The sequence below is a fragment of the Neomonachus schauinslandi genome, chromosome X (genome assembly GCF_002201575.2).
Source record: "Neomonachus schauinslandi chromosome X, ASM220157v2, whole genome shotgun sequence".
Lineage (NCBI taxonomy): Eukaryota > Metazoa > Chordata > Mammalia > Carnivora > Phocidae > Neomonachus > Neomonachus schauinslandi.
The window spans coordinates 113,952,894-114,024,982 of NC_058419.1; positions in this window are offsets into that span (position 1 = coordinate 113,952,894).

The window sequence follows — 72,089 nt, forward strand, 5'->3', positions numbered from 1 at the left end:
TTGTTGTCTGATTGCTGTGGCTAGGACTTCCAATACTATGTTGAATAGCAGTGGTGATAGTGGACGTCCCTGCCGCGTTCCTGACCTTAGGGGGAAAGCTCTCAGTTTTTCCCCATTGAGAATGATATTCGCTGTAGGTTTTTCATAGATGGCTTTTATGATATTGAGGTATGTACCCTCTATCCCTATACTCTGAAGAGTTTTGATCAAGAAAGGATGCTGTACTTTGTCAAAAGCTTTTTCTGCATCTATTGAGAGGGTCATATGATTCTTGTTTTTTCTTTTGTTAATGTATTGTATCACATTGATTGATTTGCGGATGTTGAACCAACCTTGCAGCCCAGGGATAAATCCCACTTGGTCGTGGTGAATAATCCTTTTAATGTACTGTTGGATCCTATTGGCTAGTATTTTGGTGAGAATTTTTGCATCCATGTTCATCAGGGATATTGGTCTGTAATTCTCCTTTTTGATGGGGTCTTTGTCTGGTTTTGGGATCAAGGTAATGGTGGCCTCATAAAACGAGTTTGGAAGTTTTCCTTCCATTTCTGTTTTTTGGAACAGTTTCAGAAGAATAGGTATTAATTCTTTTTTAAATGTTTGGTAGAATTCCCCTGGGAAGCCATCTGGCCCTGGGCTTTTGTTTGTTGGGAGATTTTTGATGACTGCTTCAATTTCCTTAGTGGTTATAGGTCTGTTCAGGTTTTCTATTTCTTCCTGGTTCAGTTTTGGTAGTTGATACATCTCTAGGAATGCATCCATGTCTTCCAGGTTATCGAATTTGCTGGCATAGAGTTGCTCATAATATGTTCTTATAATTGTTTGTATTTCTTTGGTGTTGGTTGTGATCTCTCCTCTTTCATTCATGATTTTGTTGATTTGGGTCATTTCTCTTCTCTTTTTGATAAGTCTGGCCAGGGGTTTATCAATCTTGTTAATTCTTTCGAAGAACCAGCTCCTAGTTTCGTTGATCTGTTCTACTGTTCTTTTAGTTTCTATTTAATTGATTTCTGCTCTGATCTTTATTATTTCTCTTCTCCTGCTGGGTTTAGGCTTTATTTGCTGTTCTCTCTCCAGCTCCTTTAGGTGTAGGGCTAGGTTGTGTACTTGAGACCTTTCTTGTTTCTTGAGAAAGGCTTGTATTGCTATATACTTTACTCTTAGGACTGCCTTTGCTGCATCCCAAAGATTTTGAATAGTTGTGTTTTCATTTTCATTGGTTTCCATGTATTTTTTAAATTCTTCTTTAATTTCCTGGTTGACCCATTCATTCTTCAGTAGGATACTCTTTAGCCTCCATGTATTTGAGTTCTTTCCGACTTTCCTCTTGTGATTGAGTTCTAGTTTCAAAGCATTGTGGTCTGAAAATAGGCAGGGAATGATCCCAATCTTTTGGTACCAGTTGAGACCTGATTTATGACCTAGGATGTGATCTATTCTGGAGAATGTTCCATGGGCACTAGAGAAGAATGTGTATTCCGTTGCTTCGGGGTGGAATGTTCTGAATATGTCTGTGAAGTCCATTTGGTCCAGTGTGTCATTTAAAGTCTTTATTTCCTTGTTGATCTTTTGCTTAGACGATCTGTCCATTTCAGTGAGGGGGTTGTTAAAGTCCCCCACTATTATTGTATTGTTGTCGATGTGTTTCTTTGCTTTTGTTATTAATTGCCTTATATAATTGGCTGCTCCCATGTTAGGGGTGTAGATATTTACAATTGTTAGATCTTCTTGTTGGATAGATCCTTTAAGTAGGATATAATGTCCTTCCTCATCTCTTATTACAGTCTTTGGTTTAAAATCTAATTTGTCTGATATAAGGATTGCCACCCCAGCTTTCTTTTGGTGTCCATTAGCATCGTAAATGGTTTTCCACCCCCTCACTTTCAAACTGGTGGTGTCTTTGGTTCTAAAATGAGTCTCTTGCAGACAGCATATCGATGGGTCTTGTTTTTTAATCCAGTCTGATAGCCTGTGTCTTTTGATTGGGGCATGTAGCCCATTTACATTCAGGGTAACTATTGAAAGATAGGAATTTAGTTCCATTGTATTGCCTGTAAGGTGACTGTTACCGTATATTGTCTGTGTTCCTTTCTGGTCTATGTTGCTTTTAGGGTCTCTCTTTGCTTAGAGGACCCCTTTCAAGATTTCTTGTAGGGCTGGTTTTGTGTTTGCAAATTCCTTTAGTTTTTGTTTGTCCTGGAAGCTTTTTATCTCTCCTTCAATTTTCAATGACAGCCTAGCTGGATATAGTATTCTTGGCTGCATATTTTTCTCATTTAGTGCTCTGAATATATCCTGCCAGTCCTTTCTGGCCTGCCAGGTCTCTGTGGATAGGTCTGTTGCCAATCTAATGTTTCTCCCCTTGTAGGTTACATATCTCTTCTCCCGAGCTGCTTTCAGGATTTTCTCGTTGTCTATGAGACTCGTAAGTTTTACTATTAGATGTCGGGGTGTTGACCTATTTTTATTGATTTTGAGAGGGGTTCTCTGTGCTTCCTGGATTTTCATGCCTGTTTCCTCCCCCAAATTAGGGAAGTTCTCTGCTATAATTTGCTCCATTATACCTTCTGCCGCTCTCTCTCTTTCTTCTTCTTCTGGGATCCCAATTATTCTAATGTTGTTTTATCTTATGGTATCGCTTATCTCTCGAATTCTGCCCTCGTGATCCAGTAGTTGTTTATCTCTCTTTTTCTCAGCTTCATTATTTTCCATCATTTGGTCTTCTATATCACTGATTCTCTCTTCTGCCTCATTTATTCTAGCAGTTAGCGCCCCCATTTTTGATTGCACCTCATTAATAGCCTTTTTGATTTCTACTTGGTTGGATTTTAGTTCTTTTACTTCTCCAGAAAGGGTTTCTCTAATAACTTCCATATTTTTTTCAAGCCCAGCTAGTATCTTTAAAGTGATGATTCTGAACTCTAGATCTGACATCGTACTACTGTCCGTATTGAGTAGGTCCCTGGCAGTCGGTACTACCTCTTGTTCTTTTTGTTGAGGTGATTTTTTCCGTCTTGTCATTTTGTGCAGAGGAGAATAGATTAATGAGAGAACAAAATGCTAGCAGAGTTACAATGTCACCAGAAAATATACTCTAAACAAATCAGAAAAGACTTGAAGCAGTGGAAAAAGAAACGGAAAGAGAAAAAAGAAAAAGAAAAAAAAGAAAAAGATAAAGATAAAAACAAAAACAAACAAAACAAAACAACAACAACAAAAAAACCAGAATGTGATCAAATATGATCAGGCTGGTATATAGATCAGTGCCACACACTAGATTTGGGGTGTATTTTGGTCTGTTAGAAGAAAGTGCCTCCCAAAATTTTAAAGAAAGAAAAACTTATATATGTACAAAAATAAGGGTTGATATGATGAAGGGATGGAATATGACTGTAAGGATGGAAATTATAAAAAATTTTATAAAAGGAATTGATAAGAAGTTGTTTGAAAAAAGAAAGAAGAGGATTTAAAAAAAGAAAAAAAAAGGGAGAGAATGTGATCAGGCAGGGGAATAGAAAACACCATATACTAGAGATTTAGGGTATATTTTAATCTGTTAGAAGAAACTATCTCAAAATTTTAAAGAGAGAACACCTTTTATATATAAGCCAAAAATACGGGTAACTACTATGAAGGGATAGAAAATGACTCTAAAAATGAAAAATAAGAATGTTTTTTTTAAAAAAAGGGATTGATAAGATGTTGGTTGAAAAAGGGAAAAAAAAATTCAAAAAAAAAAAAAGACAGTTAAAAAAAATTAACTTTGAAAGACTAAAGAATCATGGTAAAAAAGCCATGAATTCTATGTGCAGTATTCCCCTAGCGCTGGAGTTCTGCCATTCTCATTGTTCGGTAAACTTGGTCTTGGCTGGCTGTTCTCTCTGATCTTCTGGGGAGGGGCCTGTTGCCGTGGTTTCCAAACGTCTTTGCCGGAGGCGGAATTGCCCTGCCCTTGCCCAGTCCGGGCTAAGTAATCTGCTCGGGTTTGCTCTCCGGAGCTTTTGTTCCCTGTGAGCTTTCGGTACAGCTTTGGAGGCGGAGAGTGAAAATGGCAGCCTCCCAATCTCCGCCCCAGAGGAGCTGAGAACTCGGGGTCCCGCTCCTCAGTGAGCCCCCAGAGAAAAGCCGTCAGTCACTCCCGTCTCCCTGGTCTCCGGCCGCACTCCGTGCTCACCCGGCCTGTGACCGAGCATTTCTATCTCTGGCACCCGACCCCGTGTGGAGTCTCCAAACCCAGCAGATCCCTGCGGTGCGCTCCTGCGTGGCTCCTCCTGGGGGAGGAAGGTGAGTCTCCCCGGATCTGCCGCTTGTTGGGTCCCTGCTGGAGGAGCAGGGGCCCGACTGTGCCGCGGATCACGGTTTATGGCCACCCCGAGCTGAGAGCCCGCGCCTGGGCTCTGCCTCTGCAGCCGGCTTCCCTGCTCCTGGGAGCTCTGCCATACTCAGGCACTCCCGGTCTTTCTGTGACCCCGAGGGTCCTGAGACCACACTGTCCCGGAGGGTTCCACCTCCCGCTTAGCCCCCGGAGTGACGTCCCTCAGCGGAGCAGACTTTTAAAAGTTCCGATTTTGTGCTCCGTGGTTCTATCACTTGCCAGAAGCGGCCGACGGAGGCCCCTCCCCCGCCGTCTATCCTCCCGAATATCGCCTGGGATTCACTTCTCCGCACGTCCTACCTTCCAGAAAGTGGTCGCTTTTCTGATGAGAGAGTTGTTGCTCTTCTTTTCTTCGATCTCCTGTTGAGTTTGTAGGTGTTCAGAATGGTTTGATCCCTATCCAGCTGAATTCCTGAGAGGAGATGAAATCCAGGTCTCCTACTCCTCCGCCATCTTGCTCCGCCCCCCTAGGTGAATCATTTTTGATATTATAGTCTATGGACATTCTATGATTGCTTTCCCAATGATTAAGTAAATAGAAGTTTAAAAGTGTGTACAATTCTGGGGGCCTGCGTGGCTCAGTTCGTTAAGCGACTGCCTTCGGCTCAGGTCATGATCCTGGAGTCCCAGGATCGAGTCCCACATCGGGCTCCCTGCTCGGCGGGGAGTCTGCTTCTCCCTCTGACCCTCCTCCCTCTCATGCTCTCTGTCTCTCATTCTCTCTCTCTCTCAAATAAATAAATAAAATCTTTTTTTAAAAAAATGAATAAAAGTGTGTACAATTCTAATTTCAGTTCCTGCATTTATGCTTACTTAGGAAAGCTGGAATGATCCTAAGAAAACCTTTTTGGATCATTGTTTGTTGGGAAAGAATTCTCCATGCATGTCTTGCATTTCTGCACATCTCCTGAGCAAAACATCATCAGATTTGCATTCAATGAAAGGCCGTAGAAGATAGAAAGAGCATCTCCCTCCAAGGCAGAGGGCTGATTTGCCTGCTTTCAGGGATAGTAATGATAATGTCTCTCTCCAGGGCAGTTTTAATAGCAGCCTCCTTACCAAAGTTTGGCATTTCCAAGGCTTGGAGTTCCTCCCTGCATATTCAGGCATCACTGGGGGTTCACTGCAGTACCCCATGGGAATTAAGACTTGAGGAACCAGTACAAGTGATGTTATTCTGACTACTGCTATTGCTGTCTTTTGTCCTTTGTCTCTAACCCAAGAGTTCAGTCAATTTATATGCGTGCAACATAGAGGATGGGGCTGGTGCCTGAGAGATTTTATCTAGTTACTTCCAACCTTTGCATCTCCTCTCCTCACCATCTCCCCAGCAGGTGGTTGGGAGAAAGGGACAGAGGAGACAGAAGGCTAATGGTAGGTCTTACTTTTTAGAGTTGTGTGAAGACTAAGGGTGAAAATGTTTGTAAAGCATTAAGTGCAGGTCTGGCACAGAGTAAATGTTCAATAAAGTTTAGCTATTTAAGTTTTCTTCTGTCTATTAAAGGGCTTTGGATACATTTACCTAGGGTTCATCAGAGTATGACTTTGGTTTTCTCTTAAATGGTGGATGCTTGTGTCTCCACTGATTTGAGTGGCCATGTGAATATCAAGCCTAACTTACCCTTGGGGAAACATCCCTAAATATTTTATATATGAAGATGACATAGTAACTAATAGTATAGTGCATAACATAAGGCAGAAACTCAAAAAATGTTAGATATAATGATGCTGATGATGCTGATGACAGCTGTTAATGTTATTTTTCCCTTCATCTAAACTCACGTATCTCACATCCTTTTTTAAAAATTTTAATTTATTCTTACTATTTTTTTATTTTTTTAATTTTTTTGGTCTCACGTCTCATTCTAGCGCTCAGCCTAGCTCTTCTCCATCTGCTGGCTATATGTATAATTTAAAGTTACAGAAAAGAAAATATTCAGAGAGCTTAAAAAATTCAAAATGTGGAAGATCCTGTGCATTTGGGGTTGCATGGTTGTCATTTTGTCTTGTTTATTGCTTTATCTGATAATGTCAGATAAAGAAACAAAATGGTGAAGACAGAAATTAAATGATCTTGGTTTAAATTTAAGCTTTATTTAATTAGCTATGAAAACTTCTGAGTTTCCTTAATCTCTGGCCTCAGTTTTCTCATCTGCAAAATGTAGAACATAATAGTATTGACCTCAAGGATTTACTGTGAAGATTAAATGAATTCATACTTCAAGAACACTTCCAACAGTGCTTTTTTATGGTGACAACTCAAGAAATGTTAAGTATTATTAATACATTATTACCTATTGTTTAGGAGGGCAGGAGAGAGGTTTTTTATTGGTGGTGGTGCTGATGTTAGCAAAAATATATTTCAAGAACTCGTGGAATTTAAAACAAAAGAGATCTATTAGAGGGAAAACTCTTCCTTATTATTTCTTTTGAAACTAATCACTTTCTATGGTATTGTGTTGATTAAGACTAAATTTGGCTATAATAATAGAAAGTGCAACTTTTATGACGTAAATAGAGAGTTTTACATCTCTGGAGGCAGGAAGCTCCTGGCATTGGCTTGGCAGCTCAAACATGTCAAGGCCAATATCTCTTAATTCTCTAGGCCTTTCCCTGGCTACAAAGATGGCTGCTACAGCTCCAGGCATTGGGCAGTATCCAAGGCAGAAGGAAGGAAGAAAGAGTGGTGCTAGCCATATTTGCCTATTTTATCAAGAAAGCAAAATCTTTCCTGGAAACCCTTTAAACAAGTTTTTATTTCTGTCTCTTTGGTCAGCATTATATTACATGGCCATTACTGGTGGCAAGGGAAGCTGGAAAAGCCAATTAACAGAGTTTCCAGTATTTAAGTTTGAAAGCAGCAAGGGATAAGGGAATGATTGTTGGGTCAGCCAATTAATAGTATTTGTTTCAGGTAGTATTTGGACTTTTTCTCAAAGGGAGTATTTGATCTAGCAAACTGCAGATTCTTTTTTTTTTTAATTATTTATTTGTCAGAGAGAGAGCAGGAGGCAGAGGGAAAAGCAGGCTCCCCGCCGAGCAGGGAGCCCGACATGGGACTCGATCCCAGGACCCTGGAATCATGACCTGAGCCAAAGGCAGACGCTCAATTGACTGAGCCACCCAGGCACCCCACAAACTGCAGGTTCTATTGGAAGAATAGTCTGACAGATTCTGTGATTGTCCATGAAAATCAAATGTTATTTCTGGAAGGAGCATTTTGTCCAACTCTTTCATCTTAATAATGCCTGACATATTAGATAGTAAATATTTGTTGACTGAATAAAAATAACCTGAGAAATGGGAGCATAGAATGACTCTTCCTACTGGGTCCTTGTATTAGTTATTTATTACTAAGCAATGTTACCCCAAAATTTAGTTGTTTAAAAAAATATTTATTATGCCATAGTTTCCATGGGTCAGGGATTTGGGAACTACCTAGGTGCTGGTTCTGGCTCAGGATCTCTCATGAGGTTGCAATCAAGATGTCAGCCCAGACTGCAGTCATCAGAAGGCTTGACTGGGGTTGGAAGATCTTTCTAGCTCCCTGAAATGACTATTGGTCATAAACCTTTGTTCCTTATCATATAGGTGTCTCCAGAGGGCTGTTTGAGTTTTCTCATAACATATCAACTAAGCCACTTCAGAGTGAGTGATCCAGGAAAGAGCAAAGTAGAGAAGCCACACTGTCTTTTATGATCTAGGCTTGGAAGTGATACACATCACTTCTGCCATATTCTATTGGTCACACAGATCAAGTCTGATTTAATATGAGAGGAGACTATACAAGGGCATACATACCAGAAGGAAGAGACCATTGGATGCCATCTTAGAGGCTAGATACTATAGTCCTAGAACCAGTTAGCAGTGAAATGACAACTGTAAGCCCAGTTTTTCTGATTATCAACCTGTGGCCCATGTCACATTCTTATTTTTATTTTTAGATATGTTTTAAAAGCTAGAACTAACAGTAAAGAAAAATTTTTGTTAAAAACAATCATCACTTAGTGAGCTATAGCTTCCTCTGTGTTTTGTGCACACCCACACAGACACATTGACACAAACACACAAACAAAATACACAGATATTTTGCTATGGCTCAATTCCTGTCAATATACTTTAGAGAGGATAAAAACCACAGAATTCTTGCCTAATGTAGCTAAACCCCACAATTGGAAAATTATGATAGCTGTGTCATTGACAGGGTATAGATGTACCATCAGAATTACGCAGTTGGTTTCCTCTTCCATCAGTGAGATGGTCAACAATCAAGAAAAAAGAAAAGAAACCATCTGTAAGATAGAAGCGAGTGAAGCAAAAGGTAATTGAAAGATTTTTAAATGAAAAGAGCAGCTTTTATTTTTTATTGTGGAGCAAACCAGGTTCCCAAGCTATTTTTTCACATGCCTGTGTTTGTACAGAAATACTGATTGGTAGAAAATTGCTTGCTGTAATTGGGTCTTATTGGGAAAGGAGCCCACACTGAATTTCAGCTTATTACAGTGATAGTATTTTCTAAGTGCATCTTAAAGTAAGTATAAATTTGTTTTCAGAATGACCAGTCCTTAATAGCTTGCAGAAATAAGCAGTTTTCAGTTTTATCCATTCTAGTTTTAGTGCTAAAAATAATAGTGAGCATTTGCTTTATTTTAATAGTATCCTTTTGTTCCTATTCCTCTAAAGCTCATCAGAACCATTTCTGGGTTTATGTCAGTAATTTGACACCTCTTGGAATAATGAAGGGGAAAGGAACAAAGAAAGGATATTTTTGGTCTGGCCTCTTCTTTATAGAAATATATATATATATGTATATATATATATATTTTAAAGATTTTATTTATTTATGTGAGAGAGAGAGAAACAGCATGAGAGGGGATAGGGTCAGAGGGAGAAGCAGGCTCCTGGCTGAGCCGGGAGCCCAACGTGGGACTCGATCCCAGGACTCCGGGATCATGACCTGAGCTGAAGGCAGTCGCTTAACCAACTGAGCCACCCAGGCGCCCTATATATATATATTTTTAAAGATTTTATTTATTTATTTGACAGAGAGAGACAGTGAGAGAGGGAACACAAGCAGGGGGAGTGGGAGAGGGAGAAGCAGGCTCCCCACGAAGCAGGGAGCCCGATGCCGGACTTGATCCCAGGACCCTGGGATCATGACCTGAGCCGAAGGTGGATGCTTAACGACTGAGCCACCCAGGCACCCCTAGAAATATATATTTCAATTATCTTCAGTTAAAGTTGAAATGGATTCCTTTTTGGCTCATATATTTATGTTTTTAAAACAAGTGTTCAAATCTAATTGAATACAGCTACTCAGTGGTTTAATCTGAGTATATGAAATAGGTCATACTCCAGGGCCATTTTTTATTCATTGAAAATACCAGTTGTTGAGAAAGGAAAGAAACTAACATTTATGGAGCAGCAATATTGGGTTAAAGACTGTGCTAGGCAATGTTTATATGTTTTTGGCTTGAAACATTCTGATATAGTGAGCCAGTTATGCTCCCAGTTTATGGCTGGGAAAGGGGCGCCTGGGTGGTTCTTTTGGTTAAGTGTCTGCCTTCGGCTCAGGTCATAATCCTGGTGTCTGGGAAGGAGCCCTGTGTTGGGCTCTCTGCTCAGTGGGGAGCCTGCTTCTCCTTCTCCCTCTGCCTGCCATTCCCCTTGCATGTGTGCGCGTGCTGTCTCTCTCTGTCATATAAATAAATACAATCTTAAAATTTATAGCTGGGAGAACTGAGGCTCAGAGAGGGTAACATTCTCACTTGTTCAGTGACTTTTCCTTGAGCTCTTGCTTTAAGTGATATGCACTATACTGGATAGTGTAAATATAATGGTAAATAGGACAAGGCCACACAGCTAGTGAGTGGGAAAGCAATGAGTAGGACCATGATGGTTTCAAACTCCAGCATCCCTTCATTCCACCTCTGTATACTTATGCACAAATAGCCACAACACAAGGAGGATGTATGGTTGGTTGCGGAGAGGTATATAGTGGGAAGTTCACCTGAACATTCTGGTCAGGAGGCTTCTATTATTGCTTTTCCCCGACACAGGCTCCTTCCTCAGTTATGGAGAGCTGAGGTTCCTTTTTTTTTTTCCCCCAGTTAATTAACATATAGTGTATTATTAGTTTCAAAGGTAGAATTCAGTGATTCATCAGTCTATATAACACCCAGTGCTCACTACATCATGTGCCCTCCTTAATGTCCATCACCCAGTTACCCCATCTCCCCCCTCTTCCAGCAACCCTCAGTTTGTTTACTATGATTGAGTCTCTTATGGTTTGTCTCCCTCTGTGATTTTGTCTTTATTTTTCCCTCCTTTCCCCTATGATCCTCTGTTTTGTTTCTTAAATTCCACAAATGAGTGAGATCATATGATAATTCTTTCTTTGTCTTCTTTCGCTTAGCATAATACCTTCTAGTTCCATCCACATCATTGCAAATGACAAGATTTCATTTTATTGATGGCTAAGTAGTATTCCATTGTGTGTGTGTGTGTGTGTGTGTAGTTTTATAGTCAATAGTTATTCCAGCCTATTTCTATTCCAACCTGTGTATTCTAAGTTATTCATCACCTATTCCAACCTTCTCTTAGCTTATAGTCTTAACTATGGAGGCTGCAAAGCTAAGAACTCATATCTCCAAACTCTTAACTAACTAATGTTGGATATATGACTTAGTCCTGGCTAATGAGACAAAAACAGAACCTGCTGTGCTGACACTTCTGCTTTTTCCCTCCTGCTTAGAACACCTATGATGCTTAGGGGTGTCAGCCCTATTGCTAAGGATGAGAGAAACAGAAGGAGCTTAGTTTCTTCTGCGATTTATGAGCTGCTGAACCATCCTTGACTACCTATTTCCAGAATTCTTGGTGCCTGAAATAAATACATTTCTATTTGGCTGAATTATTATCAGTGGGTTCCCAGACATCCTTAACCAAAACAGTCACTTGCCCAGGTTATCTTATTATGCACCAAAGCCTTTCTGAAACATGTTTGAGTTTTGATTTACTAGCTCAGAAGATACACAGGGCTGGCTTTCAACCTTGAGGCTCCAACCCGTTTCCAAGGAAATAGTTGACTTTAGTGGTGAGAAGCAGAGCCTATCTCATGAGGTTGCAGCCTGCACAGGGCCCTATGCTTAGCAGGGCTTTATGCTTGCTTTGATCCTTTGCTGTCTCTGTCTTAAAATTCTTAATTTTTGAACAAGGGGCCACACATTTTCATTTGCATTTAGCCCCACAAATTATGTAGGTGGTCCAGGTGACAAACCAGTATTTTCCATAAAAGAACCTTATTGTTTAGAATAGAATTTTACCTGATAGTTCATCTTGCCTAAATGAACACCAGGAATTCCTGTCTTAGTTACTATGACAGTTTGATACCATTGCCTTTAAAATATTGCATCTCAAACTCCAGCCATGATAATTTCCATGTATGGATGTTAGCACTGATTTTTAAATTCCTTAATTTTATTTATTAAATAAATAACCGTGCCAGAAGTTATCAAAGGTTATATCTTTCTGAGATCCGGATCAGTTATCTTTGGTGGCTTTGTCAGCATATATTATACTTTCCTCCCAATTCAAAAAGTGGTCTGATTTTTGGGGAAATGATTTATCCCTTAGAAATATCTGTTCACAGACACTTTATTTACTACAGTCTTCAACTTATATTCATCTCATTCTTCAGTAGAAGTAAACAGAAGTGCTGTGTGGTTTATAGAAAAGCAGCCACAAAGAAGCTTCATTATTCATGAGGTTTTATCCGGTTTAAGGAGTTATCCAATGTAGATATGTAATCAGCAGCTCAGAAACTTAGCTACCTAAGGAAGGACTATTTATTTTTTTTAAGATTTTATTTATTTATTTGAGAGAGAGAATGAGATAGAGCATGAGAGGGGGGAGGGTCAGAGGGAGAAGCAGGCTCCTTGCTGAGCAGGGAGCCCGATGCGGGACTCAATCAATCCCAGGAATCCAGGATCATGACCTGAGCCGAAGGCAGTCGCTTAACCAACTGAGCCACCCAGGCGCCCAGGACTATTTTGTTTTTTCAGTCACTCCCCCATTTTAGCATTAATCCCAGGTTCCATTGAGACTAATCTTCATATGAAATGCAATTGTTTGCATTATTCTGAACTATGACAGTAATGAGATGATTAGATTTTTTTTAGTCAAAAGACTGTATTTTTTAACAATGTCTCCTTTTCTTAAGTTGCAGTACATCTTAGTCAATTGTGTTTATTTTGAGGAATATATTATGGCCTTCGGAAAGAGCTGACAAAAACTGAGGAGGGAAATTGCATTTCTTTGTTCTGTACTTAAGTAAATCAGATACTTTGTTCTCTCCTTTTCCCCCAAGGTGTCTTAGTTTGAAATAAATGTGATTCATTTTAGTAAAAGAGGGACTGTAAGTTGGCCTTGGGTTTAACAATGTCAAAGCATATGATAAATGAACAACACAAAGCCAGAGAAAAATGAATTTAGGAGGCCATTTTGGACTTGACTGTAATAATTGACAAGCCCTTCACCTAGAGAGTGGTTTTGAACATTAGTGAAATAGGAAAATCAAGAGGGAAAAAGTTACTTAGTCAAACCTAGGAAGGACTTTGCTAAATTTGAAATTGTTACACGTAATCAAATGCCATTTGTCAATTTCTAAAACATCTTTTATGGTTCATTTACCACAAAGGTGTTTATTTTAAAGACTTTTGTATTGGGTAAAGATCTTTTCCCAATGCCTGCGATTTTGTTAGCATATTCTCCTTCATCTAGCTTGAGTCCCCACTCAGCACCGCATCTAGGAAAGCATGACATTATGACAGGCCAATACTCTTAATGGGGAAGTGCTTTGAAAATGGGCATATAGTGTGCAAGTGATGCAAGAATCCTGACCCTCAATTCTCAAATGTTTAAGCCTTTGCTCCTTCAATTCACTGCTTCATGCAGAAATAAGAAAAGGAGTGCCAAAGACAGTTTGTTGCCCTCTGAATCCATTCTCCTCTTCTCCTAGGCACTAGCATCTATACTCCCAGATCCCCTTGGGATTAGGTGTGTTGATGTGACCACGTTCTCCTCAATGCCATTTGAAAATGTGCAGCTTTCAACTGCCTTGCTCAGTCCCTCTTCCTGCTAGCCAGAATGCCAGAAGTCAGCAACCTCGCTTTGACCATGGAGATTAAGACTAAGCCCTGGGGGTCTTACAGCCCCAGACGGAGGGACCCACAACCCCTGAATGACTTCATTTTCAGGACCAGGACCTCCTTCCCAGGAATGTAGCCCATTGGAGTCCTGGCATAATTAAAGGAGGCCAAGGACCAATTATGTGGGAAGGTTAGAACCCTGCAACCATTGGACTACATAGAACCCATATAATAATTTAATCCTATCTCCAGGGTGTGAGTCCTTTATGGAGACTTATAGAGTGCTCAAGAATCTTCTAAAGCAAGAAGTTAGGGGAAGATGATGGAGTAGGAAGATCCTGTGCTCACCTTGTCCCATGGCTACAACGAGATAACACCCACATCAGTGTAAATAACCCAGAAAGTGACCCAAAGCCTGGCAGAATAGACTCTCCACAGCTAAATGTAGAGAAGAGACCACATTGAAGAGGGTAGAAAGGGCAGAGACACGGTTAGGAGCTAGACTGAGAAATAGACCCTTACACCAAGCACCCCAAGCATGGGGAACTGACAGGGGGAAGACAAATCTCCATAACATTTGGCTTTGAAAACGAGAGGGGCTTAACTTCATGAGTTCTTACAATCAGTGGGGCTTAACACCTGGAACTTCAAAAATCAGCAGGCTTGGCTCTGGGAGAGCCAAAAGGGTGAGAGGAAACTGAGTCCCCACCCTTAAAAAAACAGCACAGTAAACAGCCCTGCTAAGTTACAGCATAGAAGCAGCAGTTTGAAAAATGCCTGTGTATCTGGGAGGGAGATTTGTTTGCTAATCTTAACGTGTGTGCTGGAGGGGCAGGGATCTTTGGGAGACTTCTCCAAGAACAAAAGAGCTGGTGGGTGCCATTTCCCTCCCCCAACTCCCACCTCTCCAACCTAGATACACAGACACCTGTGGGAACTAGTGCAGCACCATTACTTTCCACCTAACTTGCTAACAGTGTGCCCTGCCCCCTCTCTCTCCTGTGGACATGCCCCCTCAAACCCAGCTGGCTACAGTCCCAGACAGCTCCAGGTCCCCTTCCACAGGAGACCTACACAAATCTTGCTAACACTGTGCACCCCACCCCGACGTTCTTCTGCAGACTTGTCCCCTCCAATACGCCCTTGATCAGAGTCCATCCAAAGTGGTGCCACAAGTCTGGCATTGTCCAAGCAGATGTGACAGGGGCCAGCAACACTCCCAAGTGACTCCTGCCCTAGGGAGAGGGGAGGATAACCACACACACCAATATGAGTGTGGATCCAGCAGTGGGCTGGGGCAGACATTTCGTCTGACTGCAGGCCCTGACCACCAAGGAAGCTTCTCTGTGGACAACATAAGGAAAGCACCCTGTAGCTCAATGCTACTACATCTCTGGAAAACACCTGGTCTGACTCAGTTCAAGCCCAAGGCAGCCCCAGACTGGCCCGCTAATAACACAGGGACCAAACTCTGCCCACAGCAAAGAGAGCCATTGCAGATGACAACTGAAGGCAAAAGTGGCTCAGCCACAACAAAGGGTGCATGCAACACACATAGGAGACACCCTTGAAGTGCCAGTTTCTGGTGAACAGGGGACATTGCCCTGCAGGGCACCACAGGACCTCTTCTTCATAAGGACACTACTTTCAAGAGCAAGAGATAGAGCTTACTTTCCTAATACATAGAAACAGACACAGAGAGTTAGACAAAAATGAGGAAAAGAGGAATATGTCCCAAATGAAAGAATAAGACAAAATCACAGCAAGAGAGCTAAACAAAACCGAGATAAGTAATATGCTTGATAGAGAATTTAAAGTAATGGTCATAAAGATACTCAGTGGACTTGAGAAAAGAATGGAGGACTTCAGTGAGACCCTCAACAAAGACAGAAAATATTAAAAAGAACAAATCAGAGATAAGAACTCAATAACTAAAATTAAACATACACTAGATGGAACAAATTAGACTGGAAGAAGCAGATGAATGGATCAATGACCTGGAGGACAGAGTAGTGGAAAGCAATCAAGCTGAACAGAATAGAGAAAAATAAATAATAAAATATGAAATAGGGGGCGCCTGGGTGGTGCGGTAAGTTAAGGTGTCCAATTCTTGGTTTCAGCTCAGCGTTGTGGTCTCAGGGTCATGAGATTGAGCCCTGCATTGGGGTCTGTGCTTGGTGCTCAGCCTGCTTGGGATTCTTTCTCCCTCTCCCTCTGCCCCAGCCCCTTGTGCTTGCACTCTCTCTCTCTATCAATCAAAATAAATAAATAAATCTTAAAAATTTTTTTAAACGAAATAGACATAGGGACCTCAGTGACACCATCAAGCATAATAACATTCACATTTTAGGGATCCCAGAAGGAGTAGAGAGAGAAAAGGGGTCAGAAAACTTATTTGAAAAAATAATAGCTGAAAACTTACTGAAGGAAACAGAAATCCTGATCCAGGAAGCACAGAGAGCCCCCAACAAAATCAACCCAAGGAGGTTCATGCCAAAACACATAGTAATTAAAATAGCAAAGAGTAGTGATAGAAAATTTTGAAAGCAGCAAGTGAAAAGAAAACAGTTACATATAGGGAAAACTCGAAAAGACTATCAGCTGATTTTTCAGCAGAAATTTTGCCAGCCAGAAGGGAGTGGCAAGATATATTCAACGTGCTGGAAGAAGAAAAAAACCTACAGCCAAGAATACTGTCCGGCAAGGCTATCATTCAGAATAGAAGGAGGGATAAAGAGTTTCCTAGACAAATAAAAATTAAACAAATTCATGACCACTAAACCCAGCCCTATAAGAAATGTTGAAGGGTACTCTTTGAGTGTAAAGGAAAGACCGTAAGTATGGTAAGAAAAGTAGGAAGCACAGAAGCAGTAAAATTAAGTGTATCTATAAAAGTCAGTCAAGCGATTCATGAAATAAAAGGATATAAAGTATGACAACATATACCTAAAACATTGGGAGGGAGAGGAATAAAGAATGGGTTCAAATTTAAGCAATCATCAACTTAATATAGACTGCTATATGCATAAGATGTTATATATAAACCTAATGGTAACCACAAATCAAAAACCAGTAATAGTTATGCAAAAAATAAAGAGAGAGGAATCCAGGGGCACATGGGTGGCTCAGGCATTTCTCCAAAGAAGATATGGATGGTCAACAGACACATGAAAAGATGCTCAGCATCACTATTCATCAGGGAAATGCAAATCAACCCCATAATGATATATCACCTCACACCTGTCAGAATGGCTAAAATCACCAACACAAGAAACAAGTGTTGGTGAGGATGTGGAGAAAAAGGAACCGTTGTGCACTGTTGATAGGAATGCTAACTGGTGCAGCCACTGTGGAAAACAATATGGAGGTTCCTCAAAAAATTAAAAATAGAATAACCATAAGATCCAGTAATTCCACTACTGGGTATTTACCCAAAGAAGATGATAGCATTATTTTGAAAAGATAAATGCTCCCCTATGTTTATTGCAGCATTATTTATAACCAGCCAAATTTTGGAAGCAGCCCAAGTGTCCATCAATAGATGAATCGATAAAGAAGTGGTATACATACATACATACACACACATTATATAATGGAATAAGTATATAATGGAATATTCCTCAGCTATAACAATATTATATATAACATATATATTATTATATTATTATATATTGTAATATATAATGGAATATTACTCAGCTATATATTATATATATAATGGAATATAATGGGATATTATTACTCAGCTATAGAAAAGAATGAAATCAGGTCATTTGCAACAAAGTGGATGGAGCTAAAGAGTGTAATTCTAAGTGAAATAAGTCAGTCAGAGAAAGACAAATACCATATGATTTCACTCATATGTAGAATTTAAGAAACAGAACAAATGAACAAGTTAAAAAAGAGACAAACAGAAAAACAGACTCTTAACTATAGAAACCAACTGATGATTACCAGAGGGGAGGTATGTGGGGGGAATGGGTGAAATAGGTGAAAGGGATTAAGGGTACACTTATAGTGATGAGCATGGAGTAATGTATAGAATTGTTGAATCACTATATTGTACACCTGAAACTAATATAACGCTGTATGTTAACTACACTGGAATTAAAATTAAGAAAAAAAAGAATCTTCCAAATCAGCCTAGCATTAGACAACCTCTTCCACAGTACATAATAGTGGGGTTGGAGGAACACTGTAGGGATATGTGATGATCAGCCTGATGTTGCAAACAATGATTGCACTCATCTTCTCCTTGTCTGCTCTTGGGATCTCATGATATTCAGCATATGAAGACTCTGGACTATTTTAGATATTTGGATCTTGGAGTCATCCACCATGTCCATAAGCAATAGATAAGTAGGAAAATACTCAGATGTACATAAATACTAAATTTTAAGTGGTTTAGAGGGGGGGAAAAGTTGTTGGAAGTAATCACCCGCTGACTGTTCAATAGAAGAGGAAATGGATAGTAGCCTTTTCTGGGACAAGATGGAACATCATGAACATGTTTTCCGATTCTCTCTTTTTTTTTTTTTTTTAAGATTTTATTTATTTATTTGAGAGAGAGAGAATGAGAGACAGAGAGCATGAGAAGGAGGAAAGTCAGAGGGAGAAGCAGACTCCCTGCTGAGCAGGGAGCCTGATGCGGGACTCGATCCGGGGACTCCAGGATCATGACCTGAGCCGAAGGCAGTCGCTTAACCAACTGAGCCACCCAGGCGCCCCTCTCTCTTTTTTTTTTAAGATTTTATTTATTTATTTGACAGAGAGAGACACAGCGAGAGAGGGAACACAAGCAGGGGAAGTGGGAGAGGGAGAAGCAGGCTTCCCGCTGAGCAAGTAGCCTGACGTGGGGCTTGATCCCAGGACCGTGGGATCATGACCTGAGCCAAAGGCAGATGCTTAACGACTGAGCCACCCAGGCGCCCCTGATGCTCTTTTTTTTAAAGATTATTTATTTTAGAGAGAGAAAGAGGGAGAGTGCATGAGGAGGGGCAGAGGGAGAGAGAGGGGAAGCAGACTCCCTGCTGACTGGGGAGCCTGATGCTGGGCTCAATCTCAGGACCATCAGATCATGACCTGAGCGGAAAGCAAGAGTCGAATGATTAACCAAATGAGCCACCCAGGTGCCCTATGTTTTCTGATTCTTGAACACTTGTGTTTTTCAGAAGCCCAGGATATTCCCATAATCCCATTGATGTTATCATAGGGCAAAGTTTTAGTTTTTTCATCTTACTTGAAATCCTCTAACAAAGATGGTCAGTGTGAAAAATGGAATCACAAGACACACTTTGAGATGAAATATTTTAAAATTAAATGTCGTGGCGCACTGAGATAAAGTTCTCAGACACCATCTGAGTGGCTATGTAGGGCTGCCTCTGCAAGGGAAAGCAACAGCAGTTGAATCCTGCACATAGCTTTTATTTTGTTTTTTATCAGAAAAGCAAGGACAGATGCCTCAAAGCATGGGAAAGGAGTACAAAGGGATGGCAAATATCTTGAAGCAGGCTCACATTCTCCCTGGCGTGTAGGTACGCAGGGAGTCAGTCATGGGATAAGTGAGGAGTGGGATGTTTGGGCTAGTGATCGCCAGGTGCCGAAGGGGGGACTGAGGGTTACGTTCTTTCAGAGCTCCTAACTTATGCCCTGCCCCTGGAGATCATGGGATCCTGCTCCTACTGGGCCTTTGCGTTCAACAGCCCGAGAACAAAAGCGCTGCTGACATTTCAGCTGCTTCCGCAGTCACCCCTTAGGGCTTACAATATACTTTCTAAGACTAAGCCGGGAGATCATGGGATCTCGCTTCTACTGGGCCATTGCGTTCAATAGCCCGAGAACAGGAATGCTGCTGACGTTTCAGCTGCTTCCACAGTCACTCCTTAGGGCTTACAATATATTTTCTAAGAGTAACTCCACATTAAAAAAAAAATGGAATTTTGATTGGAATTGCATTAAATGTATAAATTATTTTAGGAAGAATTGATATCTTTGTAACAATCTGTTATGAAAGCCAGTAATACGGCAGAATTCTATATATTTAAGCTTGTCTTTATATGTTTTAGTAAGATTTTATAATTTTTATCATAGGGGTTCTACATATTAAATAACTGGGTATTCTATGTTTTTGCCGCTCATGTGAGTGTGATCTCTTTTTCAATGATTTATTCTTTTTGTGTACTTTGGGGAAGGAAAACTATTAATTTCTATATACTTTTCTTTTGTGCAACCAGTTTATTGAACTGTCTTATCAATTTAAATAATTCCTAGTGGATTTTATGTGTATTGTTTTCTTCATTTCTTTTTTGATTTTTCATTTTTAGTGTATAGAAATGTAATTTATTTTTGAGTGTTGATTTTATAACCTGCACATTTGCTGAATTTGTTTATTAGTTCTAACAGCTCTTTCGGTGGAGTCTATGGGGTTTTCTATATATAAGCTCATGCCATCTGCAAACAGACAATTTTACTTATTCCTTTCCTATTTAGATGCCTTCTATTTCTTTTTGTTGCCTAATGGTTCTGGCTAGGACTTCGAGTACTGTGTTCAGTATATGTGAAAAGAGTGGGTATCTTGATCTTGTTTTTGATCTTAGAGGAAAAGCTTTCAGCTTTTCATCATTGAGTATGATATCAGCTCTGTGCTTGTCATACGTGGCCTTTATTATGTTGAGGTACATTCCTTCTATGTCTAATTTGTTGAGACTTTTTATCAAGAAAGGATGTTGAATTTTGTCAAATGCTTTATCTGCATCTGTTGAGACAATCATATGATTTTCCCCTTCATTTTGTTAATGTGGTTTATCACATTTATTTATTTGTATATGCTAAACTATCCTTGCATCCCTGGAATAAATCCCACTTGATCATGGTGTATAATCCTTTTAATATACTGTTGAGTTTGGTTTGCTAATATTTTGTTGAGGATTTTTGCATCTGTGTTCAAAAATATTGACCTGTAATTTTCCTTTCTTGGAGTGTCACATGAGTTTTTATTAAGAGGGATTCTGGAGGAGTCAGAGTGAGAGTCAGAGGCAATGTGATAATGGAAGCAGAGATAGGGTGATGCACTTTTAAGATGGAAAAAGAAGCCAGAAGCCAAGAAATACTGGCAGTCAATAGAAGGCTGGAAGAGGAATGAAAATGGATTCCTCCTTGGAGCCTCCAGAAGGAACCAGCCTTGCTAGTCCCTTGACTTCAGCCCAGTGAAACTGATTTTGGACTTCTTACTTTCAGAAGTGAAGGATAATAAGTTTGTATTGTTTTAAGCACCAAATCTGTGGTAATTTGTTACAGAAGCAATAGAAAACTAATATACTTGCTTGCTCCCCTACAGATTTTATCTCTTAAAAAACTACTTGCATTCAAATTGTCCTCTCAGTGTTTGCTTCTGGGAGAATACAAACTATGACACTCACCATCTTTGCTCTACTTCCCATCTCTTCTCACCACTCCATTCCAGACATTGTCTTTTCTTGGACAGTTCTTGGAGTCTCTACCAGCAACTCGAAATATTTTTTTTTGCAACTATTAAAATATTAAACCCACTACCAACACACAGCCATATTTATTGATTTAACTATAGGTTATGCTTTCAGCATTCTCTTCACTTGGTGTCCTTATTCCTGTAGACCTATACTATTTTATTTGCTGTAATAGTGTGAAAAGAGATTCTTGTTCAAATGAAGTTAGGTCACTCCTGGAAGTTCAAAGCGATTTAGCATTCATTAATCTCATTTGAACAAAATTCTTTTTTATTTTATTTTATTTTTTTTAAAGATTTTATTTATTTGACAGAGATACAGCGAGAGAGGAAACACAAGCAGGGGGAGTGGGAGAGGGAGAAGCAGGCTTCCCGCTGAGCAGGGAGCCCGATGCGGGGCTCGATCCCAGGACCCTGGGATCATGACCTGAGCTGAAGGCAGACGCTTAACGACTGAGCCACCCAGGCGCCCCTCTTTTTTATTTTCTTAACAATAATTTTGAGGAATTTTAAGGCATTTATTCATCAAGTACATTTATTATACTGTGTTTATGAAGGCAAGGAAGTGAACACCTACTGTATTTATTGGAGATTACTTACAGGGACAGAATCAATTATAGCTGGCTTAAGCAGAAAGGGAATATTAAGAGGTATTACATTGCAATATCATTGAAAGGGCTGAAGAAACAAACTATGAGCTGCATTACCAGGACTGACTTTCAAAACAAACCACAAAACCAGGTCTCCAGGGCCACTGTTGCTCCTACCACAGTCTGAAAGGTGCTTTTTTGAGTGGGCTACTACCACTAAAGTGCTGGCTTGGGAGCCACTGCCTGTGTTGTGATAGGGAAGCCACTTCTGCTAAATCAGGAAACCACAGCCTCGGCTCCTAGCATTGGAACCAGGCCACTACAGCTATGATCTGCATCCACAAAATGAATTTCTCACACCTGGCCTCTCTTCCTGCATAACTTTGTTCCAAATCCAAGTATTGGATGAGTATGCATCTGTTATGTGGAATCTAAATCTCACCCACAATTTTAGTTGTAAGGAAGTCTGGAAAATAGAGCTTGTTGCTTTCAAGTGTCTGTAATCCAGGAAGGCACAGATGGGGGTTGGAACAGAACTCAGCAAGCCAGTCCACAAAACCCACTACAGCTATGTGCTAGCAACAATATTGGAACAATAAGAAGAAAAAATGTTCTGCTTAATGTTCCCAGAATAAAAAACTGTATTAGCTTCAACAGCCCATTCTAGTTAATTGAGGTTAATACTCTATTATTACTATACTTTTTATGTAGCAATATTGGTTCTCCTTTGCTTATGCCAGTGTTTTGGTAAACTGTCAAGAGCTCATTTCATAAATAAACTGATCAGGTCACAGACTTCAACTTCTCTCTCTTATCTTTCCATGTACCAGCCATGGTGTTTTGGAGCCTAGGGGTGTTGGGTCATAGTTTTTGACCGATGATCTTGAGCCTTCATTCCATAACCAAAGGGGAAAGTTCTTGAATTAATGTAGAAATTATTATGTTGAATTAGATCCTGGGGCTAAAAATCTTGACTTATGCCCCAATACAGTAATTTTTATGGGCTATTGTTATGCTGTGATGCTTTGAGCATCCATAATCCATGTTCAGGGGAAAAAAGCAGGTGGTATGACATGAAAAGACTTCTTGGTGAAATCCTGTTTTATTGAAGCTGAGAAACTTTGATGTAGGCTATCACTGTTTTTCCTTCTTTATCATTTTATAGTTTGCTTTGCTAAGAGTTCTGGTTCTGTTGGATACTATGAAGGGTAAAAACCAGCAACAACCACTATTCACTTGGCAAAGTTGTTTTGCCTTTGCTCTCCCTGGAAAAATTGGGAGATGTTTGATTAATTTAGCTTTGTGAAAATAGCATTTTAAAGGTAGATGGTTGGGGTGCCTGGGTGGCTCAGTCGGTTAAGCGTCTGACTCTTGATTTCAGCTCAGGTCATGATCTCAGGGTTGTGAGATTGAGCCCTGCATCAGGCTCCACACTGGGCATGGGGCCTGCTTGAGATTCTCCCTCTCCTTCTGTCCCTCCCCACCCTCTCTCACTCTCTAAAGAAAAATAAAGGTAGATAGTCATTGGCTTTTATAATTTTACCCCTGAATTTTCATGTATACATCTTCAAGGATTTTTGGATTGCAGCAAGGAACTAAAACATAACTTTGGGAAGATGGTTTATCCATCAGATGGTTTTGAAAATAAATGCTCAGTGAAATGCGAATTGTGAAACTGGGCTCTTTGAAACAGTTCTAAGAGCAAAATGTTTTTTTTCAGAGCACATCATCAAAGTTTGTATATTGCAGTAATTTGAATAATGATAGGGAATCTTGGGAAACCAGCAGCAAAATATAAAATAACAAACATCTGGAAAGTTGGCAGGCGTGACTTGGAAGGATACCGTGTGGAGTGACAGGTGTGCAATGTAAATGCTAGGGAATCAGGTGGGAGCCGTTATTGTAGGTAGTAGGACTAGAGGCTGCAAAATGAGAGATTGTCTTTATTTGTTCCCAAAAGAGATGACCAGGAAACTAGCCATTAATTTATGCATGTATTACATATTATACACATCTTTCTAGGAATATTTTGTATTTTTATTAAACAAATCCAACACTTGGAATTCTTTTTTTTTTTTTTTTAAAGATTTTATTTATTTGACAGAGAGAGACACAGCGAGAGAGGAGAGGGAGAGGGAGAAGCAGGCTTCCCGCTGAGCAGGGAGCCCGATGCGGGGCTTGATCCCAGGACCCTGGGACCATGACCTGAGCCGAAGGCAGATGCTCAACCAGCTGAGCCACCCAGGCACCCCTAACACTTGGTATTCTTAAACCTGTATAGGACCCTTTCTTTCCCTTGGATCTGTTTGGCCCCAAATAAATTAATGAACATTTTAATGAAACTGATATTATTTCTCATCTAAAATGATTATATTAAAAAACCTCTACCATTGATTTCAAACTTTGCTATCAGTTATAAATTGTCCACATTAAAATCAGCCTTCACTTGAGTTAAGCTTTTCTTTCTTTTTTCTCTTAGAACAGTGTTTCTCAAAGTAAGGTCCCCAGACTAGCAGCATTAGCATCACCTGGGGACTTGTTAGAAATGCAGACTCTTGGGCCTGACCGCAGATCCACAGAATCATAAGCTCTGGTGGTGGTCAGTGATTTGTGTTTAAACATCCTCATGTGAGAACCAAGGGTGAGAACCACTGCTAGTCTAGGGTCAGAGACATTAGAGAGAGTAGGCTATGGTCCTATCGACTTAAACTTTTGACAAAATTGAGTTTCTTTTCATTTCAGGGGGCAATCTTTCATGCAGTTAATTTATATTGGAAGACAGTGCTACTGGAGCTAAATGTTGCTAAGGTCATCTACCTTGATGATAGGGAAAAGGACGAGGAGGTTGTGTTTAAAAACTTATGTTACTCATTAGCGACTCTAGCCAAAGATGATAAAAGGTGACCTCTTGAACAAAGGAAGGTCTGGTTGGAGTTGGGAAGATGGTAGACCTAATCTAGAAGAAATAGATTTGTCACTTGGCATTGATTTCTCCATAAAGAATTTCTGTAACATCTCAGTGTGTGCACAGGGCACAGAGCAGAGTTGGACTTTCAGGAGTCCTTGATATGCATTATTCATGTCATGGTAGTGATTCCAGAACCAAAAGAGCTCAAGCTTGATGCTATCATCAAGGACTCAGTGGATCCTTCCTCTTCTGAGGTCATCCTTGGGAGGCCTGGCTTTTTGCATGCTGCTTTCCAGTTTAAACCTGGACTGAGAAGAATTTAAGAGGATGGAAATTGTTCACCATTACAGAAAGTCCAGAGGCAATCCCAATGCCATCCCATTCTCCTGACATGCACTAGCTGACTGTTAAATGAAAAAATTATTTTTTCCTTTAGTTTATGGATGGATAGGTATTCATTGGGATTAAAGTATGGTACCTAATGATGGGAAGGTATTATGGGTTACATTGTGCTCCCCAAATAAATATTTTGAAGTCCTAACCCACAGCCCTTCAGAATGTGACCTTGTTTGGAAATAGGGTGATTGCAGACATAATTAGTTAGGAGTAGTGTGGGCTCTTAAGCCAGTATTATTGGTGTCCTTATAAGAAGAGGAGAAGACAGAGAGGGGCGCCTGGGTGGCTCAGTTGGTTAAGCGTTTGCCTTCAGCTCAGGCCATGATCTCAGGGTCCTGGGATCGAGCCCTGCATCGGGCTCCTTGCTCAGCAGGAAGCCTGCTTCTCTCTCTCCCTCTGCCCCTCCCCCCAACCCCCGCTTGTGCGCGCTCTCTCTCTCTGACAAATAAATCTCTCTTGAGAGAGAGAGAGCGCGCACAAGCAGGGGGAGTAGCAGGCAGCGGGAGAATCAACTCCCCGCCGAGCAGGGAGCCCGATGTGGGACTTGATCCCAGCACCCTGAGATCATGACCTGAGCCGAAGGCAGATGCTTAACCAACTGAGCCACCTAGGCGTCCCAATAAATAAAATCTTAAAAAAAAGAGAGAGAAGACACAGAGACACACAGGGAGAACCCCCTAAGACAACAGAGGCAGAGATTAGAGTGATGTATCTATAAGCTAAGGAATGCTGAAGATTTCTGGCAACCACCAGAAGCTAGAAGAGGCAAGGAAAAATTCTTTCGTAGAGCCTTCAGAGGGAGCGTAGCCCTACTAGTTTCTTGATTTCAGAATTCTAGCCTCCAGAATTGTGAAAGAATAAATTTCTGTGGGTTTTTTTTTGAGATTTTATTTATTTATTTGACAGAGAGAGAGGGAGAGAGCACAAGCAGGAGGAGCAGCCGGCAGAGGGAGAAGGAGAAGCAGGCTCCCAACTGAGCAGGGAGCCCGATGTGGGGCTCCATCCCAGGACCCCGAGATCATGACCTGAGCCAAGGGCAGATGCTTAACCAACTGAGCTACCCAGGTGCCCCAGATTTCTGTTGTTTTAAGCCACCTAGTTTATGGTACTTTGTTACTGCAGCCCTGTGAAACTAATACAGAGGCAAATGAGGTAGATCAGCTCACCTCAATATGTTTAAGAGAGCACATGTGAGTAAAGAGATTATCCCAGAGATGTTGGGAAATTTGATAGTCTCGTTAACTGACTAGAGCATTAACCAGCTTACTCAGTACTTAATTTTACCAACAGTGTTACATGTATTAATCTTCTAGGTTGTCAGTTGTAATTATAATGATGTAACTATAATCCAACTAAAAAAGCCACATAGCCACCAAATTACCTGTAGATTCTATAATACTAACATTTTTTTATGTTATGTTAATCACCATACATTACATCATTAGTTTTTGATGTAGTGTTCCATGATTCATTGTTTGAGTATAACATCCAGTGCTCCATTTAATACGTGCCCTCTTTAATACCCATCACCAGGCTAACCCATCCCCCCACCCCCCTCCCCTCTAGAACCCTCAGTTTGTTTCTCAGAGTCTATAGTCTCTCATGGTTCATCTCCCCCTCTGATTCCCCCCCCTTCATTTTTCCCTTCCTGCTATCTTCTTCCTTTTTTTTTTTTGAACATATAATGTATTATTTGTTTCAGAGGTACAGATCTGTGATTCAACAGTCTTATACAATTCACAGTGCTCACCATAGCACATACCCTCCCCAATGTCCATCACCCAGCCACCCCATCCCTCCCAGCCCCCACCCCTCCAGCAACCCTCAGTTTGTTTCCTGAGATTAAGAATCCCTCATATCAATGAGGTCATATGATACATGTCTTTCTCTGATTGACTTATTTCGCTCAGCATAATACCCTCCAGTTCCATCTACATCGTTGCAAATGGCAAGATTTCATTCCTTTTGATGGCTGCATAATATTCCATTGTAATACTAACATGTTCTTAAATATTCTTTTTTTTTTTTTTTAAAGATTTTATTTATTTGAGACAGAGAGAATGAGACAGAGAGAGAGCATGAGAGGGAGGAGGGTCAGAGGGAGAAGCAGACTCCCCGCCGAGCAGGGAGCCCAATGCGGGACTCGATCCAGGGACTCCAGGATCATGACCTGAGCCGAAGGCAGTCGCTTAACCAACTGAGCCACGCAGGTGCCCCTTAAATATTCTTTTTATTTGAGAGAGAAAGAGAGTGCGAGTGGGGAAGGGTCAGGGAGAGGGACAAGTAGACTCTTTGCTGAGTGTAGAGGCCAACAGGGGCCCGATTTCACGACCCTGAGGTCATGACCTGAGCCGAAATCAAGAATCAGACGCTTAAGCAACTGAGCCACCCAGATGTCTTTTCTCTGTTCAATACAGAAGTTAGAGGACTTGGAAAAATCTGTAAATCAAAGACTTACAGTGAACTGAATCAAATTCTAAGAGGTAGGAAATAATGTGATATAATGCAAACTAAAGCTATATTGCTTTTACTCTTTGATAATTCATAAGGCACTTTTAGATGTTACAAATGTTAGATATAGCAAGGGTATACTCATTATCAAGCTAGTTATGGTTATTGAGTCTTGAGTCTTGTAGATTAATTCAGTTTATTCATTTCTTCTTTTCCTTTTCCTTTTTTTTTGGTAGTCAAAACCAGTTCCAGTTATTTGAACTTTTTGGCTGTTCAGAACATGGCTAGTGAGGGCACATTGCTATATGACATGAGAGTCCAGTGGTAAAGCTTTCTGATGAGATAATCCATGCATCATGATGGAAGAGAGGACAGCAAGGTGACCACAATCATTGGCCCTAGAAGAGAGTACCTGTGTAATGATGTATTCAGCAGCCTTGTGATTTCTCTCAGGCTCTCTCAGCTTTTGGACAATCCCACATTTGCTTTTAGTTTCTCAGAGGATTTCCAAAGTCAGCAACATAAAGAAAAGATATTTTCTCCTTATGACAGCTAGATAATGTATATAATATTATATGAATCACATAAGGCCTAACATATTCATCTTTTGGGACATTTAATTGGCACAAGTAGAAAGATGATCTGAATAGTTTCCTGATTGTGATAAAAGTGCTGAACTGTAGAGTCACTCTTAAAAAAAGGATTCAGTATGTGTCTAGTTTAGGGTGCTTCTTGCTTTAAGCAGACCTTGTGTTGATGTGCTGACCAAGAGCTATTATCTCATCAAACATCTCCTGAGAACAAGACTTGAGGAAAACAAAGATGAGTAACTCAGAGACTATTTATATAGTTAGGTAGAGGACATAAACAAGTATATGGATATTCTTAATAGAAGGTAAAATGTGAAAAAGGAGATTCTAAAGATGCAAAGATAAAGTATTATATTACTCTGGATTCAGATGACTCTTTTTAGCCATGGATATCCTCAGGTGTAATGGTAATGAATTTTGGGTAAATCTTCTTTTATTAGTTAAATCATTATAAGTAGTCAATTCATTAAAACAACTTAAATTAAACAGTCATTTTGGCTGGTTTCTATTGACCAGATTTTAGAATTTTTGAGTGAAGAGATGGTGTCTTATTTTTTTGTTTTTCCCAGATTGTGTAGGACCAGGCATGAATGATAGATATTCAATAAATACTTCGTGATTTCATTCCTAATGTGAATCTGACACTAGAAGCTATGAATAATATATTTTTTTGTTAATTATTTTTTATGAGAAAGTGATACAAATTTGGCTGTATCTATCAAACTTTACAGATGTACTTATTCTTTGCCCCAGTAATTCCACCTTTGGACGTTGCCCCTACGGATACTTATGTACATGAAAGAAAGGCCATGTGTATAAGGTTACTCCTGGCAGCATCGTTCACAACCTAATGTCTGCAGTAGAGTCCTATTTTATTGGAACACAGCCATGCCCAGTCATTTACATATTGTCTAAGGCTGTTTTTGTGCTACATGGGCAGAACTAAGTGGTTGCCACTGAAACTGTGTGGCTTGCAAAACCTAAAATAGTTACTATCTGGCCTTAAAAAAAAAAGTTTACTAACACCCCCCCCCAGCTCTAAGTGATTCAATTTAACAAAATCTTACATATGCTTGTATAGTACATGCACATACAAGTACAAAGTTGTTAAAATATGAAATCGTTAAAAAGAAAACCTAAACCACCAGCTTCACTCTTGAGAATGTACAGAGGGGATGGCATTCTCTTTTAGTTTGAGAATCCTTCCTCTCAAGAGAGCAAAGACAGAAAGCGAGGTTGCTTTATCATTATTTGACAAGGATTCTTTAGGTGTATACTGTGGGGAAGGTACTCCTGGGTCTGCAGGATGCAGAGACGAATAAAGCATGATCTTTCTTCTTCAGAGCTCACAGTCTAGCAAGGGAGTCAGACGTGTTAAATAATTATGATACAAAATGGTGAGCGCTGTGAGAAAGAGAAGGAAAAAGTGCTATGGGAACAGCAGCAGCAGCAGAAAGTGTGTGAATCTGCCCAAGGCCTTTTTTTTTTAAATTATGCACTATAACTGAAAAAGGATATTCACAAAAGGGAGTCATGTTGAAATAAAAATTGCCAGGGAGACAGGTTTTACTCTTTCTGAACAAAGATGATGGAAGAACATTTGTCTAATTTAAAACCTAAACAAAATGTTTAGGCCCAAGGATATTACTGTATCTTGTCTTTTTTTTTCAGGGTTCTAACTTTATGCAGCTAGATTTGTTTTGTGAATGCTGACCTATTTAAACTTTTACAGTGGCTCATTTGGTGCTTCATGAAAATAAAATCTGCATCTTACTGTCATAGGCATTTTTCACAGAAACAAAATTTATTTTCTTTTTAGTTTACCATAGGTTTAGCAAATAATAGAAGCATATCAGTCTGTAAGTGTGTTTAAAAATGAAGAGAGTATTCATCCATGTGAATGGAGGGAGATGTAAAACCATCAGCTTCACTTCTAGCATGCTGAGTTTTCATTTTCGTTTTAAATTAGTTTCCACTGGGGCGCCTGGGTGGCTCAGTCGTTAAGCATCTGCCTTCGGCTCAGGTCATGATCCCAGGGTCCTGGAATCGAGCCCCGCATTGGACTCCTTGCTCCGCGGGAAGCCTACTTCTCCCTCTTCCACTCCCCTTGCTTGTGTTCCCTCTCTCACTGTCTCTCTCTGTCAAAAAATAAATAAAATCTTTAAAAAAATAAAAATAAAAAAATAAATTAGTTCCCACTATTTGTTTTGGAGGCTGTTATATTTGAGGTTTCTTTATTCCTCAGATACGGAACAAAATGCGGAGATGAATGACAGAATGGCTGATATATAAAGTAGAAAATTTGGGTTAACATTACATTTCCTTGATGGCTTCCTTTAGCTCCCACAGACAATTCTCTACCCTTTCTACTCTCCTTTATGGATAGAAAGGTTGACCTGCAAGGATTCCATGAATGCACTTCATGTTTCCTCGCTTCTGGTTAAGTTCAACCAACGGGAAACCCTGGCAAATTGCAGAAAGGGAAGGCAGTGAAGTTCAGGGTGTTTATTTCCTTCTTCCTGTAGGATCATCATAAGCCACATCTGTTGGCCCAAGGAAGGACAGGGAACCAATTTCACTCAATTCTTACTGTCTACAGGCTCTAGTAACTGCCTTCCCCTTAGCACTTCTGTGTCTTTTGTTACTAACCGTGGGGTACTTCACCATTCCCAGTGATTTCCCTATTGCTTTCCACATATTTGTCAATAGTTTCTTTATAAAAACTCTCCTCAAATTAGCCCAGCTGACTGTGCCATGCCAGGGTATTGAGGGATTCAGTATATTCCTGTAAGGTTGTTTTGCAAATCAAAATCTTTTTTTTTTTTTTAAAGATTTTATTTATTTATTTGACAGAGACACAGCGAGAGAGAGAGCACAAGCAGGGGGAGTGGGAGAGGGAGAAGCAGGCTTCCCGCCGAGCAGGGAGCCCGATGCGGGGCTCGATCCCAGGACCCTGGGATCATGACCTGAGCTGAAGGTAGATGCTTAACGACTGAGGCACCCAGGCACCCCACAAATCAAAATCTTAAATGCGTAGAGGAACTTACTATTAAAAGAACATGGAGATGGCTCTTTTTATAAAGGGAAGAATTTTATAAATCTAAATGGGCATCGATTAATTTTGTGTGTGTGTGTGTGTTTTTAAGATTTTTTATTTATTTGACAGAGAGAGAGACAGCGAGAGAGGGAACACAAGCAGGGGGAGTGGGAGAGGGAGAAGCAGGCTTCCCGCTGAGCGGGGAGCCCGATGTGGGACTCGATCCCAGGACCCTGGGATCATGACCTGAGCCGAAGGCAGACGCCTAAGGACTGAGCCACCCAGGCACCCCTCGATTAATTTTTTAAAAATCGAATTTATACATTAGGTTTATATAGAATGATGCTTTTTTTTCATCCAGTTTCAATTTCAGGATTTTCAGATACCATTCAGAATGCATCTCATTCCTCTTTCTCAAGACAGTCACCCAAATATTCAAAGATATCTACTATTTTGTCCCCCTGAGGTTCCTCTTCATTGTGATGAGCCATGCCCCACTCAAGTCCAACAAATACTCCATAGAGGACATAATTTTAAATTTGTTCACTATCCTGATTTATCTCCACTGAATATGCTTTGTTGGAAGCATCCAGATTGCCTGACTCAGATGTAGTCTACTGGAAAATTATAGGCAAAAGTAAAAATTTTAATCAAATTCACTAGCATCCATAGAACACTAAGATATAATCAAATTCCCATAAAGTGCTTGAGGAGTCCTGTTGAAAAAACATGAGTCTGCACTGTAAACTGAAGGTGGCCAGCTGTGGTCTGACTAGGGCAGAAAAACTTCAGTCCAACCAGCACTTCCCTCGTTCTGCATGGCACACTTGTAGGACTTCATTTATTTCCCCATTCTGCCACCCCCTCCCCACAGTTATAGCCACTATTGAGTTATATTAATCTTCTGGTCAAAAACCTTCAAGTCTTTTTCCCAAACATGGAGTTGTTAAGCTAAATTTCCCCTATCCTGTATTTATGTGGTCATTAGGGGTTTTTCTTTTGACAAAAGGGTACTCTGTGACCTTTGCCCCTGCTTCACTGCTTATTGGCTGGGCATTCTCACCTTGAACCTCATGTTAGGATGAAGACTAAGAAACTGTAATAAAGAAACCCTTCATACAGTGGCTTCTATATCATATAATAGCTGTGATGTGAGCAGTTCGGGTCAACAGAGAAGCTTTGCTCCATTTGGTTGTCCAGGGACTCAGGTCCCTTCCATCTTGTAGCACAGCCATTCTCCTAGAACATTATTTTCATCTGCTTCTTGATGCTGGACCACTGTCAAGTCTATTCTAGTTCTAGCCAGTGGGAAAAGGAAAGAGAGTATATAAGAGGCACCTCAATATCTTAACAGACCTGGAAGTAGGACTCATCATATGTGCCAAGATTTAATGAGTCAAAACTTAGTCACATGACCACAGCTAACTGCAAGGAGGCTGGGAAATATATAGACTTTGGTGGTCAATTATCAGTTTCCACTGCTAACCATATCGTCTTAGACACTGTCATTCGTTTATTCATTCATTCATTTACCCATTCATAAAACTTTCATTGAGAACTTAGTGTCAGGCAATGAGATACATGCTGGAGGAATGCAAAAGTTCATGGGACAGGGACCATACAATGAAACAACTGAAAAATCTACTCTGTTGAAGCTTCTTTGGATCTGAATTATGCCACCTAGCGTATTACTTAACATACCCAGCTTCCTGTTATTTTTGTGTTTGGTCAGTATATCACCAATATTCTCTTCCAAATCCATGATCAACATGTTAAATGGTCAGAGGTGAGAATAGAATCTTTTGGCAGCCACTAGGAACTTCCCCCTAGGTTGACCTGACTCAGCAATGGGTTGCTATGAGGTAAGGATATTCAATGATTAAAATCCATCCAAATCTCATTCAGCCTGTCCTCAGTGATATCTTGACAGACTCTGTCAGCGACCTAGTCTTCAGATTCTCTTTGACTATCACATTCCCTGATCTACTATTCAGATGTCTCCATCAGAAATGAGATTCAAATGGCCAGGTGTTGCTGGTCCTGAGAGGATCTTCCCCCTCATAAGTACCATGTCAGCCTTTCAGTATTCACAAATAGTTCTTTCAGTAAACTGCTCTAAAATCTTGCTATGCAAATTGCTCTTTAGTTTATAGATACAGAATTCTTTGCCCTTTTATTTTTTTATTTTTTTATTTTTTTTTTAAAGATTTTATTTATTTATTTGAGAGAGAATGAGAGACAGAGAGCATGAGAGGGAGGAAGGTCAGAGGGAGAAGCAGACTCCCTGCCGAGCAGGGAGCCCGATGCGGGACTCGATCCCGGGACTCCAGGATCATGACCTGAGCCGAAGACAGTCGCTTAACCAACTGAGCCACCCAGGCGCCCCTTCTTTGCCCTTTTAAAAATTAAGACCACTTGGTCTGTTCATGCTTTTTACCATCTCTCACATATTTCATGATTCTTCAAAGTTGTTAAATACAATCTTATGTCCAGGTTTTTCCAGAGTCCTGAGATATAACTGGTTGTTCAAGCTGAGGAACTTAAAAAGACCTGTACCTCTCTTTAAGTCTTCTCACCCATCTATATCTCCAGTTCACTCTTAGCACTCTCCAGTCCGAAGATCATTCTTCTTAATAGAGAAGAATGAGAAAATGGCTTTCGGTTGGGTAGGGTCACTTTCTCTATCATCTATTAACATGACATTATATGCCCTGAGTAATATCTTTTTTCCTTCTTAATTTGTCTATTTCTACTAGACGTTTAAAAAATGGGAGCTCCTATCTTCTCTGTCCTGTCTTAGCTAAGTTCACTACATTTGATACTGCCTTTCTTAAGCTTGGGATGTTAGGAGAGCTTATCTGCTCTCCCAAATCAAAGATACTAAAAAAATCTCTTACCCTTAGTCCCTCATATCCCCACTCAGTAATTTATCCTGTTTTTCTCCCATCTTGGAGTGGTCCAGTCTCCTGGGTTCATATTTTCTCAGTGTTCCCTTGGCTCTTTGCTCTCTTCCATGGCCAAATTTTTTTTCAAAGATTTTATTTATTTATCTGACAGAGAGAGAGCACAAGTAGGCAGAGGGAGAGGGAGAAGCAGGCTCTCCACTGAGCAGGGAGCCTGATGTGGGGCTCCATCCCAGGACCCTGGTATCACGACCTGAGCCGATGGCAGACGCTTAACCAACTAAACCACCAGGGTCCCCTGTGGCCAAGTTTTTGAGAATCAGGGCTGAACTATGCATGGTGGGTGTGTGTGTGTTTGTGTGTGATAAAGTCTGTGTGATGAGCCTCTCGCCCTTAACTCGTTTAGTTATTTCCCCTTTGACACTGAAATATCCATAAAGGCAGATACTGTCTTACTCACCACTGTATCTCCAGCACCTAGCACAGCACTTGATGTTAACATGCTCCATAAATGGCTATCAAAAAATGACCACTTCCTCATGCCAAGGACTTGCAGGCAACGTTTGCTTGATGCAAGCCCTCAGATGCCTCATGGTCAAACTAATTAACAAATAGGCAACATGTTTCTGTGACTTACTACAAAGATAGTGCCTGCAGAGGATGACCTCTTTTTCCTCAAATATAAAGAATAGACAAATAGTAGACAGAAGAGCAAGACAAGGCATTTTGGTCTTCAGCAGTCCCCTAGCATTTCATTTCTCCTTCTGCCATGAGCATCTCTTTTCACCTAGTGATTTCATGGATTTTTCCTTTTCTTAACTAGAACAGGTATCAGGGTAAAATATTTATCAAGTGCTTGATATTTGTTATTCCCAGTGCTAAGACGTCACTTATGTCTTTTCATGTATCCGTGACAACATCTCCATGAAGTAGGTATGATTATTCCCATTTTGCAGACGAGAAAGTAAGGCACAGAAGGTGTCAAGTTTCTGGTTCATAGCAAGTGCCAATAAGTAGTAGTTATTATTATTAGTAGTAGTAGTTTCTTATTGTGGAAGTGCCCCAAGGGAGGTATGAAGAAAATGCTTTTGTAGTTTGGTGAAGGATATGGTCATGAACTGCCATGTGCAGTCATTGTGCCAGAGATTGGGGAAGATAATGAAAAAATGAGCAAGACAATTTTCATTCTCAGAGAATTGTGTGTGTGTGTGTGTGTTTGCAGAAGAAGTAAGGCAAAATGTCCTAAAAATTATCATGGGGCACAAAGGAAGCACAGAGGAGGGAAGATGATCACTAACACCACGAAGGACATAGCGTCTGAAATGAGCCGGCAAGTAGAGTTAGAATTTCCTGGGCATGTAAAGGCAGAGAGGTGGGTGGGAGGGTGCAAGGCACAGCTGGGGAATGATGGACTGTCTGGTGGCTGTGCTTTTCTGTTCCTCCCATCATTTGGTTATAGTTTTAAGCTCTGGTCCCTCCCAGGTTTTGGCCTGTTAAGATACTGCCCACCCCCACACTATCTGGGGCCTTCTTCACTTATTCTCACGTTGCTATCATTTGGACCCATTTGCCCTAATCCAAACCCCTAGTTGCACAGTCTTGTTTTATGGAATAAATCCTGCCTGTGGTCTTTTGGACTTTCTGTTCTTGGCAGTTCTGATAACATGGTGTCTGCTGTTTATCCAGAACTTGGCTCAACACTAACTCCTGCCTTGAGTCAGCAGGAACCTCTACTCTGATTCTCATTCTTAGTTACCTAACCCCTTCTCTACTTTCTTGGCCCACTTCTCAGGCCCCCCTCCTCACACATACAGTCTATTTTGATGGACACAGGGGAGCAAAATAGAATAGACCAATTTTACCTCTATTTCAGATTTTGACATGATTTGAAGACAATTCTCCCACTCCCCCTGATTTTCTAAGCCAAAGATCTTCACAGTCATTGGTTTTCCCATGACATGATTTGTGGCTGTATTATCATCAACTTCATTGTCTTCTGGATGACTCTAGTTTTCACCCTCTATCCCCCAATCCTGAAGCTTACGACTGAGATGGAGAGTTAAAATCCCCATGTATGAGTCACTTAACTCTACCAAAAAACAACAAACAAACAAAACAAATGAAAGCAACCTAAAAATTAATGGTGTTTTGAGAAGGCCAAAATCAATATTTCAAATAGGGCAAAGAATATATCCTAACCATCTTTGGATGCCTATCTATTGGCATGGTGATGTGAAATTTGGGGGGAATCATAGTAAAAAAGTAGTATTTCTTAGTTAGGAAACCCTTGAGTTATTACAAAGGGATTATGGAAGGTGTCATGAATATTTAATTAGCATAACATAATTGCTTTAATGGAAATCTTTGGTTACTTTTGGCTTTTATTTTATTTTTTAAAAAGATCTGTTTATTGGGGCACCTGGGTGGCTCAGTCGTTAATCGTCTGCCTTCGGCTCAGGTCATGATCTCAGGGTCCTGGGATTGAGCCCCGCATTGGGCTCCTTGCTCGGCAGGAAGCCTGCTTCGCCCTCTCCCACTCCCCCTGCTTGTGTTCCCTCTCTCGCTGTGTCTTTCTCTGTCAAATAAATAAATAAAATCTTTAAAAAAAAAAAAGAGAGAGATAGATTTATTTATTTATTTATTTATTTATTTAAAGATTTTATTCGGGGTGCCTGGGTGGCTCAGTGGTTAAGCGTCTGCCTTCAGCTCAGGTCATGATCCCAGGGTCCTGGGATCGAGGCCCGCATCAGGCTCCTTGCTCAGCAGGGATTCTGCTTCTCCCTCTCCCTCTGCCTGCTGCTCCCCCTACTTGTGCTCTCTCTCTCTCTGTCAAATAAATAAAAAAGTCTTCAAAAAAACAAAACAAAACTAAATAATAAATAAAATATTTTATTCATTTATTTGAGAGAGCGAGCGACAGAGAGAGAGCAGGGGTGAGAGGCAGAGGTATAGGAAGAAGCAGACTCCCCGCTGAGCAGGGAGCCCGACATGGGGCTCGATCCCAGGACCCTGGGATCATGACCTGAGCCAAAGGCAGACTTAACTGACTGAGCCACCCAGGTGCCCTATTTATTTATTTTTAGAGGCAGGGAGGCGAAGAGGGAGAGGGAGAGAGAGTCCCAAGTGGACTCAATGCTCAGCATGGAGCCCAAGGCCGGGCTCAGTCCCGTGACCTTGAGATCATGACCCCAGCCAAAACCAAGAGCTGGATGCTCAACCGACTGAGCCCCACAGGTGGCCCTGTTTTTGGTTTTTAGGTCTCTCTCTCTCTCCTGCTTTAGTCATTGTAAATTACTTTCTGCAAAAACTGATTTCTAGACTTCCAGTAATGTATCCAAAGAGTATGGCACTTTTTGTTTGGTACTTTCCATCATTTTTACTTAGGAGGAAACACTGTTGCTGCTCCTTCTATATTCTGTTCATGTTCACACTCAAGCTCATCCTTGATCCAGTTGTGGAGCAAGCAGGAAGTGCCAGACGGTTAACGTTCCCAGAGCAGCCCTTGACCAGCTACAGATAGCCTCAGCTCTTTGTTGGGGCGACTCTGAGGCATAGTCTGCGCTGTTGTCCAGAATTCACAGGCATTAGCTCCAGTGGCCCACAGAGGTACGGCTTGGCTTCCTTTTTTCCTCTTTCTCACTTACCCATTCCACTACTGCTATTTCCTGGCCTCATCTTCCAGATAAACTCTTTACCCTTGAATCCTTGATTAGGGTTTGCTTCTGGAGGACAACCCAAAGCAAGAGAATACTTTATATGGATTTCCCACATCTCACAAAGAAGAACATTATGTGTGGGTTTAGCTAATTTCTTCCTTTGTGCTTTACATATATCTAAAACTGTAGTGGTAAGGCTATTTGTATCAAACTTCCTTTGTTTTATTAAATTTTAAAGATAAGAAATGAAAAACATTAAAAAATTATCGAAGTATTTCATTGATGTAACAATAAATTCCCCCAAACTATGGCTTTAGGCACACTTAAAATTAAACATGTGCTTGCCCCTCAAGGGACTTTCAGGCGAACAAGGTTTAGACATCTCATGGCAATGAAATCATTGCCCTTGTGAAAAATTGGCATGAGTGGAGCCATTTTAAAACAGAGCCAGAGGGTGCCTGGGTGGCTCAGTCGTTGGGCGTCTGCCTTCAGCTCAGATCATGATCCCGGGGTCCTGGGATCGAGCCCCACATCAGGCTCCCTGCTCAGTGGGGAGGCGTGCTTCTCCCTTTCCCACTCCCCCTGCTTGTGTTCCCTCTCTCACTGTGTCTCTCTCTGTCAGATAAATAAATAAAATCTTTAAAAAAAATAAAATTAAATTAAAAATAGAATAAAATAGAGCCAGAGTGGCCACTGTGGAGAAACTGCCTTACCCATCTTTGTTTGAACTGGGCAGAACCTTTGGAATAGGCAAAACGGCAGTTGTTTTAAGCAATTGCTTGAGAAGTCAGCGAGAGAATGAATATCCTGATCAGCAGACTGATGGTTGTGGACTTTTTGAAGATAGGATCAGTAGTTAATCAATGTATAACCTAGAGTATCTTAGCTTATTAACACCCATAGAAAAAATTTTCCTTTTCTTTAACTCATGTAATTGCCCCCCCTTTTCCTCAGAAAAACCCCTTGCTTGCATCTTACAAATGGGGCACTATTCGGGTTTTTACCTGATTCTGTGCTCCCCAAATTATAATTCTTTACTCCCCAATAATTGTTTGTTTGCCTCTCGCTGCGGCTCTTTATTTTCAGGTTAACACCTTTAACCAAGAGTCATTTGGTGGGATAGTACAGCGGTTTATATAATCAATAAAATTTTTGGGGAAATGTTTCCCACTCTAGTTCATCATTTTGAGAGCTTTCCCTCTGGCAGCACAATACAAATGTCCCTCTCCCCTTGTTTGTGATCTCAGTTTCAAAAATAAATGTTTTTTTGATTGAAATAAAGATCAATTGAATACATTGATACAAAGATCAGTGTAAAAGAAAAGCTAGTCCATTTTATGATGAGTTTTCACATTTAGAGGAAAAGATCAGATTAAGCCATCAGAATAGTCAAAATTTTATTTTTGACTATTTTTTTAAGATTTTATTTATTTAGGGGCGCCTGGGTGGCTCAGTCGTTAAGCGTCTGCCTTCGGCTCAGGTCATGATCCCAGGGTCCTGGGATTGAGCCCCGCATCGGGCTCCCTGCTCGGCAGGAAGCCTGCTTCTCCCTCTCCCACACCCCTGCTTGTGTTCCCTCTCTCGCTGTGTCTCTCTCTCTCAAATAAATAAATAAAATCTTTAAGAAAAAAAAAAGATTTTATTTATTTATTTGAGAGAGAGAAAGAGAGCAGAAGGGGGCAGAGGGAAAGGGAGAAGCAGACTCCCTGTGGGGCTCGATCCCAGGACCCTGAGCCGAAGGCAGATGCTTAACTGACTGAGCCATGCAGGTGCCCCCAGAATAGTTAAAATTTTAGAGGATGGTAAAGGAAATTTGGCTTTAGACCATTTACAGTGACAACATGGGACAGTTTGCTTTGAGCAGAAAGCATACAAACAAGGCTTATGACTTATAAATAAATGAATAAAAAACTTTCATTGTAGTCATGGACAAGGAAGTAACGGTTTGGCAGTATGTTTTTGAGAAATTAACTTAGGGACTGACAGCTGCATTATTAAGCATGAAAAGAATTTTTACGAGGAACAGACACACATCTATTTTCCTGCATTTGAAAACTTTGTTCTTTAGTGAAACAGCTCATTTAGATTTCCCTAAAGAAAAGCAAACTTCAAGAGTCAGGCTTGCATTTCAGAATTCTTAAAAACATGCCCAAATGATGAAGAAGATTAGTTACCCTCTTCCAGTGAACACCAAGACAAAGGTGAGGCCAAGAAGAGAGCTGGAGAGGGGACCGCAGGAAAATTGAAAGCAAGTATACATATGAATACCCATTCCATGTATGAATTATTTTGCCTCTATTTGCATCTCTATATTTGCCTCTATTTGCTCACCATCAGGTGCCCTTCCCCATCTTAGTTTTCAGTGTTACCTTTCCCCACCACCTCCTGCCCCCCAAAACTTCTCAGCCCCCAAACAGATCCATATGCAGTAGGAATAACACCAAAAAACCTAAAAACCTCACCCTTGGAAATGAAAGACTTTCAGTTGCCCTATGCATGTGATGAAAAAGGTAGTTATCAAACCTCCTATATAAGGGTTGTTCCAGGGAGAACTGAGTCCCCTGGGATCTCTGGGAGAAAGGATGGCACTCATATGTATGGCAAATGAATATTCATGAAGAGTCTTTAGGACAGTTAATGGGCAAAACTAATTGCAGGTGACTGATAGGAGTGGGAAGCCTCTCAGGACAGCTAAGTCCTTGAGCATATGGATTAACACTCAAAACAGAAAGCCTAATAAGCAAAGTATGGGCACCCACGATCAGCAGTTCCCAAGACTGATGTCAATGCTACAAATGCAAAATTCCTCCAAATGGATGAAAAATCTAAAAAATATTCTAAAGAAAAAATAAAAGAAATCATGGGTGATTTCCTTTATAACTTGGGAGTGATGAAAGATTTGCTAATTATGGCTCAAAATCTAGAATCTACAAAAGAAAAGATTAGTTTACATATTAGACTACATTAAAACAAAACAAAACACCAGGGGCGCCTGGGTGGTGCGGTTGGTTGGGCGTCCGACTCTTGGTTTCAGCTCAGGTTGTGATCTCAGGTTTGTGGGTTTGAGCCCGGCATTGGGCTTCATGCTCAGTACAGAGTCTGCTTGGGATTCTCTCTCCCTCTTCCTCTGCCCCCACACCCCCCTCAAATAAATAAATAAATCTTAAAAAAAAACCCAAACACAGTGTTTTGCCTGGCTTAAAAATATAAGAAAAGGCATAGGACAAATGACAAACTGGGAAAAGCTTTTGTAACTTAAATTACAAAATAAAGGATAATATCCTTCCTAAAATCTATATGAAAAGGCCCAAGTGCAAAATAGAAAAATGACCAGTATAGCAAAAGAAATGTAAATAGATGACCAAGCTCACCAATAATAGCAGAAATACAGATTAAAATACGTCAAGTGACTAGGGGCGCCTGGGTGGCTCAGTTGGTTAAGCGACTGCCTTCAGCTCGGGTCATGATCCCAGGGTCCTGGGATCGAGTCCCGCATTGGGCTCCCTGCTCTGCGTGGAGCCTGCTTCTCCCTCTCCCACTCCCCCTGCTTGTGTTCCCTCTCTCGCTGTGTCTCTCTCTGTCAAATAAATAAATAAAATCTTTAAAAAAAAATTAAAAAAAAAAAAATACGTCAAGTGACTATTTCTCACCTACATATTTCAAATGAACAAATATTTCAGAGTTTGACAGCACATGCTGTAGGCAAGGCTGAGAGGAAACAAACCCTCATAAAACATTGCTGGTGGGAGGCCCCTGCGTGGCTCAGTCGTTAAGCGTCTGCCTTCTGTGTCTGCCTTCCACTTGGGTCATGATCCCAGGGTCCTGGGATCCAGCCCCTCATCGGGCTCCCTCCACAGTGGGGAGCCTGTTTCTCCCCCCCCCCCCCCCGCTTGTGTTCCCTCTCTCACTGTGTCTCTCTCTGTCAAATAAATAAAATCTTTAAAAAACAAAACCAAAAACATTGCTGGTGGGAAGGCAAACTATAACTTGTATGGAAGGGAGTTTTTGTAATGTCTAATGAAATTACAGATGCATTTATTCTGAGAGAACCCCTCTTCTAAGGAATCTATCTAAAATATATTTCTGAACACTTATGTAATGACAGATCCACAGGGTTATTGATTGCAGCATATTATTTCTGATAGCAAAAGATGGGAAACAACCCAAACATGCATGATATAGGACTAGTTGAACTACCATGAGTTCACACCATGGGGTTCTATGCAGCCCATAAAAATGGACTGAGAAAGATACGGATATAGTGTGCTCTCTGGGCTATTTTGTTCAGTGCAAAGTGCAAGATGCAGAACCTTGTATGCAGCAAGCTAGGTTTTGTGCTATTCAAGGGTGGAAGATGAGAATACATCTCTATATTTGCCTCTATTTGCAGGAAGAAATGCTGGAAGGATAAATAAACAACTTATTCAAATGGTTGCCTCTAGGGAGTGGGAGGTGGAGGGGAAGAGAATGGAGGGAGGAAGCAAGACTTACCTGAGTTAACCTTTTCACATAGTTTATGCTTTGAAACACATCAGTGTTTTACATGTGCAAAAGATAAACTTTATTTAGAATGTCAACAAATGCCTAACTTAAAAATAGAAAGATAGAAATAATAGAATAATAGAAATAAATGCTCTAACTTAATTCAAATTGATAACATAGCTGCAGAGAGAGAAAATATATTTCAGGAGACTTTAGAATATAGAACTTGTACTGTGCATCCTCAGTGTACATTCTTTGTCATGTTGGAGGAAATAAGGAGAACATCGAGAAAATGAAGTGTGATTGTCAGGATGAGCATAGTTTAAGAGAGACAGGGTCCTGGAATGTTTGTGGGACCTGAAGCAAGAGTACAATGGATGCTTATATACCATATGTCTGAATATTTAAAAGTTGTCAGTCAAGCTAACAAACTGTTAGATAAAATATGTTCTCTCCCACTACCTTGACAGATACAGCTTCTTCAAGAGTGGAAAGCCAGGTTTAAATGTAGGATTCTTGGACTCCTTGGGCTCCATATCACATTGTGGCAGCATAGAGGCTTGCCCCCTTTCTCTTCCTGTTTTAGCATTTGTCCCACACCATTAGAAGACTCCCATGCATACATATGAATACCCATTCCATGTATGAAGGCTCCACCTACCCCTTCACAACACAGAGCAATTCTTTGGCCACCCCTATAGCCTAGCAGAGTGCACACTAGCTGGCGAGTCTTAAGAAGATGTCTGCCCAGGCCCTGGGAGCAGGCTGAGGCCTTTTGGAAAGGGGATTCCAAGATGGGGGTCTCCAAAATATGAGCTAGAACAGGGAGGCACAGGCTCTGAGTGAGCACATCTTCTTGACCCCTCCTTAGGCCCCCTGCCCAGATCTAAGTCAGGATTGAGGGACAATATGGCAAGATGATTTATTATAGCATGAAATTTTATATTCTCTTCATATTATCCATTTCCTTTATTTCAAATAGGTCTTAGTATTTCCTTGCCTAAGGGACTTCTTGCAGGCCAGAAAATTTCATGTGAGGTAAGGTGCTCATGTGAGGTAAGGTGATGGGGCAGGCAGAAGCAAGTGTTTTTTTGAGGACAGCCAGACGGAGAGGTGGAGAGATTTGTTGTCAACTGGACATGGTTGGAAATTGGACATCCTGGAGGAGTGGGGGTCTGTTAGGAAAAGAGGAGACAGATGTGTGCTGAGGTTATCATCTTGAACTGTCTGGTGATCATTCTCAAGGCTGCTTAGAAGGCTGATGGAATATGGTTTTGGATTTGGACCATTTGATAATGGAACTCATACATAGCAGCTTGGAGGCTTGATTCTAAAGAGGAAAAAGGTATGACTGTCTGTGATAAGAAGATCTTTGCTTTCAGGGCACCTGGGTGGCTCAGTCAGTTAAGCGTCTGCCTTTGGCTCAGGTCATGATCCTGGAGTCCTGGGATCGAGCCTCACACTGGGCTCCCTGCTCGGTTGGGAGCCTGCTTCTCCTTCTCCCTCTGCCTGCCACTTCCCCTGCTTGTACTCTCTCTCTCTGTCAAATAAATAAATAAAATTTAAAAAAAGAAGATTTATGCTTTCAGTATGCTGAAATTTTGGTTATTTTAATTAGTACTACTTACCTAATCTGATCATCAGCTTACCATATCCACAGTGTGCGAGATGCCATACATACATGCAGGGAAATAGAGAAAATTCTTTTTTTTTTTTCCCACTGATAATATCTCTGACGGAGATGGTCTTACCTACTAAACAAATGACTCTTTTTTTCCTTGGTGTTATCCAGTCCTTCCTAGGTTTCATTTGGGGGATAATGTCTAGTAAAGTATGCATACAGGTCTATGTCTGGTTACATAGTAGCTTAGAGTAGTGGGATACAAAATATGGTCTCAAAGCATCTGTGGACTGATGATGGTACACAAACTGTAAGTTAACATTCCCAGCAAGTAAACAGAGAGATTGAGAAAGAGCCTTAGAAGCATTTAAAAACTACAACATGAATGAACCTTTAAAACATGCTAAGCGAAATAAGCCAGACACAAAAGGACAAATATTGTATAATTTCACTTATATGAGGTACCTAGAATAGGCAAATTTATAGAGACAGAAAGTAGAATGGTGGTTACCATTGGCTGAGGGGAAGAAGAAATGCCAATGACCATGCCAAAAATGGCTAAAATGGTAAATTTTATGTTATATATATTTTACCACAATAAAAAGTATTTTAAAAAAATGTACAGAGGGGCACCTGGGTGGCTCAGTTGGTTAAGCAACTGCCTTCGGCTCAGGTCATGATCCTGGAGTCCCGGGATCGAGTTCCGCATCGGGCTCCCTGCTCAGCAGGGAGTCTGCTTCTCCCTCTGCCCTCTTCCCTCTCGTGCTCTCTGTCTCTCATTCTCTCTCTCTCAAATAAATAAATAAAATCTTTAAAAAAAAAAAAGTACAGAAAAATTTTGTTTATTGAACCTAATTAAAAAATCTAGTAAAAATCTAATAAAAAATTTAAAAAATAAAATTAAAAAATAAAATAAATCAGGTCGTGTATCTTGCATGTCTTCAGGTTTTTTCCCTATTTCATTATTCTAGGGATTTGTTTCTATTGGATTTGTGCAAAAGTATTGGTCCACAATAGATTAAACTTAAAAACAAAACAAACAAAATCAACGTAGTCTTGCAGTACAGATCTTAGCTATGCACTGTGGTATATACTGGATTGTGTTGAAGTCCTAACCCCCAGGGTGGCTATATTTGCACAAGGAAGTCATTAAGGTTACATGAGGTCAGAAGAGTGGTGCACTGATTCAATAAGAAGAGACACCAGAGAGCTGGTCTGTCTGCTATGTGAAGGCATAGTGAGAAGGCAGCCATCTACAAGCTCGGAAGCAGCCTTACCAGGAAATGAATTGGCCAGCACATTGATCTTGGACTTAGCAGCCTCTAGAACTGTGAGAGAAGAAGTTTCTGTTGTTTAAGCCACCCAGTTTGTGGTATTTTGTTATGGCAGCCCAAGCTGACTTACAGCTACTGGCTTAGAGGATCAGTGTGAAGTCATTGCTGCTGGTCTGTGATCTGCCTTCAGCACCAGGGAAGCCATGTTGGAGGTAGTGTGTGGAGAATAAAAGAACAGCTCAGTTCTGTAAGACTGAAAAAAGAAGTGTCTCTGAAGTGTTTTGGTGATATTCTGGGTCTTAACTGCAGCTTCAAGAGAGATATATACTAGGATAAATTGAGAATATTCAGTGTTTTGAATAGGGAGGAGTGTACTGTTGAATAATAATGTCAATGCTAGGGAGCCTGGGTGGCTCAGTTGGTTAAGCGTCTGCCTTTGGCTCAGGTCGTGATCCCAGGGTCCTGGGATTGAGTCTCACATTGGGCTCCCTGCTCAGCGGGGAGCCTGCTTCTCCCTCTTCCCTTGCTCCTCCCCCCTGCTCATGCTCTCTCTCTCTGTCAAATAAATAAATAAAATCTTTTTAAAAAATAATGTCAATGCTAATTGGAAGATGTTAACAAATCCTAGTCTTTTAGAAGGCTTGTAACCCTCATTTGAACCAGTGTTCATAGAGGTTGAAACAGTGAGCTTTTTTATTTAGGCTGAATGGAAAACAAAATTATTATTGAAAAATTGGCTGCAATTCTAGGATAAGACATATGCTATTATCTATCACAATGGAAGAAGAGAAGAACCACTTCTGTTTTGATCAAAAGACTCAGGGCACTATGAAGCGATTTAATTTAACTCCAGACTGTGTGCAGTTTATATAAAATTGAATGTGAAAGTTTCTTCTCTTGGAGTCATTTAATAGTAACACATTCAAACTCTAGAGAAGTGAGACCTCAATGGCCCAGGGAAATAAAAATGTGTAGTCCTTGGTCTGTGAGGGTGCCATCACAGTATGTTTCCTGAATTGGTCCAAGGTTTGGGGTTCTCTTGATCAGTTTCCCCTTCTAGCGTGATCCTCCCTGTGGCCTGTCACAGCATCCATAAGACATTCTCTAGGATCAGGGGTAGGGTCTGTAGACAGGAGAGAGAACATTCATTTCATCATTGAATAGCATTCCATTTTATGTGTATATATATTATGATTTATGTATCCAATTTGCCATCCATGGATAGCTGGATTTATTCCTTTATGTATTGTTAATACAAATGTGATTCTATTTATATGATTATAAATGTCTTCTCATACACATGCAAGAGTTTTCCAGGATATATTTCCAGAAATAGAATAAATGGGTGGTGGTACATTATATTTTTAGTAGATAATGCCAAAGAGTCTTCTAAAGTGGATGGTTGAAAGACCATTAGTTCTTATTATTAATCTGTAAATTATTTTAAGGTTTCTTGTGAATAATAACAGTTTTTCTAAATCCTTACATCTTTGAGTTGTTTGCCTTACCTTCCTGCACTGGCTAAGGACCTCCAGTACAATGTTAAAGAAGTGTCATAATGAACCTTCCTGTGCTCTGATAGTAAATACTTTCAATATTTTGCCTTAAGTGTGATATTTGATGTAGGTTTATTTTTTATAGAGATTATCAAGACAGAGAAGTTTCTTTTTATTCTTATTTGCTAAAAATTTATGTTATTTTTTATAAACCAAAGCTTTATTATTTTAAATATATGATACATATTTAATGTCAATAATTTAAACCATACAGAGCAATACAAAGAATAACTTTAAAAATTACTGTAGGGGTTCCTGGGTGGCACAGTCGGTTAAATGTCTGACTCTTTTTTTTTTTAAAGATTTTATTTATTTGTTCATAAGAGACAGAGAGAGAGGCAGAGGGAGAAGCAGGCTCCCCGCTGAGCAGGGAGCCCGATGCGGAACTCGATCCCAGGACCCTGGGATCATGACCTGAGCCGAAGGCAGACGCTTAACCATCTGAGCCACCCAGGCGCCCAAATGTCTGACTCTTGATTTCAGCTCAGATCATGATCTCAGGGTTGTGAGATTGAGCCCCCTGTTGGGCTCTGTGCTCAGTGGGGAGTCTGCTTGAGATTCTCCCCCCCACCCCCCCCCCACTCCTGCGCTCCCTCTCTCCCTCAAATAAATAAAAAAATCTTTTTTTTTTTTTTTTTAAGTTCCTTGTGTGGGTTCCTGTCCAAATTTTCTCAATTTCCTCCAAAAGATTCTTTCAGCTGATACTTAAACATATGCTGGAGTCCTTAGTGAGACATATGTATTACAGATATTTTCTTTTATATGTATTGCCTTAGCCTTTTATTACTTTTTCTAATGGGATATTCTAGAGAAAAAGCTAATTTTGATGAAGTTCAATTTATCAACTTCTTCTTATTATTGTTTGTTCTTTTTGTATCCTATTTAAGAAACACTTGCTTACCCTGAGCTGATGAATATTTTCTCCTACATTTTCTTCTAAAAGTCCTGTATTTCAGCTTTTACATTTGGGTCTACAATCTATTTTGATTTAATTTTTGTATATAATGTGAGGTAAGGGTTAAGGTTTATGTTTTTCAGTTGGATATCCAGTTCTAGCATTGTTTGTTGAAAAGACTTTCCTTTCCCCACCTTGAATTGGCTTTGCACCTTTGTTGAAAGTCAATTAACATATATGTGTGGGTCAATTTCTGTATTCTCTATTCTGTTCTATAGATCTATGTGTCTGTCCTTATATTAGTATGATAACTGTTTTGACTACTGTAGCTTTATAGCAAGTCTTAAAATTAGGAAGTGTGAGTCCTCTAATTTTGTTATTTTCAAAATTGTTTTGGCTTTTCTAGATCCTATGGATTTCTTTTTTTTTTCTTTTCTTTTTTTTTTAAGATTATTTATTTATTTATTTGACAGAGAGAGAGACAAAGCGAGAGAGGGAACACAAGCAGGGGGAGTGGGAGAGGGAGAAGCAGGCTTCCCGCTGAGCAGGGAGCCCGATGCGGGGCTCGATCCCAGGACCCTGGGATCATGACCTGAGCTGAAGGCAGACGCTTAACGACTGAGCCACCCAGGCGCCCCTGGATTTCTTTGTAAACTTTAAAGTCAGCTTATCAATTTCTACAAAAAAAGATTTTGGAGAGTTTGATTAGTATTATATTGAGTTTGTAGAATAATCTGGTAGAAAATTGAGATTTTAACATTATTGAGTATTCCATATACCAAAAATGGCATATGTTCTATTTATACTTTGAGTAAGTTGTTGGTAAAACAGATAAACAAATCCCAGTATATTTTCTTTTTCTTGTGGCAAGGTTGTGCATATTATGTGAGTCTATTTGGTTCTGAAAATTGTGGGGTACTTTTCCTTGAGGGCCAGCAAAGCACCAGTGCTGCGCCTTACTCTTCCACTGTCTACCCTAAATCATTATGTTGGCAGCTTGGAACAAAGAAAGATCAGAGTTAAGGATTTATATCTTCAATGCATGCTGGCTTAGATTTCTTTCTTTTTTAAAAAATATATTTAATTTTTTTTTTTTTAATTTTAAGTAGGCTCCACACCCAAGGTGGGGCTTGAACTTATGACCCCAAGATGAAGAGTTTCATGCTTCACTGACTAAGCCAGCCAGGCACCCCTAGATTTCCTTTCAACAGACTTTGGAGATTTAATTAAAATAATTTTGAGTGTCATAATGAAGCTTGTTAGTATTAACCTTACCCAGAACTATTCATTCTGCCCTTTATATAAAATAATGCTATGAAATACTCACACTTAGCAAACTGGGTGGTAGGAAATGTGCAGTGTCTATCTGGATATGTTTTTCCATAAAGATGCAGAGCAGAAGAACTTGGAAATACAATTTGCTTAGATTTTTTTTTTTAATTTTATTTATTTATTTGACACACAGAGAGAGACAGCTAGAGAGGGAACACAAGCAGGGGGAGTGGGAGAGGGAGAAGTAGGCTCCTGGCTGAGCAGGGAGCCTGATGCTGGGCTCAATCCCAGGACCCTGGTATCATGACCTGAGCCAAAGGCAGATACTTAACAACTGAGCCACCCAGGCTCCCCTTGCTTAGATGTTTGATCAAATTCTGTGTCATCTACCACTGAGACACACTGATCTCCCACTCAGTGGCACAGGTTATCTTTAAAATATAAAATACCAATTAAGGGCGCCTGGGTGGCTCAGTTGGTTAAGCGACTGCCTTCGGCTCAGGTCATGATCCTGGAGTCCTGGGATCGAGTCTGGCATTGGGCTCCCTGCTCGGCAGGGAGTCTACTTCTCCCTCTGACCCTCCCCCCTCTCATGCTCTCTCTCTCTCATTCTCTCTCTCAAATAAATAAATAAAATCTTAAAAAAAAAATTAAAATACCAATTAAAAAGTTTTTCTTTTCCATGAGAAGTGCCTAATTGAATGATATTGAAAGATCAGTAGGAACACAGCTCAGATGGGGCACCTGGGTGGCTCAGTCATTTAAGCATCTGACTCTTGATTTCAGCTCAGGTTATGATCTCTAGGTCATGAGCTCGAGCCCTGAGTTGGGCGTGGAGCCTGCTTAAGATTCTCCCTCTACCTCCTCCCCTCTCCTTGCTCTCTCTCTCTAAAAAAAAAAAAGGAACACAGTTCAGCAATCATTTATTGATGTTAATTGTTTTTGTCTCCTACAGCTGACAGTGATAAATTAGCTGCTTATTTCTTTTCTGCCCTTGTTCTTTTTTATGGTTTCATATTTTATTTTATTTTGTTTTATTTTATTCAGGTATGATTGACATACGGTATTATATTAGTTTCAGGTGGGCAACATAACGATATGGTATTTCTATGTATTGCAAATGATCACCACAATAAATCTAGTTAACATCTGTCACCACGTGTAGTTACAGAATTTTTTTCTTGTGATGAGAACATTTAAGATTTATTCCTTTAGCAACTTTCAGATATGCAATACGGTATTATTAACTATTGTAGCCATGCTATATATTATATCCCCATGACTTATTTATTTTACAACTGGAAGTTTGTACATTTTGACCCAGTTCACTCATTTCACCAACTCCCCGCCCCTGTCTTTGGCAACCACCAATCTGTTGTCTGTATCCATGAGCTCAGTTTTTTTTAAAATTCCATCATGTATATATATACACACCACATATATATATATGTACATATATATATACACACACACACATATATACACCACAATTTCTTTATCCATTCATTTATCAATGGGTTCTTTTTTTTTTTTTTTAAGATTTTATTTATTTGCAAGAGAGAGAATGAGAGACAGAGAGCATGAGAGGGAAGAGGGTCAGAGGGAGAAGCAGACTCCCTGCCGAGCAGGGAGCCCGATGTGGGACTCGATCCCGGGACTCCAGGATCATGACCTGAGCCGAAGGCAGTCGCTTAACCAACTGAGCCACCCAGGCGCCCTATCAATGGGTTCTTAGGTTGTTTCCATACCTTGGCTATTGTGAATAATGCTACAGTGAATATGGGGGTACACATTGGCTGAAATGAGGGATGGAAAAGATATTGCATGCAAATGGAAATTAAAAGAGAGCAGGGGGGGCGCCTGGGTGGCTCAGTTGGTTAAGCGACTGCCTTCGGCTCAGGTCATGATCCTGGAGTCCCTGGATCGAGTCCCGCATCGGGCTCCCTGCTCGGCAGGGAGTCTGCTTCTCCCTCTGACCCTCCCCCCTCTCATGTGCTCTCTCTCTCTCATTCTCTCTGTCTCAAATAAATAAATAAAATCTTTAAAAAAAAAAATAAAAAATAAAAAAAAAATAAAAGAGAGCAGGGGTAGTAGCTATATTTATATCAGTAAAATAGACTTTAAGTCAAAAACTATTACAAGAGACAAAGAAGGTCATTATGTAATGATAAAGGGGTCAATTTATCAAGAAGATACAATTGTAAATATATATGCAGCCAACATTGGTGCACCTAAATATATTAAGCAAATACTGACAGATCTAAAGGGAGAAGTAGACAGCAATGCAATAATAGTAGGGGACTTCAATACTTCACTTTCAACAAAGGATAGATCATTCAGCCAGAAAATCAATAAGGAAACATGGGACTTGAACTATACTTTAGAGCTATGTGAGGTGATGAATACGTTACTTAGTTTGATTGTGGTAATCATTTTATAATAATTATAGTTAACTTACAGGTTTATATTGGTTTCAGGTACAAAATAGTGATTCAACAATTCTATTCATTATTCAGTGCTCATCACCCTAAGTGTAGTTTTTAATCCCTTTCCCCTATTTTACCCATCTCCCTCCCCCTTCTGGTAACCATCAGTTTGTTCTCTATAGTTAAGAGTCTGTTTCTTGGTTTGTCTCTCTTGATTTTTTTCCAATGCTCATTTGTTTTGTTTCTTAAATTCCACATATGAATGAAATCATATACTATTTGTCTTTCTCTAACTTACTTCACTTGGCATCATACTCTCTAGTTCCATCCATGTTGTTGCAAATGGCAATATTTCATTCTTTTTGTTTATAGCTGAATAATATTCCAGTGTGTGTGTGTATATATATATATACGTGTGTGTGTGTGTGTATCACTTCTTCTTTATCCAGTCATCTATCAGCGGATACTTGGGCTGCTTCCATAATTTGGCTATTGTAAATAGTGCTGCCATAAACATAGGGGTGCATGTATCCCTTTGAATTAGTGTTTTTGTATTTTTTTGGGTAAATACCCAGTAGTGCAATTACTGGATCATAGGGTAGTTCTATTTTTAACTTTTTGAGGAAACTCCGTACTATTTTCCACAATGGCTGTACCAGTTTGTATTCCCACCAACAGTGCATGAGGGTTCCTTTTTCTCCACATCCTCACCAGCACTTGTTGTTTCTTGTGTTTTTGATTTGATTTGATTTTTTTTTTAAGATTTTTATTTATTTAACAGAGAGAGACACAGCGAGAGAGGGAACACAAGCAGGGGGAGTGGGAGAGGGAGAAGCAGGCCTCCCACAGAGCAGGGAGCCCGATGCTGGGCTCGATCCCCATACCCTGGGACCATGACCCGAGCCAAAGGCAGACGCCTAATGGCTGAGCCACCCAGGCGCCCCTTTGCTTTTGATTTTAGCCATTCTGACAAGTGTGAGGTGACACCTCATTGTAGTTTTGATTTGCATTTCCCTGATGCTCTGTATGTCTTCTTTGGAGAAATATCTGTTCATGTCTTCTCCCCATTTTTAAATTGGATTATTGGATTATTTGTGTTTTTTGGTGTTCAGTTGTATAAGTTCTTGTATACAACTTGTATGACAGTTGTATAAGTTCTTTATATATTTTGGATACTAACCCTTTATTGGATATGTCATTTGCAAATATTTTCTCCCATTCAGTAGGTTGCTTTTAGTTTTATTGATTGTTTCCTTTGCTGCACAGAAGTTTTTTATTTTGATGTACTCTCAATAGTTTATTTTTGCTGTTATTTCCCTTACCTCAGGAGACATCTAGAAAAATGTTGCTACAGTGAATGTCAGAGAAATTACTGCCTGTGCTCTCTTCTAGGATTTTTATGGTTTCAGATCTCACATTTAGGTCCTTAATCCATTTTGAGTTTATTTTTGTGTATGGTGTATGAAAGTGGTCCAGTTTCATTCTTTTGCATGTAGCTGTCCAGTTTGCCCAACACCATTTGTTGAAGAGATTTTTTTCTCATTGTATATTCTTTCCTCCTTTGTTGAAGATTATTTATGACCATATAATTGTGGGTTTATTTCTGGGTTTTCTGTTTTGTTCTATGTGTCTATTTTTGTGCCCTACTGTTTAGATTCAATCCATCTTTTACAATGTGGTGAGTTTTAATGAAGACTTTCCAGAGGTCCTAGCCCTCAGTGCCATGTCTCAACTGCTTTTGGTTACAGAGAGAATGTTCTCTTGTTCTTGCAGCATGTGCCCAGACATGCCACATAGCCTTTTTTATTCTGGAGTCTTGCCACTTTACAAGGTTCTACCTGGAAGAGCAGGGCAAGGTCACCTTTCCTCTCAGATACCCCAAACTTGTCTTATGGTTTCTATCCTCCTCTTTCTTCTAATTGTCCCTCAGGGAGGGACAGGCACAGGACTTAGAGACTCTCCCCCTTTCAGAGAACACATTCATCCCCAATATATAAGCTGTATTTGCTTCCCTACTGATTCTTTCTTTATTCACGTCCCAAGGAATTTTTTATTTAAAAAATTTTTATTGAGGTATAATTTACATACATTAAAATGTATAGATCATAAGTATACAATTCAGTAAGATTTGACCAATGATTACAATCGTGTAACTCACACCCATGTTAAGGTATGGAACATTTCCATCACACCCAGAAACTTCCCTCATACCCCTTTCCAGTCAGCCCATCCTCAACCACTTTACTGATTTTTATCAGTGTATATTAGTTTTAGCCTGATATGGAAGTTCATATCAATGGAGTCATGTAGTATATACTCTTGTGTCTGGCCTTTTTTCACTCAACATCAGGTCTTTGAGATCCCAAGAGTATTTTTAATTTCACTCTTAAATCATCATGCTTTATCTATTCCTTAGCCCTTGAAAGCCTAGGACTCTGTAGCTATAAAACATGAACTTTTGAAATTCAGAAGCTTTTTTAATGCTCTTTTGCTATATCATCTCTTACTTTTGACCAAAATTCATCTGTTTATGCAGGGAAAAGTCAAGAATTCCAGGAAATGTGGAAGGAATCTGCCAATAGCTCCAAGAATTACCCTATCACAGAGCAGAGTCAGGATTTCAATCCAGGAACCTTGGAACATCTGCTCTTAATATTTCCCCCCTCCTCAAGTTTTCCTGGAAATTCAAAGATTTAAAAGATTTAAAGATTTATTTACTGAGAAGAAGGAGGAAAATGGAGAGTTTTGAAATGTGAATTGCTGTGCACTAGAGACGGGCAAAAAGGCATTCCTTTGGCGGATGAGCTAGCATTGGTGAGTTCAGTGAGCACTAAGCAACAAAAATTTTAAGAATCAGTAGTGAAGGGGCGCCTGGGTGGCCTAGTTGGTTAAGCGTCTGCCTTCAGCTCAGGTCATGATTCCAGAGTCCTGGGATCCAGTCCTGCATCGGGCTCCCTGTTCAGTGGGGAGTCTGCTTCTCCCTCTGCCTGCCGCTCCCCCTCCTTGTGCTCTCTCTCTGTGTCAAATAAATAAATAAAACCTAAAAAAAAGAATCAGTAGTGAAGGTTCTTGTTGGTGAGATTAAGCCTTCTGGAAAGTATTTTTCTTTTTTTTTTTAAAGATTCTATTTATTTATTTGACAGAGAGAGAGACACAGCGAGAGAGGGAACAGAAGCACGGGGAGTGGGAGAGGGAGAAGCAGGCTTCCTGCGGTTGGAACAGGGAGCCCGATGTGGGGCTCAATCCCAGGACCCTGGGACCATGACCTGAGCTGAAGTCAGACGCTTAACGACTGAGCCACCCAGGCGCCCTGAAAGTATTTCTGATTAAAAATAAACAGCTGAATTTAAAAGCATGGCAGAACAAAATAAGTGCCTTTCCCTGCTAAGTGCCTTTTCCCTCATGGTTTTTTGGATTAGTTGAGTTAGGCTCTGCCACTAACTAGCTGTGTAGCTTCGGGCAAGTCTTATCACTTTTCCGAACCTCAGTTCGTGTAGTGCTGAAATGACAGGATTACAGACATAAATGGTCACTACACTTCCTTCTAACTCAAACTTACAATAAATTAATGTTTGTAGTGCCCAGTCAGTGAGCAAATCAGTGTACATATAAGTGAAAGAGCGTTCCAAGGATGTTGGATGTGCTAGCTGGATGAACCACGTGGAGGTTTATTACTGTGTTTTCTGCTTCCACAAGAAATGGCATGGTCTCTTTGGATCTAGCATATAAGCATAAAACAAAAAGAGGTGAAAATGGTTTTACCATGTTTTTATGTTTTTATTAGGTAGTACTAGTTATGGAGTGAAAGAAATGGAGCTGTGGTCCTCTTGTCTGGAAGCATAATAATGTGATTTTTTAAAAAATTCAGTTTTGGTGACAGCAAAAAAATGGTAGTTTGCAGTGCCAGAAAAATGTGTCCAATTCTTCCAAAGAACATGGGTGCACCCTAGCTTAATTTTGAGGCTACATAAATGAGAATATCATGGTTTTCAGAGCTGTAATAATAAGTCGGTATATACCCAGATGTTCTATACTATAGTTTAGAACATTTCACATATATCATATCATTGTATTACAATAAATTATAAAGGTAAGGTTGGTGTATAATTGTCCCCAGAAAAGATAAGTAACACACGCAAGGTCAGGAAACTAATTAGTGGAAACTTTCAACTATTACATGTGGGAGTTTATTTGGATATCATTTCAAGATTCATTTTTATATGCCTCACTGCTTCTGAATTAAGCTTATAATTTTTTGTTTTGTTTGTTCAATCATAAGATTTTGTTTGACAGAATTGTTTGTTCTACTGTTAATGTTTTTGAAAACTATCAATGTTTAAAAATCTTCCATAAAAAGAATTACGGTGAGGGAACAAAAATGGTCTTGCTTTATCGAGTCTCAAGAAGAAAAATGGCTAAATCAGCTTATACTGAAATCCTGCCTTTGGCATCCTGAAGAAGGACACGAATAATAGATGGCAATGGTTAAAATTTAATGATTCCCTGAGATCTGTATGGGATGTAGGAAGGGCATTTTCTGAGGTAGTCTTCAAAGTTTCTGAATTTTCATTCAGGTCATTACTTTGCCACCTGTTCTATGCATTCTCATGATGCTGTTTGTGAAGTGTTTTTAGTCAGAGAAGGGTCTTCAAAGAACAGTGATCTGTTGGGGCGAGTGGCATGCCGGGATCTCCATAAGAACTCCCTACTTGTGTCCTCTGTTCTGACACTCCAGGCAGCTCTGAGTAGACAGAGCTTCACTTCAGGAGGTCTCTTCTCAGCAACTGTCAATACAAAAAATCCTCAACTTTGAAAATAAAGGTCATTTCAGGGGCACCTGACACAAACCCCATCAGTCCCCTTACTATGTGCCAGCAGGTGAGCCTTCTCTGGAATAATATAAAAACCTGAACAGAGCAACTCATAAAATGGTTTGCAATAATAAAATAGCCCCCTAAGAGTAGAAACATCTGAAGTACCATGACAGGTGTTATCCTAGGCCTGTGTGGAAAACTTTGGAGAACACTGGACTGGTTATTTAAATAAAGTAGGACTAACTCTTTTGCATTTGGGAATGTAGGCTTCCTAAAGAGACAGATCAGCAGAGTAATTTGGGGTTCTGGTTTAGAAACTTTTAAGACTTTCCAATATCATGATTATTCTTATTACACGCCCCCAAGGTGGGGACTAAAGTGCAACTACTTCTCAGCATCAAACAAATGACAAGTCAACACAGGAGAGAGTGTAAACCATAGATTGCTATGGCCAGAGGAGAATACCTTAGAGTTTATTTCAAAACCAAGATCTAAAGGATTTTATGAGACCAAAGTTTTGTATAAAGTATTATTTCGTGGGCCTTGTTTGTCATAATCGTGGTATAATACAAAATAAATGCTTTCAGCTATGATCTGCCTGGGGAAATGGTGAATGGACAGTGAAAGGGAATGTTGATATTTATTAGCCATTTGGTATAATGGAAAAAGCATTGCATTTATAAATTAGAGGAGCTGGATTTGTTGCAAGTTAAATATGTGATCTTGGATAAGTCACTTGGCCCAGTGGCTCTCAAAATTTAGATTCTTCTTTTTTTTTTTTTTTAAAGATTTTATTTATTCATTTGAGACACAGAGATACAGAGAGAGAGAGAGAGAGAGAGCATGAGCAGGGAGAGAGGCAGAGGGAGCGGGAGAAGCAGGCTCCCCGCTGAGCAGGGAGCCCGATGTGGGGCTCGATCCCAGGACCCTGGGATCATGACCCGAGCCGAAGGCAGACGCTTAACCATCTGAGCCACCCAGGCGCCCCGTGATTCTTCTTTTTAAAGATTTTATTTATTTATTTGTCAGAGAGAGAGAGAAAGAGCACAAGCAGGGAGAGCAGCAGACAGAGGGAGAGGGAGAAGCAGGCTCCCCGCTGAGGAGAGAGCCTGACGTAGGGATGTGGGGCTCGATCTTAGGACCCTGGGATCATGACCTGAGCCGAAGGCAGATGCTTAACTGACTGAGCCACCCAGGTGTCCCTCAAAATTTAGATTCTTAAAGAAGCACCTGGAGAGGTTGTCAAAACACAGATTCCTGGATCTCATCCCTTAGAGATTGTGATTCACTAGGCCTGGAATAGGGCCTGAGATTCTGAATTTCTGACAAGCTCCCAGGTGATACTTATGCTGTTTGTCTAGGGGACATACTTTGAGGAGCAAAGAAGTCTGAGACTAGGCTCTCCTTATTTTCAAAAGGTATCTACTATGTTAGATGATTACTCAGGTCTATCCTGGCCCCATAAAATTTTCTGGTGTTCAGTTTTGTCCTATTTGCCCTGCTGAAAGTGTCTGTAATTTTTCTTTTTAATGAAGATGGCTAATGGTAGGTCAAAAATGAAATCATTGAGGGAGCAACTGTCTTAGGGAAAATTTGTTGCTGTAAAAGTATTAGCCATTAGCAACAGGTGCCTACTTAAATATTTTATATTCAGTTTTATGGTTGGGTCTACTAAATGAAATTTTAAAATTCCTCCAGAAGGCTTTAGTTTGAATATTAACTCTGCCACTTACTAACCCCATGACCTTAACCTTTCTTAGTTTCCTCATCTGTAAAATGGGAAAACCAATTCCAAGTCTTTCCTATATTGATGGCTCCTGGAATATACACATGAAGGCACCATGTAGGATGTAAGGAACGACTATGTGCAAGGCATAGTGAATAGGAATCACAATACCAGGGCACTGAACCAGTTCCAGGATGACTCATTAGAGGCCATGTGGCCTCTTAATGACACTTCTATAAGCAGGAGGAATCATTGTTCCAGCTCTGTGGCTTAGTCTGTCCACAGAAGTGTCTGTTATGTACTTTTTACGGCCTGGCATTGAAATAGGGGAAATAGGAAGCAGATAACGGTATGAGTCAGGAAGCAGAATGACTGAGTATTATGGAAGAAGAAATCTATTATAAGGATTAGATCTTGGCAGTGGGAGAGGAGCTGGGGAAGCAAACATTGGACAATGGGAGCTGGGAGCTGAAGGGACATGGGAAGGTCACTAACTAACCCTGGTATCAGTTAATGAATCAGAGATTCCAAGTAAACCCTGGTGCTTGGCACATCCAGTAGTTATAGTCAGATCACAAATGGGAGCTGGTAGAGTAGTCATGGGAAGCTGTTGGCTCTTTGTGGCCACTGCCTCTGCGAATTGCAGAGAAGCCTATGGTGGTGGGCCTGGGATTACTGTTAGTCAGCAAGGGCCAGAGAGCTGGAGGTGGAGGTGAGGAGAATGAGGACCAGCTGGAACCTGCTGACCTGTGTATCTGTTTCCACCACCTCTAACCACTGTGACCTCAGAGCATAATGGGCGTTGCTTCCTTCTACCTTCCAAATCTTGTACAAGCTCACCTTTGGTTTACTCTAACTTAGAACCACATAGAAAAGGAGATTTTGGAGAGCTTAATTCCTGGCATAAAAAGTTGATGATACAACAATCCAGCATGATGTCTGACAGCATTTCTGAAGCACATATTGACTGAATAATGAGTTATCTCCTTATGCAAAGGGGACAAGTCCTCCATCTCTAAAAGAAAGAAAACAGCACTATATTTATTTTTTTTATTTTTTTATTTTTTAAAGTGAATCTTTTTTTTTTTTTAAAGATTTTATTTATTTATTTGAGAGAGAGAGAATGAGAGAGAGCACATGAGAGGGGGGAGGGCCAGAGGGAGAAGCAGACTCCCTGCTGAGCAGGGAGCCCGATGCGGGACTCGATCCAGGGACTCCAGGATCATGACCTGAGCCGAGGGCAGTCGCTTAACCAACTGAGCCACCCAGGCGCCCAACAGCACTATATTTAAAGAATAAGATATATTCTAGTCTCTGAATAAACTGTAGTCATTTAAACATCTTGAGAATGCATATACATATGTACAAAGTTTGTATACGGCCTTGTGTGGGTGTACACGCATAAACAATAAAAAAATACAAGCAATTTCCAGATGTTACCAATAGAAGGTGTAGGACTCTCATTTATGCAAGATGTACTAACAGGATTTGGAATGCAGGGAACACCACTATATGGTAATAGAAATGGGAACAGCTCTGTATGTGGGTCCTGGAGAATGTTTACTCAGTATGTAAACAGTGGGTAAGGCAGAAAGGGTAAAAAAATTTGTTGTTCGTGTATAAAAATTATGTTGTTCAATCCTCATTATTTGCAGATTCCATATTTTCAAATTCACCACTTGCTAAATCTTACTTGTAAACTCAAATCAATACTTGCGACGCTTTTGTGGTAATTCTCAGACATGCACAGAGAAGCAAAAAATTTTGGTTACCTGACACACATGTTCCCAGCTGAGGTCGAAAAAGGCAATGCTCTGCCTTTTTGTTTCAGCTCTTATACTGTAAATAAGTGTCTTTTCTGTGGTTTGTTTAGTACCACATTTTTCACATTTTTGTGCTCTCTCTGTTGGCAGTTTTGCTGTTTAAAATGGCCCCCGAGTGCAGAGCCGAAGTGCTGTCTAATGTTCCTGAGTGCAAAGAAGGCTGCACTGTGTGTTGGATAAGCTTTGTTCAGGCATGAGTTACAGTCGTGTTGGCCATGAATTCAACGTTAATGAATCAACAGTATATACTAAATAGGTGTCTTTAATAACAGAAGCACACATAAAATAAGGTTATGTATCGATTGGTTGATGAAAATGTTATAACTAGAGGCTCTTAGGAACCTAATCTTTGATTACCTCTAGGGGCAATGGTTCAGTATTCATTAACACAGTATTCAAGTATCCATGGTGACTTTATAGAACATAACTTCTGCAAATAATGAGAATCCTTCCTAAAAGGAAGGATAGATTACTTTCAGTCTCTCAGAAAAGGCTAGAGGTAATGAGGGAAGGCAGATCCCAATCTGTCACCATTTGGTTGATGCCTGAAATTATACTCTTAGTTTAGTGTTTTTCCAGCTCATTGCAATGTACATACCTGGGGTGATTGCTCTTTTAACCTTATCAGCCAATTATACTTTAGTATGAATAAACCCCAGTAATTGTCCTGAGATCAAGAACCTTTTTAGGTTTGCATATACCGGAATAGCCATGAAAAAAAATGTGCTTTAGATATGAAATATATAGCATTATGCCCTTCACAGAAGAATATGGAGGAAAAGAGAAAAAATACTAGATCTGGGATTGTTTTCTCTCTTATCTTTTCCTCTTCTCCTTTCCTCATTCTACCACTTCTTTTCTTCAGACAGTAGTACTTCAAATCTTGCAATACGCCTTATGCTTACTTATTTCTGGGTCTTGCAAAGTTGGCCCCTCATCACTGACATCTGCTTTCCTACACCCTTGTCAACCTCTGAGGTTCTCTTCATCCCTCAGTTCTCAACTTAGGTGCCCCCTTATTCAGACTTCTTAGGTTCCCTGGGTCTTCATCAGGTATGGCACTGTGTACTTCTTGTATAATATCCTCATGTGGCACTGTGTTTCTTGTATAATAGCATCCCTCCCATGGGATTAAAATGCTCTGTTTACTCTCGGAGTTCCTTACTGAGCTAAAGTCTTAATGAAGATTTGGGAAAGATTTATCGGGTTATCATTGTAAGCAGTAATCACATGGTAGAAATGACATACATTATGGTTGGATATATAAATAGCTAGCGTGTCTCTCCAAATTTTGAGTCAGAAATAAAAGAAAAATTTCATATGGGCTTTTCTAGCTCCCTGACAAGAACCTCTGAATATTAACTGTTCCCATACCTTAAGCCTGTGCATGTTAATTCAAACATCATAACTGTATTTAGCAATCAGCTATAGCTTTGTAATGAATGATCACAAAATCTTACTGGCATACTAACTTAGTGGCATTTATGTTGCTCATGGGACTATGATTCAGCTGGGGAAGCTCTGCTTTATGCTCTTGTTCTGGGGGTCGGCTGGGGTGAATTTCTCCTTGTGGTTCATTTTGGGACCCAAGCTAAGTAGTTAGCAGTTATATAAGACAACTTGGCTCATGGTAATGGCAGAGTCATGCTCAACAATGCAAGCAAATTTCAAGTCTCTGCTTGTGTCATGTGTAGTAATACCCTATTGGTTAAAACAAAGGGGGTTGTAGGATGGGAACTATTCTGCTCCTCTGGGCAAAGTTGACAAATTCCTCTCTTCTGGAGGAAGGACATAGATATGGTTTTCCAGGCTAATAATTTTGCTTCAGGTCTTGGGAGAGTATGAAAGAGGACATCAGATGTTTTGCAGTAGTCTCAGGAATTGGTAGTTCCTGTCCTACCTGGAAATGTTTAGGACATCTCTTTGAGTAAGTAAATTCTTCCTAAGCAAGGCCCTTCCAAAGAACTAGAGTCATTAAAACAGAAAAATAATGAAGGCCTGCTTTAGATTGAGAGCACCCTTTGCAAATAGCTCATCAAGCCATTTAATTCTTTTTTTAAAAAAAGTTATTTATTTTTTTAAGTAATCTCTACACCCCGTGTGGGACTCAAACTCACAACCCCCTGAGATCAAGAATCTCATGCTCTTCTGACTCAGCCAGCCTCCATTCTACTTTCTGCTTCTATGAGCTTGACTAGATTCCGTGTACAAGTGGGATCATGTTGTATTTTTCCTTCTGTGTCTGGCTAATTTCACTTAGTGTAATAGCCTCCAGGTTCATCCATGTTGCAGCAGACGGCAGGATTTCCTTCCTTTTTAAGGATAAATAATATTGCATTGTATGTATACAGCACATTTTCTTTTTTTTTCTATTTTTTTTTTTAAGATTTTATTTATCTGAGAGAGAGAATGGGAGAGAGAGCATGAGTCGGGGGAGGGTCAGAGGGAGAAGCAGACTCCTCACTGAGCAGGGAGCCCGATGCGGGACTCGATCCCAGGACTCCAGAACCATGACCTGAGCCGAAGGCAGTTGCTTAACCAACTGAGCCACCCAGGCGCCCTACAGCACATTTTCTTTATTCATTCAACCATCAATGGACATTTAGGTTGCTTCTATATCTTGGCTATTGTGAATAATGCTTCAGTGAACACAAGAGTGCAGATACCTCTTCAAGATAGTGACTTTATTTCCTTTGGATATATACCAGAAGTGGGATTGCTAGATCATATGGTAGCTATTTTTAATTTTTTGAGGAAACCATTCCATAGTTACTATTCTATTTACATTCCCAACTGTGTACAAGGGTTCCCTTTTCTCCATATCCTCACCAGCACATATAAATATTTTTGATAATACCCATCCTAACAGGTGTGAGGTGGTATCTCATTGTCATTTTGATTTGCATTTCCCTGATCACTGATGTTGAGCACCTTTTCATATACTGCCCATTTGTATGTATTCTTTGGAGGAATATATTGGATTTATTTTTGCTATTGAATTGTAGATATTTTTTATATATTTTGAATACTAACCCTTTATCAGATATATGGTTTACAAGTATTTTCTCCCATTCTGTAGGTTGCCTTTTCATCTTGCTGATTGGTTCCTTTGCTGTACAGAAACTTTTTAGTTTGATGCAATCACACTTGTTTATTTTTGCTTTTGTTGCCTGTCTGCAATATTAGGTGTCTGCAATATCGTGATTTGTAAGAAGTATACATTTGGTCATTCAGATGACCAAAATATATATATTTATCATATATGTATTAGTTGATTTTTGTGTATGGCTTAAGTTAAGGGTATAATTTCATTCTTTTGCATGTGGATATCCAGTTTTCTCAATATCATTTATTGAAGAGACTATTCTTCCATGTGTTCTTGGCACCCTTGTCTAAAATCTTTTTTTTTTTAATTTTTTTTTTAAGATTTTATTTATTTGATTTTATTTATTTTATTTATTTGACAGAGAGAGACACAGCGAGAGAGGGAACACAAGCAGGGGGAGTGGGAGAGGGAGAAGCAGGCTTCCCGCTGAGCAGGGAGCCTGATGCGGAGCTCGATCCCAGGACCCTGGGATCATGACCTGAGCCGAAGGCAGACGCTTAATGACTGAGCCACCCAGGTGCCCCGACTGAGCCACTCAGGCACCCCTAAAATCTTTTGAACACATATACATGGGTTTATTTTTGGGCTTCCTATCCTGTTGTATTGGTTTATGTGGGTTTTTTGCCTGTACCATACTGTTCTGATTACTGTAGCTTTGAAATATTTTGAAATGAGGAAGTGTGATGTCTTCAGCTTTCTTCTTCTTTTTCAAGATTGCTTTGAATATTTGGGGTCTTTTGTGATTTCATATGAATTTTAGTATTGTGTTTTCTATTTCTGTGAAAAATGCCATTGGGATTTGGATAGAAATTGCATTGAATCTGTAGATTCAATGTGGTTAGTATGGACATTTTAACAATATTAATCTTTTCCCCCAATCCATGAACATGAGATGTCTTTCCATTTATTTGTGTCTGCTTCGAATTCTCTCGTTATTTTTTGTATAGTCTTCAGATCTTTCATCTCCTTGGTGAAGTTTATTTGTTTTTGTTTTGTTTTTTTAAAGTTTTATTTATTTGACAGAGAGAGATAGCAAGAGCAGGAACACAAGCAGGGGGAGTGGGAGAGGGAGAAGCAGGCTTCCCATGGAGCAGGGAGTCTGATGTGGGGCTCAATCCCAGAATCCTGGGATCATGACCTGAGCCGAAGGCAGATGCTTAATGACTGAGCCACCCAGGCACCCTGGTGAAGTTTATTTGTAAGTATTTTATTCTTCTTGGTGCTATTGTAAATGGGATTGTTTTGTTTTTTTTTAATTTCCTTTTTGAATAATTAGTTGCTAGTATATAGAAATGCAACTGATTTTGTATCCTGCAGTTTTGCTGAATTTGTTTATTAGTCCTTGCAGTTTTTTTGTGGAACTTTGATCATTTGAGAGGCAGGCTAGCATTGAGGAAAGAACATGTGCTATAAGTTAGAAAGCCCTGAGTTTGAATCCTACTTTGAATTTACATATGATTCTAGGACCTTGAGTCAGTTAATTAATCTAAGACTTGGTTTCATTATTCATGATATGGGGATGCTCCTTTTACCTACCTTTTTATTACATAGTGTTGTTTTGATTATTACATGAGATAATAAAATTGAAAGCAGTAAACCAGGGCCTACTGTTTATAAAGCAGGTGATGTGATCAATAAATGGTATTCCCACCTCCTTTCCTCCTCAGCCTCACCAAAATCTGATTTCCCCTAAAGACTTGGACCATTAATTTATCTTTCCATCTTCTCATTTCCAATTTAGCTCCCAACACTTAACCACTTCTTTGTTAAAAGTGATCTGGACTAAGGGTACCTGGGGGGGAACAGTCGGTTGAGCATCCAACTCCTGGTTTCGGCTCAGGTCATGATATCAGGGTCATGGTATTGAGCCCCGTGTTGGGCTCTACACTCAGTGTGGGGTCTGCTTGAGACTTTCTCTCCCTCTCCTTCTGTCCCTCCCCACCAGGCTCGAGTGCTCCCTCCCTCTCTCTCTTTCTCTCTAAGATAGTCTAGGGAGGCAAGATGGTGGTAGAGTAGGGGACCTTATTTCATCTGGTCCCTTATTTCATCTGGTCCCTTGAGTTTAGCTAGATAACTGTCAAACCATTCTGAACACCCATGAATTCAGCCTGAGATGTAAGAAAAAAATATCTGGAACTCTACAAGTAGAAAAGCAGCTGCTTTTTGCAAGGTAGGAGGTGTGGAGACATGAGTCCAAGGGGAGGTATCAGAAGATAAACAGAGGGGGGAGGGAGCCTCCATAAGCCAGCTACCAGTAAGTGATATAGTACTGGAGGGCAAGATTGGAACACTTAGAAATCTGCTCCAGTGAGAGACATTCCTGTCTGAAAGGGGCTCAGCGGATGAAAAGGGCAGAATTCTAGGTGGGTCAGTGTGGTCTCAAGATCCCAGGAGTCACAGAACTTAACGGGGGTGCCTGAGCCGGTAGAGTGCCCAAGCAGTGGATGGGGGAAACTGGTTACAGTCAGTGAGCCCAGGAGGGGACTCTCAGCTCAGGTCACCATAAACCGTGAGCTGGGCGGATCTGGTGACTGCTGTCTACCTGAACACCTCTGAAAGGACTGAAACTTGCAGACCATCTGCCATCCCCTGGGAGGGGCGGAACAGGTGGGCCCATGACCTGGCAACAGCTCTCAGAGTGGTGGCCCGTAAAGGACAGTACAGCGACACCCTGGGAGTGATGGAGTGGGACGCGCAAGATCCCGCGACCACTGAGAGTGCCAGGGCACTACAAAGGGCAGTAATGGGGACCCTCAGACTCCGCCCCCCCCCCCCCGGATTGGTGTGGGCACACACCACAGGAGTCTGTGGGGGTTTGGCACACACAAAAGTGAAGACTGTTTGTCCCACAGGGTTTACTGAAGAAGAGGGACCACGATGTTTCAGCTCTGGGGCTGGAGATCGGAGCATGACCATTTTTATTTTGATCCTCTAAAGAGGCAAGGAAAGCCTTCAGGGAACAAAAGCGACACAGAGGACCTGCTTACACTGAGCCCAGCCCCCTGGCAAGGGGCAGTGCAATTCCACCCAGGCAAAGACACCTGAGAAGCAGCACAGCGGGCCCCTCCCCCAGAAGACCCAACTGGAAGAACAGATGCACAACTAGTTAATGGAACCCACATGACTGTGAAACTCTAGCACTAGGGGAAAATAGTATATAGAGCTTGAGGATTTTTCTCATGGTTCGTTTATCTTTCAGTCTAAAATTTTCCATTTCCTTTTTTTTCTTTTTTCCCTTTTCAACTAGTTTCTTACTGTATCAACCCTTTGTTTTTAAGTCGCTTTTTAACTTTTATTTTTTACATTTACATTTTAAACATATATGCTTCATTTTTGGCCTTTTCCCACTCTATTCAGTTTTATTTTTGTGTGTGTGTGTGTGTATATATACACGTAAGTTTTGCTTTCTTTGTGGTTTTGGGATTTAGTGTCTCCTAACACACAGACCAAAATTCACTTAGGAACAAGTGGATCACCCTGCTTTATCCATCTTGTGAGATTATATTCTCTCATCTCCCGCCCCTTTTTGTTTTGTTTTGTTTTGTTTTTGTTTGCTTTTCCGTTTTGGTTTCTGACTGCTTCAGATTTGTCTAGTGTGTATTTTGCTTGGGTCATGGTTGATATTTTTGATTCTGCTCCCTCGCTCATACATTCTTCTCTGGGCAAAATGACTAGAAGGAGGAATTCACAACAAAAGAAAGAACCAGAGGTCATGTTCTCTGCCACAGATCTAATCAATATGGATACAAGTAAGATGTCAGAGATGGAATTCAGAATAACAATTATAAAGTTAATAGCTGGGCTTGAAAAAAGCATAAAAGACACTAGAGAGTCTCAGTGCAGAAATGAGATCTAATCAGGCTGAAATTAAAAGCGCTGTAATTGAGATGCAGTCTAAATTGCATGCTCTAACACCTAGGGTGAATGAGGCAGAAGAGAGAATATGTGATCTAGAAGACAGGCTGATGGAAAGGAAGAAAGTTGAGGAAAAGAGAGAAAAACAACTAATAGCTCATGAAAGAAAGGCTTTGAGAAATCAATGATGCCATGAAACATACCAATGTCAGAATTATTAGGGTGCCTGAGGGCAAAGAGAGAGAGAGAGATTGGGCCAGAAGGTATATTTGAGCAAATCATAGCTGAGAACTTCCCTGATCTGGGGAAGGAAAAAAGCATTCATGTCCAAGAAGTAGAGACGACCCCTCCCAGAATCAATAAAAACAGATCAACACCCTGACATATAATAGTGAAGCTTGCAAATTTTAGAGAAAAAGAGAAAATCCTGAGAGCAGCTCAAGACAAGAGGCCCCTTACCTACAGAGGGAGGAACATCAGATTAATATCAGACCTATCCACAGAAACCTGGCAGGCCAGAAAGGGCTGGCATGATATATTCAGGGTACTAAATGAGAAGAAAATGCAGCCAAGAATACTTGTCAAGAATACTTGACAGCAGGGCGCCTGGGCGGCTCAGTCATTAAGCGTCTGCCTTCGGCTCAGGTCATGATCCCAGTGTCCTGGGATCGAGCCCCGCATCGGGCTCCCAGCTCCACAGGAAGCCTGTCTCTCCCTCTCCCGCTCCCCCTGCTTGTGTTCCCTCTCTCGCTGTGTCTCTCTCTGTCAAATAAATAAATAAAATCTTAAAAAAAAAAAAAAAACTTGACAGCAAGGCTGTCATTCAGAATGGAAGGAGAGGTAAAGAGCTTCCAGGACAGATAGAAACTGAAAGAATATGTAACCACCAAGCCAGCCCTGCAAGAAATATTAAGGGGGATTCTGTAAGGGAAGAGAGAGCCCAAGAGTAACATAGACCAGAAAGAAACAGAGACAATCTACAGAAACAGGGACTTTACAGGCAATATAATGGCACTAAATTTATATCTTTCAATAGTTACTCTGAATATAAATGGGCTAAATGCCCCAATCAAGACACAGGGTATCAGATTGGATAAAAGACCCATCTATATGCTATCTACAAGAGACTCGTTTTAGACCTAAAGTCACCTCCAGACTGAAAGTGAGGGGGTGGAGAACCATTTACCATGCTAATGGACCTAAAAAAAAAAAGCTAAGATAGCAATCCTCATATCAGACAAATTAGATTTTAAATCAAAGACTGTAGGAAGAGATGAAGAGGGATACTATATCATATTTAAAGGGTCTGCCCAACAAGAAGATCTAACAATTATAAATACTTACGCCCAACATGGGAGCAGCCAATTATATAAACCAATTAGTAACCAAAGTAATGAAACACAATAATAATAATGCATTAATAGTAGGGGACTTCAACACCCCACTCACAGCAGTGGACAGATCATCTAAGCAGAAGATCAACAAAGAAACAAGGGCTTTGAATGACACTGGATCAGGTGGACTTCATAGATATATACAGAACATTCCATCCTAAAACAAGAGAATACTCATTCTTCTTGAGTACACATGGAACTTTCTCCAGAATAGATCACATACTGAGTCACAAATCAGGTCTCAACCAGTACCAAAAGATTGGGATTATTCCCTGCATATTTTCAGACTACAATATTTTGAAACTAGATCTCAATCACAAGAGGAAATTTGGAAGGAACTCAAACACTTGGAGGTTAAAGAGCATCCTACGAAAGAATGAATGGGTCAACCAAGAAAATAAAGAAGGATTTAAAAAATTCATGGAAATTGGGGCGCCTGGGTGGCTCAGTCATTAAGCATCTGCCTTCGGCTAAGGTCATGATCCCAGGGTCCTGGGATCGAGCCCCACATCAGGCTTCCTGCTATGTGGGAAGCCTGCTTCTCCCTCTCCCACTCCCCCCTGCTTGTGTTCCCTCTCTCGCTGTGTCTCTCTCTATCAAATAAATAAATAAAATCTTTAAAAATAATAAAATAAAATAAAATAAAAATTCATGAAAACTAATAGGAATGAAAACACATCTGTTCAAAACCTTTGGGATACAGCAAAGGCAATCCTAAGAGGGAAGTATATTGCAATACAAGCCTATCTCAAAAAATTAGAAAAATCTCAAATACATAAGCTAACCTTATGCCTAAAGGAGCTGGAGAAAGAACAGCAAATAAAGCCTAAAGCAAGCAGGAGAAGAGAAATAATAAAGATTAGAACAAAAATCAATGACATAGAAACCAGAAGAACAGTAGAACAGATCAATGGAACTAGAAGCTGGTTCCTTGAAAGAATTAATAAGATCAATAAACCTCTGGCCAGACTTCTCAAAAAAGAAAAGAGAAAGGACCTAAATTAATGAAATCATGAGTGAAAGGGAAGAGATCACAACCAATACCAAGGAAATACAGATAATTTTAAGAACATACTATGAGCAACTATATGCCAACAAATTAGGCAATCTAGAAGAAATGAATGCATTCCTGGAAACTTATAAACTACCAAAACTGAAACAGGAAGAAATAGAAAATCTGAACAGACCAATAACCAGCAAGGAAATTGAAACAGTAATCAAAAATCTCCTGGGGGGCGGAGCAAGATGGCGGAGGAGTAGGAGACCTGGATTTCGTCTCCTCTCAGGAATTCAGCTGGATTGTGATCAAACCATTCTGAACACCTACAAACTCAACAGGAGATCGAAGAAAAGAAGAGCAACAACTCTCTGAACAGAAAAGCGACCCCTTTCTGGAAGGTAGGACGTGCGGAGAAGTGAATCCGAGGCGATATTCAGGAGGATAGATGGCGGGGGAGGGGCCTCCGTCAGTCGCTTCTGGCAAGTGATAGAGCCGCGGAGCACAAAATCAGAACATTTAAAAGTCTGCTCCACTGAGGGACGTCACTCCAGTGGCTAAGCAGGGGGTGGAACCCTCACGGGACAGTGTGGTCTTAGGACCCTTGGGGTCACAGAAAGACCGGGGGTGCCTGAGTGTGGCAGAGCTCCCAGGTATCGGAGCAGGGAAAGCCGGCTGCAGAGACGGAGCCGAGGCGCGGGCCCTCAGCTCGGGGTTGCCATAAAACATGATCCGCGGCACAGTCGGGCCACTGCTCCTCCAGCAGGGACCCAACAAGGGGCAGATCCGGGGAGACTCCCCTTCCTCCCCTGGAAGGAGCAGCGTGGGAGCGCACCGCAGGGATCTGCTGGGTTTGGAGACTCCACCCGGGGTCGGGTGCCAGAGATAGAAACGTGCAGTCACAGGCCGGGGGAGCACGGAGTGCGGCCGGAGACCGGGGAGTCGGGAGTGACTGACTGCTTTTCTCTGGGGGCTCACTGAGGAGCAGGGCCCCGAGTTCTCGGCTCCTCTGAGGCGGAGCTTGGGAGGCCGCCATTTTCACTCTCCGCCTCCAAAGCTGTACGGAAAGTGTGCAGGGAACAAAAGCTCCGGAGAGCAAACCCAAGCAGATTACTTAGCCCAGACCGGGCAAGGGCGGGGCAATTCCGCCTCCGGCAAAGACATTTGGGAACCACGGCAACAGGCCCCTCCCCAGAAGATCAGTGAGAACATCCAGCCAAGACCAAGTTTACCGATCAATGAGAACGGCAGAACTCCAGCGCTAGGGGAATACTACACATAGAATTCATGACTTTTTTACCATGATTCTTTAGTCTTTCAAAGTTAATTTTTTTTAACTGTCTTTTTTTCTTTTTTCTTTTTTTTAATTTTTCTTTTTCCCTTTCTCAACCAACATCTTATCAATCCCTTTTTTCAAAAACATTTTTATTTTTCATTTTTAGAGTCATATTCTATCCCTTAATAGTAGTTACCCGTATTTTTGGCATATATATATAAGTTGTTCTCTCTTTAAAATTTTGAGATAGTTTCTTCTAACAGATCCAAATATACCCTAAATCTCTAGTATATGGTTTTTTCTACTGCCCTGCCTGATCACATTCTCTCCCTTTTTTTTTCTTTTTTCTTTTTTTAAATCCTCCTCTTTCTTTTTTCAAACGACTTCTTATCAATTCCTTTTATAAAATTTTTTATAATTTCCATCTTTACAGTCATATTCCATCCCTTCATCATATCAACCCTTATTTTTGTACATATATAAGTTTTTCTTTCTTTAAAATTTTGGGAGGCACTTTCTTCTAACAGACCAAAATACACCCCAAATCTAGTGTGTGGCACTGATCTATATACCAACCTGATCATATTTGATCACATTCTGGTTTTTTGTTGTTGTTGTTTTGTTTTGTTCTGTTTTTGTTTGTTTTTATCTTTATCTTTTTCTTTTTTTCTCTTTTTCTTTTTTCTCTCTTTCCCTTTCTTTTCCCACTGCTTCAGGTCTTTTCTGATTTGTTTAGAGTATATTTTCTGGGGACGTTGTTACTCTGCTAGCATTTTGTTCTCTCATTAGTCTATTCTCCTCTGCACAAAATGACAAGACGGAAAAAATCACCTCAACAAAAAGAACAAGAGGTAGTACCGACTGCCAGGGACCTACTCAATACGGACATTAGTACGATGTCAGATCTAGAGTTCAGAATCATCACTTTAAAGATACTAGCTGGGCTTGAGAAAAGCATGGAAGTTATTAGAGAAACCCTTTCTGGAGAAGTAAAAGAACTAAAATCTAACCAAGTTGAAATCAAAAAGGCTGTTAATGAGGTGCAATCAAAAATGGGGGCACTAACTGCTAGGATAAATGAGTCAGAAGAGCGAATCAGTGATATAGAAGACCAAATGATGGAAAATAACGAAGCTGAGAAAAAGAGAGATAAACAACTACTGGATCACGAGGGCAGAATTCGAGAGATAAGCGATACCATAAGATGAAACAACATTAGAATAATTGGGATCCCAGAAGAAGAAGAAAGAGAGAGAGGGGCAGAAGGTATAATGGAGCAAATTATAGCAGAGAACTTCCCTAATTTGGGGAAGGAAACAGGCATGAAAATCCAGGAAGCACAGAGAACCCCTCTCAAAATCAATAAAAATAGGTCAACACCCCGACATCTAATAGTAAAACTTACGAGTCTCATAGACAAAGAGAAAATCCTGAAAGCAGCTCGGGAGAAGAGATATGTAACCTACAAGGGGAGAAACATTAGATTGGCAACAGACCTATCCACAGAGACCTGGCAGGCCAGAAAGGACTGGCAGGATATATTCAGAGCACTAAATGAGAAAAATATGCAGCCAAGACTACTATATCCAGCTAGGCTGTCATTGAAAATTGAAGGAGAGATAAAAAGCTTCCAGGACAAACAAAAACTAAAGGAATTTGCAAACACAAAACCAGCCCTACAGGAAATCTTGAAAGGGGTCTTCTAAGCAAAGAGAGAGCCTAAAAGCAACATAGACTAGAAAGGAACACAGACAATATACGGTAACAGTCACCTTACAGGCAATACAATGGCACTAAATTCCTATCTTTCAATAGTTACCCTGAATGTAAATGGGCTACATGCCCCAATCAAAAGACACAGGCTATCAGATTGGATTAAAAAACAAGACCCATCGATATGCTGTCTGCAAGAGACTCATTTTAGAACCAAAGACACCACCAGTTTGAAAGTGAGGGGGTGGAAAACCATTTACCATGCTAATGGACACCAAAAGAAAGCTGGGGTGGCAATCCTTATATCAGACAAATTAGATT